The sequence below is a fragment of the Acinonyx jubatus genome, chromosome C2 (genome assembly GCF_027475565.1).
Source record: "Acinonyx jubatus isolate Ajub_Pintada_27869175 chromosome C2, VMU_Ajub_asm_v1.0, whole genome shotgun sequence".
Taxonomy (NCBI): Eukaryota; Metazoa; Chordata; class Mammalia; order Carnivora; family Felidae; genus Acinonyx; species Acinonyx jubatus.
In genome coordinates, this window is record NC_069384.1 from 114686632 (window position 1) to 114747579 (window position 60948).

The following is a 60948-nucleotide window of genomic DNA, read 5'->3' on the forward strand; positions in this document are numbered from 1 at the left end:
CTGGTTTTCCTGTTTGGCCTTCTATGCCTTCTATGCATGTTTTAATCTGAAATTAATCTCACTTCTAACCCTCTCCTATCACCACCACCACCATCCACCCCACCCTCAGGGGAAAAAAAATAAAAGGTTAAGTGGAGTAAATGGTCCAAATATCCCAAGGGAAATCTTTGCCACTTTAATCCATGTAGAGGAAAAAATGTATATCATCTGCTGGTGGCTCAGCAGCCTGTGAACTATGTGTTGGTAAGCTTAGTCCTGTTGCTAGGGGCAAAAATAATCATGCTTTGTATCTACGTAGTAATACGTTTCTTCTGTGGAACTTACAGGATATTATGTGTCTTGCATCAATAATCTTCATAATATCCCGTATTTATGGGAATCTATTGAAGTAAGGACCATATTTTAACCTGAAAGATCATGAAGTGGGCAAAATTGATAAAGAAAGATGCTAAACACAGTTGATCTTGTTACGGGTATATGGAAATGTTGCGGGGCCAGACTCTCATTCCCCGTCACACTATATGCACCATTTTCCATAAACGAATCTTTTTTTTTTTTTCCCAATCTAGACAGAGAGCCATGACTGAAAGCTGAAAAGAAGAAAGATTCAGTGACTAAGCAGCAGAGTGGAACCTCAGGGCCTCTGCATTTTCTTTTTAATTCTGTTCCTAATTTGTGATGTGACCCCAAGAAACCTTTTGCCCTCTTTAAGCCTCAATTGTTTTACTTACAAAATAGTATTGTGAAAGCATGTTGCTCCGCATCCTGGCTCTGGCTTCCAACACTCTATCTTTTGTCGTGTCCTTTAATTAATTTGTTCATCTATTCAACAAATATATATTGAGCATCTTCCATGTTTAAGGCACGGGGGCAGTTGCTTTGGGACTCTAAAGGAAATTAAGACATTATCTGGAGCTTAAAAAATAGAAGCAGGAGCTCTTACGTGTATGAAAATAACTACATAATAAACTACTGCATGTTAAGTGTCATTGAATGATACAGATAATACACTAAACAAATTCTAAAAATTTGCTTCTGCCAGGCTGAGTTAGCAGAAAAAACACTGAACAAGGAGTAAAACCTCATCTGTAGATCCAGTTCTGCCACCTAGCTCTCTGTACAATAAATAAAATAACAGCTGTCTGTATGATAAATAAAGTAACAGCTCTCTGTACGATAGCAAAACAAAATACTGTAGGAGAAATCACCTTGTAAATGTAAAGTTGGTGTTTTTGGTTTTGTTTTTATTGTAACTAAAGAGATCAGAAAATAATTCAGGTTAGTGACATTCAGAATGATCTTTGGACGATGAAGAATATCTTGACAGATGTATAATATTCTGAACAGAAAGAATGGTATAATCTAAGGCAAAGAGCAGGAAACATATTATGAGAACTAAAAAAAAAAATGGAAGGATCATAATGAGGGAAAGGACTATCTCTGGAAAGTAAAGGATGATGGAAGAAATGAAGGAGTGAAACACATAGCATCAAGGAAATGATGAGGAAGGGGCCTGTTAGTTCAAGATAGTTGTTCAAAATGCTGACATGGTCTAAAGGAGGATGGTGGTTGATCCATGGCTGAAATGAACTGAAGATTTGAACTCAACAAAATTGAAGTGACTCAGGAAATTTTAGTCCATTTTTGTATGAGTTGAGCACAAAGAGAGAGATGAGAATGCAGAATGGAAAAGAAAACTCTGAACCCTGTGTGGAACTCATCACAGTGGTGAGACCTGGGGATGAAAGTCAAAAAAAAAAAAAAAAAAAAAAGAAAAGGTAAAAATGAGACAGATGAAGAACTGAGAAAAGTTACCTTAGAATGAATTGTAAGAAATAATAGAAAAGACTGAAGATATGCAAAACTCCATAGTTTGCTTATAGTGATGTTTTGTTTAGGATTCTCTTAAATAACATTCTTCAGCAAGTAGCTCCAATCTCCTCATGAATCTACAATTGTTAAAGGTCAACATCCAAGTGATGACTATATGGCATTCTCTGTACCTCAGACTCAGAACAGTGCAGTTAGAAGCCATACCTTTATCTGTGATCAATGACTTCCCTGTTGAGACACCTTCCCAATATCCCCTGTCTCCTCTCCTCCTTCCCACAACACACTCACATATGCACTTTTCTTTTCTTTCTTCCTTTTTTTTTTTTAAAGTAATCTCTACACCCAACATGGGGCTCGAACTCATGACCTGGAGATCAAGAATCGCTGGCTCCACTAACTGAGCCAGCCAGGCACCCTGCACATATCAACTTTGAGTAAGTCAGAAATAGTTCAAACTCAGAGAAAATTTAGGATTTCTAGCCCTCAAGGTCCGAACCATGTGCAAATTACTAGATCAGTGTCTACCATGGCATTGAGTACATTAACACAGTTTTAAAGTTAGTGTCCAGTCATTTATCCATGTTTCATGAATATATAACAGTAATTGGTAAATATCATAATGTATAAATTCTGGGTAAATTTCGAGTCACAAGTTTACTTCATTTCCACTATTATGAAATATTCTTTCCATTTGACTATCAGATGTCAAAATCATAGATCACCATGAATTCTGTTCTTGGGTCTAAATTGATGAAAACTAAACAACAAATGGTATCTTACAATGAATAAAACATTTAAAACAATTTTTTTAAATACATGACTAACTAATGAGCTAGAAATGAGAAATACTTTCTTTTAGTTTATTCCCCATTTTGTTTTTCACCTTTGACCTAGTTTTTCTTTCTTCTTTTGATAACTAGTTTGCCTTTGATCAACAAGAATGAATGTTCAATGATCAGAACACAAGTCTTACTTCAAAGATCAGAACAATTTCTTGATGGCCAGCATTATGAGTAACTAAGTATCAACTAGTATGTTTAGCTAGAGCATGTGGCTATATATACTTCATGTATATATTTTTTCTTATGAAAAAAATTACTTTAAAATACTCATCTATGCAGCTATGAGTAGACCTCTTACAGACTATCAAAACGTAGGTGCAATTATGATCATTGCATTCACTATATGTCATCCAAAGTGACCAGATATCATATTTCAGGTGTTTTTATGACCTAATTTCCAAACTAAGGAAATGTCTTACTCTCAAAAGCATTCCCACGTAAAGTAATACCTTTATTAATGTGGTTTACTTTTTCTCAAATGTTCACCTTTTTGCTAAAACACCAAACTGATATGACTTTCTTATTATTTATATTAATTTCTCATGCTAAACTTTCTTATAGTTGTCTCTGAACTAATCACTAAATAAAAAGTGAAGTTCTTAACAAGCTAATATCTATTTATAAACTTACTTAGGGATAATATAACCCCTTTAAAACAACTCCAAAGAAACAGACACAATAGCCCCTCCATAATGGACATATAATTTAATCCCTGCATATCAATTCACAGTTGAAAAATTGCTTTCATATATTTTAATTTATTTGATTCTGACAGCATCCCTGTAAATTGGGTTTGCAAACATTTTTATTATCCTTATTCTCAGATAAGGAAACTGAGGCTCAGTTAAATAAGTTACTTGCCCAAGGTTATATAAACTAGTATCAGAGACTAGAATTCATGTCTTCAAAGGATACCATTTTGATCCAAGATGAACACTAAAGAGAGAACCTTAATAATTTGTCACTTCCAAAAAGTATTTACTTTCAATGCAATAAAATATAAAATAAGAAATAAGAGCTATAGAATTGAAAAGGAAGAAAAAAATCATTATTTACAGACAAAATGATTGCCTACATAGAAAATGTAAATAAATTTATAGATAAGCCGTTGAAAGAAATGAGTTTATCAAAGTGGCTGGATGAGACAGTGTTCCTATAAAAAATCAACAACTTTTAAAAATACATAAATATATATGAAAATATTATTTTTAAATCATTTTCACAACAAAAACTTAAAATGGCCAAAACTAGAGTAACCAAAATATATGAGTTGCATATGAAAATTGTAAAACTTCATTAAAGCTATAAAAAGAAGACCCATAGATAACATTTTCTATACCTCAAAAGTTGTCATTTTAATTGTAAAGCCCTGAAACAGAAGTGTTCACAACATTATCAAATATAAATAAAATGACAATGTTATGTAATGTGACCGAGGAAGACTTTATCCTTTTGACATTTTTGCCTAACATTTCCCTAGTTTGAATTCTGACACCACCAAAAAACGAAATGATTGTTTAGATGTTAATATAATTTGAAAATGGCAGGTATATCAGAATTACTCAAATTTAAAAGACTGAACTTTCCACATGTATGGGAGAATATGAAAAAACTGGAACTCTCATGTAGTACTGGGTTGTCTGGTAATTTCTTAAAATGTTAAATTTACACTGTCATGTGATCCAACCATTTCACTCCTAGATATTTGCCCAAGAGAAAAGGAAGTATATGTTCATACAGCAAATTATACACACATGTTCATTGTAGCTTTCTTTTTATAGCTAACACTAGAGCAATAGAGCAACCTATTCTAGAGAATAGATAAGCAAATTGTAGCACACACATACAATGAAACACTGCTCAGCAATAAAAAGGAATAGACTTTGGATACACACAAAACAAAGAATGAATTTTAAATAATTATGCTAAAAGAACCAAGACCAAAAAAAAAAAGAATATATACCACACAATTTCATTTATATAAAACTGTGGAAAATACAGACTCATCTAATCTATAATGACAAATACAGATCAGTGGTTGCCTAGGGGGCAGGAGAAAGAGGGGATAGGGTGAGAGGGACTATTACCTAAAAGCATGAAAACTGTGACGTGATGGACATGTGGGTGTCATGTGTATATACAAATGTCAAGTTTATCAATTGCACATTTTTTAAATGTTCAGTTTATTGTATTTCAAGTATACCTCAATCGATAAAAACTGTCTTTTAAAGTGATAAGCAGGCCAGAATAGTCTAGCAGAGTAAATTTCCAACCCACAACATCCAGAACACTACAAACTTACTTTATTAGTAATTTGTACAAAAAACAGCTTCCCGCTACACAAGATATTTGTGGCATGTTACATAAAGGAATAAATCTACAGACTTTATTATGATAGGGCACTGAGTTTGGCTAGTAAGAGACTTAATTTCACCCATTACATTCTTTTAATTGCATCTAACCTTTTGTGAAACTATTGAGATTCAGAAACCAGTTTGTCATCACCTGTTTGCATTGATCCATTGGAATTAAAGATAAAATTATTTAAATTCAGTGTTGACTAACTGTGTGAACCTGTACAAATCACTTGGACTTTCTAAGCCTCAATTGTTTATCTTGGTTGTTGCCATAAAGAGAATTTACATCTGTATGGCACTGTGTATAACAATAGGTATATAATAAATGGTTGTTATTATTATTACGTAACATTATGAGATAAAGAAATCTCATTAAAGACTGTGATATTTTTTTCTGGTCTCTTTCTAGCCAATTGAACCAATTATGGGTTTTCACAATATATAAATAAATATAAAGCATTATCTGTGTACATATATACATGTTTATTTGTTTAGCAAGTATTTAGTAAACTCCTATAGAACTACATGGCAACCATGAATTTTTGCTATATTTGTATGTTCAATTTCACAGTAATATCCAGTGCTTTTGAACTCTAACCACTGAATTCTGATCTTTACAATAATTATTATCTAAATATTCTTCTACAATTACTTTCTCTTTGAATTTCAAAACATTGTTTAAATATTGGTAAAATTACAGTTTAAATATTGGTAAAATTATAGTTTTATAATTTTACTGTAAATTATAATTAAACTGTAAAATAACAGTTTAAATACAGTTTAAATATTGGTAAAATTATAATGCATATAATAAAAATTGTGTATGTGTGTTTAAAAAGGAAATTCAGCAAAATGTTGAATATCTTTTTATTTTGATGATAGGACAATTATTTTTAGTTGTTTTTTTCTCACTTTATTATAATGCCAAATTTTTTGAAAGTATGTTTCATCTTTAAAGTGAAAAATAAAGCTGAAGTAATGAATAAAATATTTACTGCCTAAATTTGGCCGTGTCCACCAATGCTATATTTAGAAACGTCACTTGGATTCTCACTCCTGCTCATTCCCCTGTCACACTGTATGCACCAACTTTCATAAGTAAATCTGTCTTTCAATCTAAAGGAGAACCATGACTGAAGGCTGAATAGAGGAGAGATTCGGTGACTAAGCAACAGACTGGAACCTCAGTGCCTCTGAATTTCATTCTAATTCTGTCCCTAATTTGTGACGTACCCTAAGGAATTTCTAAGCCAGTTTGTGCCTCTCCTACTTGGCTTGTAAAATGGTGGCATTCACAGTTACTCTTCACTGTGACTTTGCCTGGTTTCTGAGCAAACATTGTATATATAATCAAGCCCTGTATTGGTTGTTCACAATGGTTCCTAGCAGAGATCATATTCTCCCACTCAGAGCTGGTCATGCAAACAGGTAAACATATCAAATAGCCACCCTTTCAGGCTGACAAACAAGTTGATCAGTATCACATTATCATTTGGTTTTCATTAGGAAAGATTCCAAGATTGTTTGACTCATTTTCACACCACTCTCCATATCCCACAGGGATTTGGCAGTAGTTATAAGCCCACATGCATTCCCAACAACAGTTAGAACTAGCTGACCTTACCTCCCTATCCCCTAAACATGTTAAGACTTGAGGAAAATGAAAAATAGCTCATACGCCAAGAAAATGAAGTATCTTAGCTTGGAGGTGAGGAGCTTTATTTCACATGTTCCATACCACTGACCGCATGTCTAACAAAACTTTATTTGAAGCTTAAATAAATTAATACAGCCCAAACTGAGAGATCTTAAATTGAAATTTTAGGATCAACATGCTATATCATCCCTTATGCCAGGTTGAAATTCATATATCCATTTTAGACAGTAGTAAGAAGTTTCTCCCAAACATCAAACTCTGACATTGAAGATCAAATATCCAAAATTCCAAGAAAGTCATATAGGGCAACCATAACTGCTGCTTGCCTCAAAATGAATGAGATGGCAGTGATTAGAAATCGATACCCTTCTGGTGGGTATCAGGCATGTCATATCAGTGCTGCTTGATGGCAGGGTAGACAATGACAGTGGCAGAGCCCAAGAATGGCAGAACCCTGGCAGAGAAATAGTTCTTTAATGCTAAGACTAAGCTTGATGTAACTTAGGGGGCTATATCCCTGTGCTATAGCAATAATGCCACTGTTATTAAGATGATGTTAATTAAGTTATTAATTCTTTCCATTAAGAAAGTAAGATATGTTGATCTATAATTAGCAGATACCTTTCAGCAACTTTTGGTAGAATGGTGTCATGTTAACAGTTGCCCAGTCTCTCAGTATGGTGCATGTTTATAATTTTTTCCTTCATATCTTGGCCCATGGATCTACATTTTAATTCCTGAGAGATTCCAGATTCCTCATTGATCATCACCTAGTGAAATTACCACATTGAGTTTGCAAATAAGATTTGGAGGACTCTGAATTTATAGTTCTTTCAGGTGGTACTCAGCTATCAATTTGAAAGCAGAATTCAGGAATTTCCAATTTGCAATGATATCTAGAAAGGAGTCACCAATACAGACTTTCCCTACTTCCCACTAAAATGTACAGGGAAAAAGAAAAACAAATATCATATCACAACTAAAAATTGAGACTGAATAAAAAATACTTAATATGCAAAACTAGGCTGAAAAATCCATGAACTATGAAAGGAATATAGCTGCATTGATTTTTTAATAATATAGACTTCCTCTCAATAAATATAGACTACTTCTAAAAAAGGGGGTAAAATATTAACTATTTAGTTCAAGGCACTCACAATTTATAGCATCCTAGAAGCCAAGGATTGACCTACTTATTGTAGAAGTCTAAGATGCTGCATTTTCAAATAGCCAGAAAACGATTTTAAACACACACACACACACACACACACACACACACACACACACACAAATTCCTTTCCAACCCCACTCCCCCAAATCTGCACATTGTATCCATATATAGACCATGTGGGACAATGGCAAGTTACATCCTGCCATGTCTGCAAGCTTAAACCAGGTAGTAGTGCATGTTGGGATTTGTAGTCTTTTTTTTTAACTTTCATTAGTTCAGGTTATTAAAATCAAATGGGAGAAGGATAGGTAAGCACCCTAAGGAAAAAAGAATTATATACAGAAAATTCATGCTAAAAATTTGAATAGAACACCAACTTGCTTTGTGATTTCAGATCTGAATAAAAAGTCAACTACTATTCTCACAGACAAGAGATAACCAGGGCTATCCTTGTTAAAAAATCTTAGGTGTGCAAAAGTAAACTACTGGGACCTCATCATAATAATAAGCTTCTGCACAGCAAAGCAAACAATCAACAAAACTAAAAGGCAACTGACAGAATGGGAGAAGATATTTGCAAATGACATATCAGTTAAAGGGTTAGTATCCAAAATCTATAAAGAACTTATCACACTCAATACCCAAAAAACAAATAATCCAGTGAAGAAATGGACAAAAGACATGAATAGACACTTCTCCAAAGAAGACATCCAGATGGCCAACCGACACATGAAAAAATGCTCAACATCATTCATCATCGGGGAAATACAAATCAAAACCACAATGAGATACCACCTTACCCCTGTCAGAATGGCTAACATTAACAACTCAGGCAACAACAGGTGTTGGTGAGGATGTGGAGAAAGAGGATCTCTTTCACACTGTTGGTGGGAATGCAAGCTGGTGCAGCCACTCTGGAAAACAGTAGGGAGGTTCCTCAAAAAAGTAAAAATAGAACTACCATACGACGTAGCAATTGCACTACTAGGCATTTATCCAAGGGATACAGGTGTGCTATTTCGAAGGGACACATGCACCCCCATGTTTATAGCAGCACTATCAACGGTAGCCAAAGTATGGAAAGAGCCCAAATGTCCATCGATGGAAGAATGGATAAAGAAGATGTGGTATATATATACAATGGAGTATTACTCGGCAATCAAAAAGAATGAAATCTTGGGGCACCTGGGTGGCTCAGTCTGTTGAGTGACCAACTTCGGCTCAGGTCATGATCTCACGGTTTGTGAGTTTGAGCCCTGTGTCGGGCTCTGTGCTGACAGCTCAGAGCCTGGAGCCTGCTTCTGATTCTGTGTCTCCCTCTCTTCTGTCCCTCCCCCACTCATGCTCTGTCTCTCTCTGTCTCAGAAATAAACATTAAAAATTTTTTTTTAAAAAAAGAATGAAATCTTGCCATTTGCAACTATGTGGATGGGACTGGAGGGTATTATGCTAAGTGAAATTAGTGAGTCAGAGAAAGACAAATATCATATGACTTCACTCATATGAGGACTTTAAGAGAAAAAACAGATGAACATAAGAGAAGGGAAACAAAAATAATATAAAAACAAGGAGGGGAACAAAATATGAGACTCTTAAATATGGAAAACAAACAGAGGATTACTGGAGGGGGTGTGGGAGAGGGGGTGGGCTAAATGGGTAAGGGGCATTAAGGAATCTACTCCTGAAATCATTGTTTGCACTATATGCTAACTAATTTGGATGTAAATTTTAAAAAATGAAATTAAACAAAAGACAGTAAAAAAAAAGTCTTAGGTGTGGCTGGATCTTGCCTCATTAGTAGACAAATACATGTAAAAATTCAACCTGATATCTCTGAAAAAATATAGACTAAGGGAAAGGTAGAGATAAATCTATAAACTATTTATTTACTCATTTATTCAACAAATATCTTTGAACCTATATAATTCTAATTCTATATAATTAGTACTATCAGAGGCACTAGACATAGAAGGGAAAATAAATCATATATGAACACTCTACACTAAGTTTAAAGTCAAATAGGCAAGGCAGATATCAATTAAAAAATTACACACATATTTTGATGCTGTTATAAAGAAAGGTATGGAAGGACATAGAAAGCTATATTACAGTATTCAAGACAAATTTTATAAAATTTCTTGACATTCTCATATATGACAATGTATGTAAATTTTATATTTTGTATTTATGTATTTTAATGTAATACAAATATAAGTGTGATGTAAAAAATAATGTAGCCTCTATGGAAAAGAAACAGAAGATTATAAGAGAACAATTCAGAAAAAAAAAAAAGGACAGTATGCACAATAGGACCAAATGAAAGGAAATAAAAGATATAATGTCAAAATAAAAATCCATACTGGAGAGAGAACAAAACCAAACCAACATGGAGAAAGTAATATCGGTAATATGTGGAACAAAATTAAGAAATCCCTCCTACAATAAACAGGATACAGAGAGATGAAAATGATAGAAATGAAGACTACGGTTGTGGAAAGCACAGAACAGAGATCTAATACATGAATAACTTGAATGTCTAAAAAGAGACCACAGAAAATAGAATCAAAAAAATAGTTCAAAATGGTGGGGAAGGAGGTAGAAGTGGATGGAATATTCTAAAGTGCAAAAAATCTTGTGTAGCTAACATGGTAAAAGATTAAAAGCTTTCCCTAAGATTAAGGAGAAGACAAGGATACTTGCTTTCACCATTTCTATTCAACATAATTCTGGAAATTCTAGTCAGAGCAATTAGGCAAGAGAAAGAAATAAAAGGCATCCAAATTGGAAAGGAAGACCTAAAAGTATCTCTATTCACAGATAGCATGTTCTTACATGATCTTCTTAAGGATCCTGCCAACTACTTTGCTTCTGCCAGTAACTCCTCGATCACACCCTAGGGCACACCTAGGGCATTATCTAATACAGTAGGCACCAGCCACATGTGCTCTTGAGCTCTTGAACTTTGTGCTCAGTGTGTGACTGAGTGTGACTGACATTCACACTAGTGTGACTGACAGACTGAACTTTAAATTTTATTTAATATTATTTAATTTAATTTAGAATTTTCCAATGATGTGTGATTTAGTTATTGAAAAACTTTTAAGAATGTTTGGATTGATTTCAATTTGAGTATATAAATTGACTTTTTCCAACTGTAATGTTTCTGAAATCTAAATACCTATCAAACATCTCTGATAAAAATTTAACTTCTTTTTTTTATGTTTATTTATTTTTGAGAGAGAGAGAGACAGAGAGTGAGTGGGGGAGGAGCAGAGAGAGGGGGAGACACAGAATCCGAAGCAGGCTCCAGGCTCTGAATGTCAGCACCGACATGGGGCTGGAACTCACGGAGTGAGAAATCACGACCTGAGCCAAAGTAGGACACTTAACTGATTGATCCTCCCAGGCGCCCCTAAAATTTTAACTACTTAATTGAGATGTACGATAAGTATAAAATATATCTCAGATTCCTAAGATTTAGGATGAGAAAAAGAGAACGCAATACATTTTGTTAATAGTTTTTATATTGATTTCCTGTTTAATAATATTTTATAATATTAATAATATATAATAAAATAATAAATAATAATAAAATAATATTTTTCTATGTCTGGTTAAATAAAATATATTATTAAAATTAATTTTTTCCTCTGGAGGAGGAGTCAAGATGGCAAAACAGCACGGAAAGTTTTTGTGTGTCTCACGTCCATGAAATACAGCCAGACCAACACTAAACCATCCTACACACCTAGAAAACTGATTGGAAGATTAACACAACAATCTGCACAACCTGAACCACAGAATTCAACAGGTATGCAACACGAAGAGCTGAACTTGGGGAGCAAGAAGCCCCAAAATGTAGGGAACCCTGTTTGTGGGCAGAGAGAGGACAGAGACTGGGGAGGGGGGAGCATATGGGAAAAGCACCCCTCCCCAAAAGCAGCTGGAGAGAAAGTGGAAAATTGGAAACAGCCATAGGGACTAAACTAAAAAGGGAGAAAGGAGAAAAAAGAGGGTTTAAATTCCATTAAGACTGTAAACAAGGGGAGCGCAAAGGCTGCAACTCTGCAGCTCAATACCTGGCGGTGCTCTGGTAGGTAGGGCAAATCCCCAGGAACACAATGGGGTCCGGGAGGTTCTCGGGCCACACAGGGAAAAGCGGTTCCACTGCTGGAAGGACATTTGGTAGAGACTGTTGAAGCCACCTGGTCCCAGCAGACCCTGGAAGGCAGCCACATTCGCTGGTGCTGGGGCAAGGTTGTTGAGGGTGAAGCCTGGTGCCAGATGTGGGTTGCAATTTTCCATAATCCCTGAAACGCTGAGGCTACGCTGTCTCTCAATCTTTTTTGGGGGCGGGCTGGCACGTGGCCACAGTCTCAGGGCACCGGTAACAGCAGGGTCCAGTGGGCGTTCCTGGGTGCAGCCGACATTTGGCCATTGCTCATTTGGCCATTGCTTGGTGAGACACTCCTGCAGAGGGGCAGAGCAGGTCAAAGCCGCAGTCCTTCGGAGGTAAGGGGCCAGGGAAAACAGCCGCATCTCAGACAAAACTTGGGAGAGAGGTACTGCCTAAGGCCTGGTCACGGAGAGTGAAAAAGCGGGGAGTGGACGAGAGCTGAAGACGGAGGACCGGTGCGCGATTGCTGATCCAGGAGAACAGCCTGGGTGGCTGGGTGGCGCCATTTTTCACCCCTCCCACGCATGCACACTGATGAGCACCTCAACAATCTACCCCAGTAGGCTACCAGCGCCATCTAGGGGAGAGCGGAGCTGTTACACCGAGCCCTGCCCAACTGGGCCAGCTTTGCTCTTCAAGAACACAAACCTCACCGTGGGCTTAATTTATGGACTATAAAGAGCTACATGGACTGACCTCCAGGGGAAAATGAAGCAATTTCAGTCCTACTTCAATCTGTTAGCAGGTTCACCTATTCAATTTTTTTTTCTCCCTTTTTCCTTTTTCTCTTTTACAATTCTTTTCTTTTTCTTGAATACAGAAGGAGAAAAAACTCATTTTTATTTTCAATTTTTATTAAAAACATGTCTTTAATTTTTATTACTATATTTTTTACTTTTGTGTAAATTTTTTGAAATTCTACTTCCATCATTTTATTTTAGTCTACTTCAGTGTACTCACCTTGTCAAATTTTCAAACAATTTCCTTTTTTTCTTTCTTTCTCTTTTTTTCTCTTCTTCATTTCTTTTCTTTTTCTTGAATGCAGAAAGGGAAAAACTTAATTTTTACTTTCAATTTCTTTTAAAAATATTTTATTTAATTTTTATTACTGTATTTTTTGCTTTTATGTAACTTTTTTCAAATTCTATCTTACTCCCATCATTTTATTCCAGTCTACTACAGTGCATTCACTTTTTTAAATTTTCAAATGATTTTTTTGTCTTTTCTTTTTTCTTTTCTTTATCTTTTTTCTCTTTTTCATTTCTTTTCTTTTTTCTTAAATACAGAAAACAAAACAATCCATATTTCTTTTTAATTTTTATTAAAAATATTTTTCTATAATTTTTTCCTACTATATTCTCTAATTTTGTGTATTTTAGTCTACTGTAGTGTATTCATTTTTTCAAATTCTCAACCTATTTCCTTTTTTTTCTCTTCTCTCCACCCCCTTTTTTTGTTGGTTTGTTTGTTTCTCTAATCTGTCAAACCACTTTCTACTCCCAGACCAAAACACACCTAGGATCTACATCATCTATTTGATTTTTCTGTGTGTGTGTTTTTAACTTTTAATTCTAATATTTTTTTAATTTTAATTTCAATTTTTCTACCTCATTAATTCCTCTTCTCCCTTCAAAATGACAAAACAAAGGACCTCACCCCAAAAGAAAGACCACGAAGAAACAACAGCCAGGGATTTAACCAACACAGACACAAGCAAGATGTCTGAACCAGAATTTACAATCATGATAATAAGAATACTAGCTAGAGTCAAAAATAGATTAGAATCCCTTTCTGCAGAGATAAAAGAAGTAAAAAATAGCCAGAATGAAATTAAAAATGCTATAACTGAGCTGCAATCATGGATGGATGCAACAGCGGCAAGGATGGACAAGGCAGAACAGAAAATCAGCGATACAGAGGACAAACTTACAGAGAATAGTGAAGCAGAAAAAAGGAGGGAGATTAAGGCAAAAGAGCATGATTTAAGAATTAGAAAAATCAGTGACTCATTAAAAAGGAACAACATCAGAATCTCAGGGGTCCCAGAGGAGGAAGAGAGAGAAATAGGGGTAGAAGGGTTATTTGAGAAAATCATAGTGGAAAACTTTCCAACCTGGGAAAACACACAGACATCAAAATCCAGGAAGCACAGACGACTCCCCTTAGATTCAACAAAAACTGACCATGAACAAGGCATATCATAGTCAAATTCACAAAATGCTCAGGCAAGGAGAGAATCACGAAAGCATCAAGGGAAACAGAGTCCCTAACCTGCAGGAGAAGACAGATCAGGTTTGCCGCAGACCCATCCACAGAAACTTGGCCGGCCAGAAAGGAGTGGCGGGATATTTTCAGTGTGCTGAATCAGAAAAATATGCAGCCAAGAATTCTCTATCCAGCAAGGCTGTCATTCAAAATAGAAGGAGAGATCGGAGCGCCTGGGTGGCTTGGTCGGTTAAGCGTCCGACTTCGGCTCAGGTCACGATCTCACCATCCGTGAGTTCGAGCCCCGCATCGGGCTCTTTGCTGACCGCTCAGAGCCTGCAGCCTGTTTCAGACTCTGTGTCTCCCTCTCTCTCTGCCCCTCCCCTGTTCATGCTCTGGCTCTCTCTGTCTCAAAAATAAATAAACGTTAAAAAAAAAATAGAAGGAGAGATTAAAAAGTTTCCCAGACACACAAAAATTAAAGGAGTTTGTGACCACTAAACCAGCCCTGCAAGAAATTTTAAGGGGGACTCTCTGAGGGGAGAAAAGATGAAAAAATACATATGTAAATAAATAAATACCAAAAGCAACAAAAGATTAGAAAGGGCCAGCGAATACCACAAAAAACTCCAACTCTACAAGCATCATAATGGCAATAAATTCATATCTTTCAGTACTCACTCTAAACGTCAATGGACTCAATGCTCCAATCAAAAGACATAGGGTAACAGAATGGATAAGGAAACAAGATCCATCTGTATGCTGTTTACAAGAGACCCACTTTAGACCTAAAGACACCTACAGATTGAAAATAAGGGGATGGAGAACCATCTATCATGCTAATGGTCAACAAAAGAAAGCCGGAGTAGCCATACTTATATCAGACAATCTAGACTTGAAAATAAAGACTGTATCAAAGAGATGCAGCAGGGCATTATATCATAATCAAGGGGTCTATAGACCAAGAAGACCTAACAATTGTAAACATTTATGTGCCAAATGTGGAAATACCCAAATATATACATCAATTAATCACAATCAAGAAACTCATCGATAGTAATACTGTAATAGTAGGAGACTTCAACACCCCACTCACAGCAATGGACAGATCATCTAATCAAAAAATCAACAAGGAAACAATGGCTTTGAATGACACATTGGACCAGATGGACTTAACAGATATATTCAGAACATTTCATCCTAAAGCAGCAGAATATGCATTCTTTTCCAGTGCACATGGAACGTTCTCCAGAATAGACCATATACTGGGACGCAAATCAGCACTAAGTAAGTACAAAAAGACCGAGATCATACTGTGCATATTTTCAGACCACAATGCTATGACACTCGAAATCACCCACAAGAAAAAATTTGGAAAGGTAACAAATACTTGGAGACTGAAGAACATCCTACTAAAGAATGAATGGGCTAACCAACCAGTTAAAGAAGAAATTAAAAAGTATATGGAAGTGAATGAAAATGATAGCACCACAACCAAAACCACTGGGATGCAGCAAAGGCGGTCATAAGAGGAAAGTATATAGCAATCCAGGCCTTCCTAAAGAAGGAAGAAAGATCTCAGATACACAATCTAACCTTACACCTTAAGGAGCTGGAAAAAGAACAGCAAATAAAACCCCAAAATGGCAAAAGACAGGAAATAATAAAGATTAGAGCAGAAATTAATGCTATCAAAACCAAAAAAAAAAAAAAAAACAAAAAAAAAAACAGTAGAACAGATCAATGAAACCAGAAGCTGGTTCTTTGAAAGAATTAACAAAATTGATAAACCACTAGCTAGTTTGATCAAGAACAAAAAGGAAAGGACCCAAATAAGTAAAATCAAGAATGAAAGAGGAGAGATCCCAACCAACACAACAGAAATAAAAACAATAATAAGAGACTATTATGAGCAATTATACGGAATAAAATGGGCAATCTGGAAGAAATGGACAAATTCCTAGAAATATATACACTACCAAAACTGAAACAGGAAGAAATAGAAAATTTGAACAGACCCATAACTAGTAAGGAAATCGAATTAATAATTAAAAATCTGCCAAAAAACAAGAGTCCAGGGCCAGATGGCTTTCCAAGGGAATTCTACCAAACATTTAAGGAAGAGTTGACACCTATTCTCTTGAAACTGTTCCAAAAAATAAAAATGGAAGGAAAACTTCCAAACTCTTTCTATGAAGCCAGCATTACCCTGATTCCAAAACCAGACAGAGACCCCACTAAAAAAGGAGAACTATAGACCAATTTCCCTGATGAACATGGATGCAAAAATCCTCAGCAAGATATTAGCCAACTGGATCCAACAATACATTAAAAAAAATTATTCACCATGAACAAGTGGGATTTATACCTGGGATGTAGGGCTGGTTCAATATCTGCAAAACAATTAACATGATTCATCACATCGATAAAAGAACAGACAAGAACCATATGATCCTCTCAATAGATGCAGAGAAAGCATTTGACAAAATACAGCATCCTGTCTTGATAAAAACCCTCAAGAAAGTAGGGATAGAAGGATCATGCCTCAAGATGATAAAAGCCATATACGAGGGGCGCCTGGGTGGCTCAGTTGGTTGAGCGTCCAACTTCACCTCAGGTCATGATCTCGCAGTGTGTGAGTTCAAGCTCCGCGTTGGGCTCTGTGCTGACAGCTCAGAGCCTGGAGCCTGCCTGGCATTCTGTGTCTCCCTCTCTCTCTCTCTGCCCCTCCCCCACTCATGCTCACTCTCTCTCTCTCTCTCTCTCTCAAAAATAAATAAACATTAAAAATAAATAAATAAGTGAATAAATAAATAAATAATAAAATAAAAGCCATATACGAGAGACCCAATGCTAGTATCATCCTCAATGGGGAAAAACTGAGAGCTTTCCCCCTAAGGTCAGGAACAAGACAGGGATGTCCACTCTTACCACTGTTATTCAACATAGTATTGGAAATCTTAGCCTCTGCAATCAGACAACACAAAGAAATAAAAGGCATCCAAATTGGCCAGGAGGAGGTCAAACTTTCACTCTTCGCAGATGACATGATACTCTATATGGAATTCCACCAAAGATTCCACCAAAAAACTGCTAGAACTGGTTCATGAATTCAGGAAAGTTGCAGGATATAAAATCAATGCACAGAAATTGGTTGCATTCCATTACACCAACAATGAAGTGACAGAAAGAGAAATCAAGGAATCAATCCCATTTACAGTTGCACCAAAAACCATAAAATACTAGGAATAAATCTAACCAAAGAGGTGAAAAATCTATACACTGAAAACTATAGAACACTTATGAAAGAAACTGAAGAAGACACAAAGAAATGGAAAAAGATTCCATGTTCCTGGATAGGAAAAACAAATATTGTTAAAATGTCAATACTACCCAAAGCAATCTACATATTCAACGTGATCCCTATCAAAGTGACACCAGCATTCTTCACAGAGCTAGAACAAATAATCCTAAAATTTGTATGGAACCAGAAAAGACCCTGAATAGCCAAAGCAATCTTGAAAAAGAAAACCAAAGCAGGAGGCGTCACAATCCCAGACTTCAAGCTATACTACAAACCTGCAATCATCAAGACAGTATGGTACTGGCACAAGAACAGACACTCAGATCAATGGAATAGAATAGAGAACCCAGAAATGGACCCACAAATGTATGGGCAACTAATCTTTAACAAAGCAGGAAAGAATATCCAATGGAATAAAGAGAGTCTCTTCAGCAAGTGGTGCTGAGAAAACTGGACAGCGACATGCAGAAGAATGAACCTGGACCACTTTCTTACACCATACACAAAAATAAACTCAAAGTAGATGAAAGACTTCAATGTAAAACAAGAAGCCATCAAAATCCTCGAGGAGAAAGCAGGCAAAAACCTTTGATCTTGCCTGCCGCAATTTCTTACTCAACACGTCTCCGGAGGCAAGGGAAACAAAAGCAAAAATGAACTACTGGGACCTCATCAAAATAAAAAGCTTCTGCACAGCGAAGCAAACAATCAGCAAAACTAAAAGGCAACTGACAGAATGGGAGAAGATATTTGCAAATGACATATCAGATAAAGGGTTAGTATCCAAAATCTGTAAAGAACTTATCAAACTCAACACCCAAAAAACAAATAATCCAGTGAAGAAATGGGCAAAAGACATGAATAGACACTTCTCCAAAGAAGACATCCAGATGGCCTGCTGACACATGAAAAAATGCTCCACATCACTCATCATCAGGGAAAGACAAATCAAAACCACAATGAGATACCACCTCACACCTGTCAGAATGGCTAACATTAACAACTCAGGCAACAACAGATGTCGGCGAAGATGTGGAGAAAGAGGATCTCTTTTGCATTGTGGGTGGGAATGCAAGCTGGTGCAGCCACTCTGGGAAACAGTAGGGAGGTTCCTCAAAAAAGTAAAAATAGAACTACCATACGACGCAGCAATTGCACTACTAGGCATTTATCCAAGGGATACAGGTGTGCTATTTCGAAGGGACACATGCAACCCCATGTTTATAGCAGTACTATCAACAATAGCTAAAGTATGGAAAGAGCCCAAATGTCCATTGATGGATGAATGGATAAAGAAGAGGTGGTATATATATATATATATATGTATATATATATATATATGTATATATATATATATATATATACATATATATGTATGTGTATGTGTGTATATATATATATATATACACACACACACAACAGAGTATTTCTCGGCAATCAAAAAGAATGCAACTACGTGGATGGAACTGGAAGGTATTATGCTAAGTGAAATTAGTCAGTCTGAGAAAGACAAAAATCATATGACTTCACTGATATGAGGACTTTAAGAGAGAAAACAGATGAACATAAGGGAAGGAAAACAAAAATAATATAAAAACAAGGAGGGGAACAAAACAGAAGAGACTCATAAATATGGAGAAGAAACTGAGGGTTGCTGGAGGGGTTGTGGGAGGGGGGATGGGCTAAATGGGTAAGGGGCATTAAGGAATCTACTGAAATCATTGCTTCACTATATACTAACTAATTTGGATATAAATTTAAAAAAATAAAAAATAAAGTTAAAAAAAATAAATTAAATTAAATTAATTTTATGTTGGGGCACCTGAGTGACTCAGCCAATTGAGCATCCAGCTTTAGCTCAGGTAATGATTTCATGGTTTGTGAGTTTGAGCCCCACATGGGGCGCACTGCTGTCAGAGCAGAGCCTGCTTTGGAACCTCTCTCCCCCCTTCTCTGTCTGTCCCTCCCCCGATCATGCTTTCTCTCTCAAAAATGAATAACATTAAAACAAAAAACAACACTAATTTTGTCTATTTACTTTTTTTAAACTTTATGTATTTCGAGAGAGACAGAAAACGTGAGTCAGGGAGGGGCAGAGAGAGAATCCCAAGCAGGTTCCACGCTGCCAGCGCAGAGCCAGATGCAGGGCTTGAATCAACGAACTGTGAGACCATGACCTGAGCTGCAGTCAGATGCTTAACTGCCTGAGCCACCCACGCGCCCCTGTTTACCTTTTATGTAGCTTCTAGAACACTTAAAATTACATTTGTGGTTTGCATTATATTTCTGTTGGGCAGTATTACCCTAGACCTTGCCATTACCATTGATAGCACTGAAATATCAATTCCAAAGGTCCCACTCCTTGATCGTAAACTATCTTTCCACCGAATACCCCAACTCCAATCATTACTGAAACCACCAAGACATTCCATCCATTGATGCTACCATCTTACACCACCCCTCCTCCAGGCCATCAGTTCCCTTTTACTCAACTCAAACTCCATGTTCCATTGTTACAGATAAATTAATGAAGAAGGTAACAAAAAACAAGTCGCAAGCAGCAGAGGGGGGAGGAGGGGGGAAGGCATGTAGCAATAAAACATGTACAGCTAATTTTTATTGTGTGCTCTCTGTTTTACATTATTTTTTTGATCTCTCGACAATATAATGAGGTCGTTACTCATTTTATGTTCATTTTCTCCATGAAGAAATAGAGATTTTGAGAGTTTAACTTACCCCAAATCCTAGTGCTAGTAGTGGTAAAGCTAAGACGTTAACCAGGGTTAGAGATGTTCTTATTCACTACCTCCTAGTTTCTGTCACATACTATGACACCATGATAGAAAAAGGAAATAAATGATAAGCTTGCTTCATAAAGCAATTGCTGCCTCAGGGGCCTCTAGGTCTTTTGTCTTCTGCCTGAATTTGGCCCACTCTTTTGATCCCCATCTCCTGTCTCTGATTCTGACAGCTGCTTTTACAGATGATTCAAAGCTATGCTTAGATAGCTTCACAACCCGTTCTCCATAATCTGTTTCTTCTAACATTTCCAGGAGTAATTCATTTATTTATCAATTCAACAAATTTGTTGAGGACTTTCTGTATACCAGGCACTGCTGTAGATACTGGTAAGACAGCTAGGAACTAAACCAGAGCTCAGGAAACTGTAAAAGGTCAGATAGTAAATATTTTAGGCTTTGTGGGCCAAGGGGCAAAATCAATAATGTAGTACTTAGAAAACAAAAGAGAAAACAAATATCCTCAATTTTTATTAATGAAATTAAAAATATATTAATAAAAAATGAGTTCAAGTTTTTTGTAATACAGGTCTCCCAATGAGAAGAATAAAATCCTTTCTCTAGAAAGGATAACATTTTGCTTAATTTAGATTAAAAGTTAGTATTCCTATAATCAAATCCATTGCAAATGTTCATCTGTACATCCTAAGCTCAGGCAATACCAGAATGATAGGCCAGAAATGGCTGTAGTATGTCAATCACTGAACCAAACATAAAAAATCCTTATATTCTCATGAAGGGATAAGTTATATAGGCCATAAACAAATATAATACATCACATGGTGATAAATGCTATAAAGACAAATAAAGCAGGGAGGGAGGAATCAAAGGTGGCTAATGAAAGATGGCAAAAACAATGATTTTATGTAGGATTGTCAGATGACCCCTCCTTGGCTGAAACAGAGACCTGAAGAAACCAAGAGAGTAGGCTATTGGAAGAAACTGAGTGTTCCAAGCTGAGGGATCTTGGTGAATTCTCCTGAGTAGATGTATGTGTCTGATCAGTGGACAGACATAAACAAGGGGATGGTGGCAGGAAATAAATAGGTGGCTTTGATTATAGACGTCCTTGACAGTCCAGAGTGAAATGTGAAATCATTGCAGGGTAGCAGGAAAAGAAGATAACTGGATGAAAATGGAAGAGTTGAAAACATAAATGAGACCAGACACAGCTTAATCACTTAATCTCCACTCTTCAATAAATCGGGTCATACATAGAAGCAATTTTGAATAACTCCTTCTCCCCCTACTTACTTACTTATTTTTTTATTTTTTATTTTTTACTGAATGAACCAGTGACTATTTTGTGAGCATAGGTTCTGAAAAAGATGAGGATAATATCTTATCATTTAAATAAATTCAACATATGCATATAGACGGCTATAAAATGTCTAGAAACTTTCTAGCTATTGTGGAAGAAATGAAAGGAACACAAGGCAAGGCCTTCTAATCACAGTAGAGAGTTAGAAGATGCATACACAATGGATGAAATCCCCTTCTGGGGAATCTCCTGCTATGTGTACATCAGTGGAATTCAAATTTCCCTGGAACATAGGGAGAACATAGGAAGGACTACTCCTCCACTTTGATATTTGCTGTTGTGTAAGCTGCCTAACCCTTGTTTTTCTTTCATTTTCCAGCCTGCTTTTCAGCTTTCTATGGTTCTATGAATACCTGGATTTTCATCTAGATGGCCAGAGTCCATTTCTATTGCTACTGACCAAAAAGTCTATAATGTCAATGATAGAAGGCAGGGCAATTTGGGGCATCCAGAGGACTGACATTATTACAAGTACAATAAGAAAATATCATTGGGGCCTTCTGGGTGGCTCAGTAGGTTAAGCCTCGGACTCTTGATCTCAGCTCAGGTCTTGACCTCAAGATTGTGAGTTCAAGCCCCGCATTGGGCTCCATGCTGGGCAAGAAACCTACTTAACAAAATAAAAATAAAAGTAAAGTAAATAAAGAAGAAAATGTCATTGCTATACAACAATATGAACGTTTACAAAACACTGAACTATACACTTAAAAGAGGTTATGATAGTAAGTTTTGTTATATATATTTTATCACAATTGAAAAAAAAAACAGGAAAAAAGGGCAGGGGGAAACTCTTGGCTTTAATGGTGTAAGCAGGTAAACATCAAAATGTACATTTAAATATGTGCAATTTAGGAGTGTCTGAGGGGCTCAGTCAGTTGAGCGTCCGCCTCTTGATTTAGGCTCAGGTCATGATCACAGGGTTGTTGGATCAAGCCCTTCGTTGGGCTCCGTGCTGAGCATGGAGCCTGCTTGAGATTCGTCTTTCTCTCTCTCTCTCTCTCTCTCTCTCTCTCTCTCTCTCTCTCTGCCTCCCTCTGCCTTTTCCCTGCTCTTGCATGCATGAGCCAACATATGCGCATGCTCTCTCCCTCTCAAAAAATTAAAAAATAAATAAATATGTGCAGTTTACTTTAAGTCAATTATGCTTACAAAATCTGTTTACAAAACAAATATTAAAAATGTGTCACTTTCCTTTCATTTTATGCTTATAAGAAAAGAAAATACCGTGAAATGGATGTTTGGCAACGTCTTCATTGAAGAAATAAAATTTGTGTTTACCCTTGAAAGCTGAATAGAAAGTAAATGAGTTCAGAAGAGGAAAGAAAAAAAAAAAAGAATTCCAAACAAATAAAACATTACCAGGTAAGTAGGGAGATATGGCTGTACATATCAGGTTTGGGGGAGTGAAATAAAGTAGTGTTAAGGAGTCATAAGGGCAAAGATATTGAATGGTCATGGAAATGTTAGCTTTTGGAAACTTTGAATGTCAAAAAGAGGACTGAGTACCTGAATTTCTATGCAATGACAAAGAAGATGGTGAGTAAAAATCAATACCTTGGAAATAAAATCACGAAACCGGTGAGTTACACATGCCATTTTTGAGGCTTCGATAGTTATTTAATTTGTGTATTCTTACGAATGATTATTCTTTCTATCGCATATCCTGTAAATTGCTTTGTTAAATATCTTTTCCAATCTTCTAATGTGCTTTTAGGTGCAATAAAGGCTAGGGAGTTAAAAACTAAACTTCTCAGACTCCCTTGAAGTTAGCTTTCCAGATATCATGTTCTGCCATCAAGTGCATTTATGCAAGACTAGAATTTGGATCTGAAGTAAATGGGAGAGAAATGACAAGAGACATCCATTTTGTTAGTGGAAATTGGGGCAGAGACAGCATGGAGCCAGGAGCTTTCGTGGCAGCGTCCCAGGTAAACACAGTCATGGCAACACCAGCAGCTCTCTCTGGCAGCCCATTTCAGGAGTGTGGCTCTTAAGAGGTGTCCCTGGAAACTCAACCTAGAATCTGGTTCTTGAGCCCTCCCAAAGATTCAGCAAGCCATTTAACGCTCTGTAATAAATCTTGTTCTGCTGACACTAGCTCACTGGGTTCTGTTCTCGGAAACTAACCCTGACAAATATTTGTTCTAACTATACCAGTTTGGAAAAAATTATCATGCTGTACTTTGTTAATGAAGAGCATGTGTAGGTACACAAACACAGTAACATATATCTTTCCTTTCAAAATCTTGAAATATTAAAATTCATCACATTATTATCACACGCTATGTCCTTCTGTACTCTAAACAAAAGAGGGATCCTATTTATTTAAATCTTATTTGGCAGAGAATATCAGTGTTAAGAGAATAAGTATAATGTATGTATCCATTTTGGTGTTTCCAAAATATGTTTCTTGATTAATTAGAAAAATATGCAGTAGTTAGGGGCGCCTGGGTGGCTCAGTCGATTGAGCCTCCGACTTCGCTCAGGTCATGATCTCACAGTCTGTGAGTTCGAGCCCCGCCTCGGGCTCTGTGCTGACAGCTCAGAGCCTGGAGCGTGCTTCCGGTTTTGTGTCTCCCTCTCTCTCTGATCCTCCCCCGTTCACGCTCTGTCTCTGTCTCAAAGATAAATAAACATTAAAAAAAATTTAAAAAAAGGAAAAATATACAGTAGTTAATTCTGATAAGGAAATATTTATTTGGCAGGACTGAGTCTCAATTTAGTCAAGATGCTCTTTAATATACTGAAATTAACTGTTGTAATGACATGAAAATTCTATGATGCTATTAATATAAGGATGTGGTTTTTTTGTCATGTAGCGTATTTCCAGAGTTCATTCAGTGGCTTAAGCTCCTTTTTCCCACGGGAAAAGCAAAGCAGATCCCTAGATAGCTCATAGTAGCAAATTTATCACTTATTTTATCAAAAAGTAATTTGTTTTTAATAAAAACATTCCACTGGTTGACAAATGAAATAATAAAGCTACTTGGCTGTTGTCACTGTTTTTAAAAGAAGTGTGTGTGTGTGTGTGTGTGTGTGTGTGTGTGTGTGTGTATGTGTGTCTGGTATCTGAACACTGTCTTATCCTCTAACATACTGTAAGTATTGGGAATGTGAGTATGCTGCTATGCATCCCATGATTAGGAAAGCATAGAAAACTGATTTTAGTATGCTTTTGCTCTTAGCAGCAGGATATAATCATTTATAACAGAAATTATAAAATTGCGCATCAGCATACTATGTACATTTCAGATTATCAGACTACATTGTATATCATGTGTATGTATCAGAAAATCTTTACTTCCACATGTTCCTATTTTTTGCTTATTTAAATCAATAGCTACACAAATTATACTAAGGTCATACCAATGTTTCCCTATCCAGTCATGTCAACATTTAAGTATTGAACACATTTTTCTATTGATTTAAATGTTAAGTATCTTATTTGTCTTGAAATATTATGCTTTTTATAACTGATTTTTAAAAATACGCCAATGGATGTTGAAGAGATAAAACCTTAGAAACAAAAAAAATGTAAACAGAAATAAGTGAAGCAAAAGCCAATTTGATAAAGTATTTACAAGGTACCTACGATGTACATGGCATTGACTTAGATTCTAGGACTATAGAAAGGTTTACCTAATAAGCCCAACAAAGAATGACAGAGGGAAAGGAAAACATATTGCTTCTAAATCTGAGACACACTCCAAGCCAGTTTGATCATAGCTTAGTTTTTCATACAATGAGCTATGCATCTGTGCTTCGGGGCCACTTCCAAATGCCCTGAGGAAAGAGGGAAAAAAATGCAGTCATTCAGACCCTAAACATCTAACTGCATGACCCTATTATAAAATCCTTTTTTATTTTGAAGGTGAGGCTGCTTCCTGGAATTTATGCTCAAATGCAATTTGGAGTTCTTAAAAACATTATCTCCTTAACTTAAACATTTTGCATTTGCATGAGACACCAGGGAATATGAAATGATGCACTAATTGAAACATGACTTAATAAGCAGTCCATGAAACCAGGAGAGCCCCTGAACTGTAATCCCAGCTTGGATACCACTTGCTGTGTTTCTTTGGTTTAATTGAATAATACACCAGAATTTTTAGTTCCCCCATTTGTTGAAAGAAATAAACAGTGAAGCTACCAGTCACTGAAAAATTGAATAAATTAAATGGTTAATTTTGTGCCTTTTTGTAAGGATGAATTATATATGTAAAGTCATGTTTGCTGGAAATAGAGCTTGCTGCCTAAAAAGCTTCTTCTACAGGGGAAAATTCTACCAAAATCTATAGATTACGTCTTGATTTCTGATTATTGATTTATCAAGCTCAATTTTGGTATCTTTATTTGAGTACTATGCTAATTGGTAATTCAACGAATTGAAGTGGCATAAGTCATTAAGAAAACTGAGGCAAATCTGTATGTACTGACAGGAAAAATAGACAAATCTATCGCTAAATTAAAAATAGCAAGGTACAATGCCAAGTGTAGAGTATTCTATGAGTTGTGTTTTTTTAAAATTGAGAAAAAGAGGGATGGGGTGGTAGGGAGGAGAGGGTGGGGGGATAGTGAGAGGAAGAATGATTCTAATCCAGCCACAAGGTGATGAGTTTTTCTGAGCGCTTAAGAACACGTTTGCTTTATCCCCATAAATACAGCATCTGTTTCAATGCCTGGTTCAAATGACATGGTAAGGGCATATGTATGCTGTGACTATCATCTCTAAGATGTCATTTAGGCATTCCACATATAAAGCAAAAAGACTTATAACCAAAATTAATAAAGATTTATAAACTCTTTTTTAAGGATTTCTGAGATTGTAAACCAGCAAAACATTGAAACCGGTAAGGAAAGGATTAAGTAAACTGAATTATAACCACTTTGCTGAAATATTGTGTAGCTATTAAAAATTAGTTTGGAAAACTATGTAGTAATAAATAAAAATATTTAACGGCAGGAAGTTAAATGAGAAATGAAGTATCCGCTGAAGCTGAACACACGTATCCCCTCTCGTGCAACAATTCCACTCCAGGGAAATTCCAACCAAAAATGTGGACATATGTACTCACTAAAAGACGAGGACAAGAATTTTCAGAGCAACACCATTTGGGATTACCAAAAATCATTTATGTATTCACTCCACTCTGGATGGACAAGAGAAAAGTCCTCCAGCACCATCGCATTTATTTTCTTCCCAGGGTTATTTTCATAGGAAGTGTTTTATTGCTAACCTTCAAAGCACCGAATAAGGAACTAGAGGTCATTCCAATTGGGACTCACATAGAATAATTATAGATAACTGTTTGGAAAGTCTTACAAGTATCACGATGCTTAAAAGATGGCTATACAGCGGGACACCGCGGTTCACCGACCGCCCACTTCACCAGCTGTAATGGGCCGCATCTCTATGGTCTGCAAGTAGAGGCAGAAGCGTGACAACGCACAAGGCGGTTTGTCTCTTCCCAGTGTTTCCTGCACGCCCTGGGAAACAGCACTTCAATGAGAGAGCAGCCTTTAGCTTCAGACATTCGTTGAGCCACCAGGAGCCAAGAGCTATCAGCAATAGCAGGGGAGAGCGAGGTGCAAAGCCCTGGCTAGAGAAGGCACTGGCAGGAGAGGGAGAGAGATGACCGCAGCGACAGCAGGAGCCAGTGGTGGCAGCAGAAGCCACAGGAAGAGATGCCATCAGATGCTCACTTGGTATAATGACTGTCCCAAGGTGAATGCATAAAAGTAACAAATCATGACATCTCATTACATGCTGGCTCTGGTGTCAGCCCTCGGTCAGCATGACTGACTGACACAAGCTAAAAATAAAACCAATAATAAGAATCCCAATTCCCTTGGTCTCTGACACCTCAGAGTGGTACCTGCTTATGGGTGGGACAGCTACGGTCTTTGCCAGCCTCAATTACTTCAAGTAATAAAGTGTCACTTAACAACCAATGTAAATAGTTTGAAGATTCTGACAGGAACTGCCTCCATATAAAAACCCTGCCTTGTGCGTGTGGGTTTTTTTCTCTTATCTCAATACCACAACTAGTAAAAGAGCAGCTTAGCTAAAAGGCTAACCCCACAAACACCATCAGAAAACATTTGGAAGCTCCCAAACATTCAGGCAGATACCCAAGCAATTTCTCTCTCCCATCAGAAGGCAGGGGCTTCTGCCTGGAAGACAATTTGTGGAAAGGAACTAATATGCCTGTTGTTTACAAAACATCATCTGTTCTTCCTTTAGGAATATTATAATTATGCAATTTTTTCACAGAAAGCTCTCCATGACCTCTCCGTACACAAACAATAAAGCCCAGCACAGGAACCTGGATCAGTCCTATGATAAAGGTTGCTGCACTTCATATTCAGAGAATGAAATAAGAGGAAATTGCATATTTAAATTTGACTGATGCTAAAGGATTTGCTTGTCCAAGCATTAAACATATTATGAGATTCAAATCACCATTTCCCACAAAATAATCTCTTTGGAAATTAACCCAAGGCTGCAAATTTATGTTGAAATTATTTAACAAGAAAGAATTGTATAAAATACTGTATTCTTTCAAGGACAGGTTTGCAGAATTATATACTGATAGCCTGAAACTTAAGTGTATTTTTCAGTGCCTTTTTATTCTTTCATTCATCAAATACAGCTTGGGACCTTTCCTTACGAGAAAATGTGATAGTACTAAAAAGGATAAAAAGATAAACTGAAAGCAAAGTCTCCATGAGTTTACATATAATAGGGAAATTGATACATATGATAATGACATTTAAAGAGAATACAGGATTTTATTATTGAATGACTTCTAAGGGCCTGACACATCGTACCAAGTGCAAAGTATATACCAATATTCTGGATTCTGGGAGTTCACCGTATATTGGAAAAGGCAGATAGACAAGCAAACAGGTTACAAAACAACATGATAAAGGCTAAAGCAGGGGTATATAAAATGTTCTATTCTATGAATGCATAGAGGAGAAAATGGCTAATTGAGCCAGCCAGAGAAACCAGAGGGGATTGATTACGTCCGGCACCTGGTAGTTATGTTGGGTTTTGTGAGATGGGTAGGATTTCACTAGGGAGAGAATGAAACTGATGGCAGGACGTTCCAAGAAAAGTGAACTGTAGACACAAGTAAGACACAAATGTGAGAAATCAAGGGGATGATAGACACTACGATCCAGTTTTTATCTATTGTCCTGACATAATTTAGTAGCACCCACTTATACTCTCAAAAGTGGTATTTTTGCACATTACAGCACGTGGTCAACCTCATGGACGAGCAGGTCTCAGTTCAGAATTACTGCAACCTTAGGCATATTAAGAACAATGAATAAGAATTAAGGAACATATTAAGGGATCAAGATTTTTTTCATCTTGTAGGCAATGAAGAGACATCAGAAATATTTAACTGGGCATGTATCAGAATATGTACTTTTTAAAGGTACCAGTGGTTGGGGTTTTAGAAACTAGACTGGGATACAGAGCATGGATAGAGTATCTGACTGAAAAGATATTAATGGAGAAGTAAATCCAGGTTCTGGTAAAATCAGTAGGACCTTAAAGACTGATCAACAAAGAAAGACACCAGGATAGCCTCTTTTCTCAATCCCCACTGAATCTGTAAATCTTTACCATGTCCTTTAAGCCCCCAACCATGTGTCCTACACTCCCAGTGATAATCTAGGGACATGTCCACTAAGCCTCCTGGCCCTGTCTTCCATCTGTCTCTTGTATCTTCATTCTCCCTCCCTACCTCTGCCAATATTTACCATAGAGCACCTGGGTGGTGGCTCAGTCGGTTAAACGTGTCTGCTCTTAAGCAAATAAAAACAACAACCACAATAGCAGCTAACACGGATTGAAGTCTTACAGGTTCTAGGCACGAGGCTTTGCATGCTCTGTCTTATCAATCTTGTCACCAAAAACTCATAGTGTAGGTACTACTACTGTTCCACTTTTATTGATTGAAAAGCAGACTTAGTGAACATGAGTAATTGAACTTCAGAAAATGAGACTCACAGAGGGAATCAAAAAGAGCCACTCTCTGAAGAATGTCAGCCAAAGAGGCCTCAGCCATCACCTGTGTACTGATGATTTCGAATATAACTAATTCCAGAACTGTCTCTCCTCTCCTGAGTTGCAAACATATCCTTTGAACCCCCTACACGACATTTCCACTTGAATAATCTGCTGAAAACCCAAATTCTATATGCACAAAACTGAACCTATAATCACTCCCCTCAATAGCTCCTTGCAAAAAAAACCCTTCTGGTAATCTCTGCTAGGTACTTGAGAGTAAATCTTGTTTCTTCCTTATCCACCTTCCTTCCTTCCTCAACTACTACTATCAACTGTTTGCCATGTGTCATGAAATGTATCTCCAAAATCTCTTACCTACTCATACCTCTCCGTGCCTTCCTTTCCCTACGCTGCCCAAGTCCGGCACCGTGTCACCTCGTAACTATAGCTTTATGACAGTCACATGCTTCAATCTCTCAACGGTTCTATTTCTCCTCAACACATCAACCACAGCCATCTTGCTGACACAGATGGCCGACTCTTTAGATATCCTACACAGCTCTGATCATGCCCATGCTTAAAATCTTTATGGTCTCAAAGCTTAGCTCAACTGTCAGCTCCTTTTCCGAACTGTGCTCCCTGCACAAGGGAGAGTTAGTCATCACCACCTTCAGAGTTTTCCATTGCAGTTTATGCTAGAACAACATTTATCCCATTGAGAGTGGATAGCCATGTATGTTGTGTTTCTCCCTACACAGCCACGATTATGTGTGCCTTGATGGCAAGGATCTGGACTTACTAACCTTCGCATATCCAGCATCTATCCTAGTGCTTAGCATCCGTGTTAAATAAATAAATAAATTCATCGATTTAGAAATGGCTGGATCATAATCATACAGTGTCAGATCCACGTGCTGAAACAAGCTTTAATCATCTTTCTTTCCAAACATAAGGATATTCATGAAGCATTTTACTACAAAACTCTCTCTAGAAGGAAAACGGTGGTGGAAAACGGTACCTAGTATTTCTAACCTGGGGCAGAAGGTGCCAAATTTCACAGAAACTTTGTTCCAAAGCAAATTTTCAGAGGGGCTTGTATTCTGCAAAGGTGTAGAGGTCAGATAACTAGCCGATTAACTTCGCTATGCACTTCCATTTGGAAGACTTATCTGAACGTTTCTAAGGTTTTTTCTTCCCATCTCCCTTTGCTTTATCCTTCACACCCTCATCATTGAGAATGCTAATAGCCTTTAAAGAAATCAATATCCTGCCATCGGGCTCTCACAAGGAGTGCAGTGCTGGCCTGGCAGGTGAGTCATTATAGCACTGGTTATGGAAACAGCTGCAAACCTTTCCCAGGGACATCAGCTGGGATGCAAAAGGGCAGAATGTGGCCTTAAGATGAAACTGAATGCAAAGTCAAAATTAATTTAACTTATATTTTATTTATGCTTCAATGAATTAATAATCAAGGATATTTGCATGGGCAAGGTTTTTAAGCAGTAGAGTATCCTTTGATTGAATTAGTATTTCCCTTCAAAAGATATTTTAAATATTAGCACAATAGAGCATATTGGAGTGAAATCCAAAAATCCATTTGTGAAAATTCTTTATACCTTATGCAGGTGAGTAGGTAGCAAGTGATGACACCCTTACACAAATTTGCTTTCATGGAATTTTCTTGTAGTAAAATTATATAAGAAACATGAGACTTATTGGTTTAATAGTTACTGACCTCCATCAATATCCTTCAGCATTATTTTTCTAAATTACATCCAAAAAGCCTATTGAGGTAAGAATTTACTTAGGTTCAAGAGTGATAAAGAAGGTAGGAACAAATCCTATTTATGTATCAAGAAACTGAGACATATCTAACTGGTTCTTTATTTCCCCAAAGATGTAACTATTACTGCTAATGAATTTGACGTCTCCTTGACCTCACAGATCTTTAATTCCTGTTTTATGTATACACATCCAGATATTTCCTCTGCAATTATTTTCATAGATATTCATATGGAGAGATAAATGATGGCATTTGAGGCCTTTATATTTATATCATGCTGATAACATTATTCCGAAAGGTGTTTTTACTTAATCTTGTTTGTGGTTAAGAACAGCATAGAGTAAAATCCCAACTCTGCCCCTTTATCACTTGTGTGACTTCAGACAAGTTATTTAACCTCCTCCCTGCCTCAGTTTTCCCATCTGGCAGATGGAGATAATAATATTACCTCCCTCATAGGGTTTTGTGAGGTTTAAATGCAAATTCTTTAGAACAGTGCTTGATACATGGCATAAACTCTATGTGTGTTGGCTTACTATTATCAGTGCTATTGTTTTCCTTATTTTTCTTAATATTTTTGTTAATATTTTTCTTAATTTTTCTGAATATTATTGCAAATTCTGAAATGTGTAGGGATCTCCTCCATCTCATGACTTTAAATACCATTCACATGCAGCTCTCAAATTTCTGTCTCTGAGCTGTACCTCACCACCAAATTTTGACTCGCATATAGAACTGTGTACTCTCCATCCCTAGCTGGATGTCTAGGAGATACCTCAGAGCTAGCATGTCAAAACCTATACTCTTGGCCTTCCCCCAGCACAGCCACTCATCCTACTCTCCTTCTAGCTGATAAGGCTAAAGCCCTTCGAATCCTCTTGGACTCCTTTCTCCCATCCAAGTACTAACCAGGCCCGACCCTGCTTAGCTTCCAAGATCACACGAGATAGGGCGCATTCAGGGTGGTATGGCCATAGAGTCTGACTCCTTTCTGTATCTCTCACCCCATATCCTATCGATAAGGAAATTCTGGTGACCCTATCTTCCCTACATACACATCCAAACAATTCTCACTACATCAACAACTCCAACTCTGGTCACAGATACAATCATTCTCATTTAGATGATTGTAATAGCCTCCAAACTGATTTCCCTGCTTCCACCCTTGCCTCCCTTAGTCTGTTCTCCACACAGCATTAGCAAGATCCTTATAAAATAGAAAGCAGACCTTCTCACTCTTCTATTTGAAACCCTGCAATGGCACAATGACTCCTCTCATTCAGAGTCAAAGGCAGAGTCCTCACTACAGCCACCAGACCTACCTACAAAATCACCCCTACTTCTGACCTCACTTCATACTCGTCTATCCTCAATCATTCTCTTCCATGAGAGTTACATGGCCTCCTTGCTATTCCATGAACCATCAGGCATGCTTTCACTGAAGGATTGTTGCACTTATTAGAACGCTAACTACATGCTCCAAACATCCACATGTTTCCCTCCCTCATATACTTTCAGGTACCGGTTCAAATATGACCTTTTCATTGAAGGCTCTCTGATCACAGTATTTAAAATTACAAACCATCCTTCCCATGTCCCAACTCTGGCCCCGCACTTTCTATCTCATGACCTGCTTTCTTTTCTCCATAAGTATTGCAACTTCCCAATACTTTAGTTTTTAAATTTGTGTTGTTTGCCTATCTCTGTCTACTATAACACAAGCTCCCTGAAGGTATATATTTTTGTCTCTTTGTTCAATGCTTTTATCTCCAGTGCCTAGGATTGTGCCCAGCACAGGGTAACTATTCATAAATGTCAATAATACTGAGTGTCAGAAAATATTTGGCAAATAAATAAGTCAAGGCACTATGACTTGACTTATTTCTCTAATGAGTGACATTTAAATTGTCTTCTGTAATGTGAATATCTGTGCATGTCTTCCTAGAGTAGATATTAAACAGGGGAAATGCAGGGTCAAATATTTGTACAAATTCATCTTAAAATTCACTGACCACCTGACCTCCAAAACATCTATAATAACTTATATATCCAAGAACAGTATGTAAAAGTACTCCTTCAAAATCCACCTCAAACACTTGTGTCTTTTAATCTATAGCTCTTTTTGTTTAGAGTACCCTGTCTTTAACTCCCATTCTCTCCCTAGTGAAACTCTACTCATCCTTTAAAACCCAACTCAACTGTCATGACTGAGAGGCAAGCAATCCCCTCTGATTTACCTGGTTGGGGCAGTTAGCCACTTCCTCCTCGATGCTTTTACAGCACACTTTTATATACCTCTGTTTTAATCTTTATCATGTTGTTTTGTAATTTGTGTTTCTGGATTTTGCACTACACAATGAGCTCCCAGCAGCTAGAATATTAGTCTACCTTTAGATCTGGTGGAATGTAGGCAGAGAGAAGTCAATCAATCTATACAATAATATATTCCCTTGAATGATGTTGATTCTTTGTCGTCTCCTTCCAGAGATTCTGATTCAATAGCTCCTAAGGAAGACCCAGGTATCTAAATATTTATTCATCACCTCCAGTGATTCTAACTTAATCCTTCCACCAAGCATGCCTTGAGGGATACAATTACTAAGAAATACTAAGGACAGTGTACTAGGATCAAGCATTGTAGAATTATATCCTGATGTACCACTCACCATTCTTACAGGCGTGTTTGTTAAAAAATCATTTTTTAGCCTCTTTATTAGGCTATGATTGACAACAAAAAACTGCACACATTTAATGTATACAACTTGATAAGTTTTGAGATAAGTATACACCCGTCAAACTGTCACCACAATCAATGCCATAAACATCCATTACCTCCAAATGTTTCCTCCAGCCCTATTTTGTTGTTTAAAACCTCGGTATTATTAGGTGTCTTCCCCAAAGCTCATGAATATCAGCCAACTGATATCTTCCCAAAAGCTCATGAATATCAGTCAATTGATTCAGTGAACTGCACATGAGAATAAAGAATTTACTGGCTACAGTTCAGTCCAATTAAACTAAATCAAAGAATGCAAAATATATCTTGTTGTTTTAGTGCTATGCTTCAATTTACTGAAATATGAGTCAGCAGAGTTATTGTAGCTTTCAAATGGAAGGAAACAGGAGTATTTGGGAGGAGAGGATGCTGTTCTGCACATACCAGACAAACAGAATAACTAGAACAGATATTCTTATCAATCTTTTATAGAGATGAAAACCAAGGTTTAGAGCGGTCGAGTGATTCACTCAAGTACACACTTCCTAGTAACTGATAGAATTTAGATTTTAAACCAGGTCTTTCTGGCTCCAAAATTGATGCTTTTTTTCCATTATACCACATTTCTCCCATATACTCCAAAGAATATATTGTTGAGTGTGTAACAAAATGATTTGTGCTTTTTGTGATGAGTTACCGAACACTATCATTTAACAGCTGTGTAATCTTCTACTGGTCCTTTCATCTCTTTGGGTAATGGATGAAAAAAACAATAGTGCTGACCAAAGGAAGTCTATAGGAGCAAGACCAGCACAGAGGAGCTGTCGGGAGATTCCAAACATGGTGACTCCATGTCCACTCTACAGTGCCCATAGCTGAAGACTATCATGGACATTGCATCCCTAGAATGAGTGAACAGAGCAGTGCTTAGGATGACAGCCATGTTATGTTTTGGTCCTAACAAGTGGAGACAAAGTGCCTAAGACCCATATTGAAGTACCTACTTCCAAATCCCAGCCCCACCACTTCACTGGCTATTTGAAATCTGACAAAATATTTAATCTCTCTCAGCTTCAATAGCCCATCCACCAAATGGGGATCGCAGTATCTTTTTCAAAACAGGAGTGAATGAGCAAGAGAAGCTGCCACAAACCAAATCTCAGTTGTCACTATTTTTATTATATGACAGTGTAATCAAGTAGTCAATGTAGGCATCTAAACTTTCCATTCTCTTACAACCAGAAAGAAAATCCAATATGTTTAGGTACCAGGGGTTAGCAGAGAGTGTGTGCTCCATGTTGATGCCTTTAAGAGCTTAGAAGTTTGACTTAAGGTTTCAGTTTGTGTTGATTCAGCGTTGCCTAAATATCACCTAAATAAAATTCTCAGGGAACTGGCTATTTTGCATTTTATGTGCTAATAGAGATTGTGACCTTCTTATCCAGGTCTGGAAACCTTATCACATTATCTACACTGAGCAACAATGCATGCAATATTCTATTTATCTACTTAACAAGATCACTTATTTAATATTTTAATTATTTTCTTTATTTTTTTATTCTCCATGTGATAAAAGCTAAAAGAATATTTTTTACATTAGTGCATTAAGATAATGTAAGCCAGGTGCCTGGCTGGCTCAGTCGGTGGAGGATGACACTCTTGATCTTAGGGTTGTGAGTTCAAGCCCCAAGTTGGGTGTAGAGATTACTTAAAAATAAAATCTTTGCAAAAAATAAATTAAAAATTAAAAAAAATTTAAAGACATATAAGCAATCATGGCTTATAATAAATTGGTATTTGTTTTCATCTGAAAAGTCCTTATGAAATGTTCATGGTAGAAACAAAGCTTATGCTATTTAAAGAAACACAAAGATATTTGTGTACCTTAATATAACTTTTTAGGTTTTTTTTTAATGTTTATTTTTTGAGAGAGAGACAGCACGAGTGGGGGAGGGGCAGTGAACGAGGGAGGAAGGGAATCTTTTTTTTTTTTAATCAAAACATTTGTTACCATTTTGTTTGTGACAAAACAATTGGGTGACCTAAGGAGACTCAGAATCTGAAGCAGGCTCCAGGCTCTGAGCTGTCAGCACATAGCCCAACACAGAGTTCAAACTCACTCATGGTGGGATTATGACCTGAGCTGAAGTGCAGTACAAGAAAAGTTTATAACGCCATATTTTAAACAAGTGTAAGCAATTTTGTAATATTTGATATTATATTCTACATTTTACACAGGAATTGTTGAATGCCATTATTATACATTATGTTTGTGAAGTATGTGTGCAATCCTCATACAAAACTAATGTTTAGTTTGTATTTTATTTAGTTATTTATTTATCTTTAAAGGTTTATTTATTTTTGATGAGAGAGTGAGCCAGGGGAGGAGGAGCAGAGAGAAAGGAAGACAGAGGACCCAAAGCAGGCTCTGAACTGACAGCAAAGAACCCGTTACAGGGCTCCAGCTCACAAACTGTGAGCTCATGACCTGAGATGAAGTTCAATGCTTAACCAACTGAGCTATCCAGGTGCCCCTAGTTTATATTTTAACATTGAAATTAATTATGGAAAAATGTTCTTTCTGGTAAAATCAGAAAGAAGGCATGACTTACACATCAGAAGGCATGACTATGTAACTGAATTAAAACATCGTTTGATCCGGTTAATTTTAATCTATATGTGCTGTATATACAATACTTTGTAGAGCAAAGGAAATTGTTATTTAACCAAGGTTTGAGAAAGCATGTAGGCATATTCATTCCCACACAAAAAGTTGAAGGGAAGAGAGGTTATATTTACATTTTATTAAGAAGTAATGACTATAGTGTCCTGTGAATTTTTTGGAAAGTGGATGTATATTGAGACTCATTTTTCCAAAAAATAACACATGATTTTTCCCCTTTTTTTTTTCCTTTTTCTTTTTTTTTTTCTTAGAGAGAAATAGCAGGCACAAGAGCCCGCAAGCAGGTGGGAGAAGTGTGGGGGGGGAGGGGAGAGGGGCAGAGGGAGAGAGAGAGAATCCTAAGCAGGCTCCATGCTTACCATGGAGCTGGATGTAGGTCTCCATCCCACAACCTTGGGATTATGACCCCAAGTCAAAATCAATAGTCAGTTGCTCAACCAACTGAGCCATCCAGGCACCCCCCCCCTTCTTTTTTTAAGTAAGCTCTATGCTCGAACTTACTACCCTGAGATCAAGGTTGCATGGTCTACTGACTAAGCCCGACAGGTGCCCCCAAATGATTTTTAATTAAGTCAAGAAAATAATATTAAATGTTATGAAGTAACCAATCTTGTTGGAATATCAGTTATGTAAATCAATTGCCTGAATCTATAAACCATATAAGGCCCCAAAAGTGTCTTAGCAACAACTTCAGAAGCAAATTTGTTTACTCAATGTGTAAGAGTGATAAAATAATTCATCTTTTAAATTTCCAATTATTTTAATTTCTAAGCTGTCTTATGAGAAATAATTGAAAAATGGTAAACTTTTTATATGATTAGCTACTACTAATTACAGATTACTTCCATCCGGCATCTTAAAATAGTTTGGAAAATAGATGAAAGCTACTCAAGACTTAGTTCATTTATTTTATCTAACTTTATTTCTCATGCTATCAATGTTATTTCACCTAACTTTCTACTCGTAACGTGTTATAATAAAGTAAGTTCATATTAGAACAATAGATTGCTTTGTAAATCTCAGATGTCTCAGTTGTCATGTTAGAGGACAAATGTGGTATTAAATTAAATTTTTTATATTTATTTTCTCATAAGACCCAAACTTACATTTCAGGGACTTTTATTCAAACTCACTACTGCTGAATTGCAAAATGTTGTCTTTGTCCTTAAGACCATGACAGAGAACTTTATCTGCATTCAAATTGCCTACTGGTTTGTGGTATTTCAATAATAAAACAGCAGGATTGAAGGCTCATGATGAGAAATCTGACTAATTACCTGTTAGATGATAGATGGTTGTAACTAGGCAGTGCCAGTCACTGAAAACAAAACACTTTGAGATATCAATCAGCTTCCTGACAAATCCAATTTCCCTCACATTCAGCGGACAATAAATGGGAATTTTACCTCTATGTCTACAGAGTGCAGAGTTATAGCTTTAAAATATGCATAATGATATTTTAATAAAGTAGTTTTTTTAATAAGTTAGTATTTAAATACCTGACATATTCATATTTCAATCTCAGGGCTTTTAAATAGATAGATGGTGGAAATAATTAACATTGTAAATCTGTATTGTATTCTATTGAGGAGGGTAAGGTGTACTTAATAGTAGTTTTCCTATTTTCTTTCTGCATTTACATTTAACTCAAATTATTCACAACAACTCTAATGGCTGTATTCGCTCTCTTCATTTTTTTTTTAATTTTGTGGTAAATTAGTTGGATGTACATTCTACGTGAGATTCAAAAAGCAGAATGCCCAATTAACACTGCCACATATCAGCATGTGGGCAGAGTTAAAGCAAAGAGGGATTGAAGCATGGAAATTGAATGTCGAGCCCAGAGAAACACCTCTTTCTCCCTTATAAGGAGTGATTACATAATCAACATTTGAAATTTATGATTAACCCTAATAAGTTATGACCTTCAATATCCAATTTTGTGATAAAAACAAGAAAATTAAAGGCGGCAGAGAAATGGAGAAAGAAAGAGGGTTTGTTTGCTTCCTTTTTATTGAAGAAAATTGAATTTGTAGGCAAAGATCTAAAAGTTTAATAGTATATAGCCTGATAGAGAACAAACTGAGGGTTGATGGAGGGAGGGAGGTGGGAGATGAGCTAGATGGGTGATGGGGATTAAGGAGGGCATTTGTTGTGATGAGCACTGGGGGTTGTATGTAAGTGATGAATCACTAAATTCTACTCCTGAAACCAATATTGCACTGTATTAACTAAAATTTAAATTTAATAAAAAATAAAATTTTTGTTAACTAACTAAAATTTAAATAAAAAAAAATAGGTGGGGCACCTAGGTGGCTCAGTTGGTTAAGCATCAGACTCTTGGTTTTGGCTCAGGTCACGATCTCATGATTTTGTGAGATTGAGCCCCATTGGGGGCTCCACACTTACAGATGAATCCTGCTTGGAATTCTCTCTCCCTCTCTCTCTCTCTCTGCCCCTCCCCCACTTGCACACGCACTCTCTCTCAAAATACGTAAATGAACTTAAAAAATTATAAAAAATTAAAATTAAAAACTTAAAGTATATAGTCTGAAACTAGGACCTTTCAAATGTTAATGGAAGGTAAGTTGATACAACTTCATTGAAGAACTATTTGACAATAACTATCAAAATTTAAATGCTTAAATACAGCAATCCACTTTAAGAACGTTTCCAATAATTATACTCCAATATCTCTTTGAATGTTCACCGTATACCGTCTTTAATTTTTTTAAATTATTTTTGAACTGGAAATAAGTTCCCTCCATATAGGCGAGTTCAAGAAAACATTTACACACATACAATAGAACACTATGTAACCAAATATAGACCTGAAAAAGGATGAGGTAGATCTGTATATGCTATTTTGGAATAACATTCAAGACACATTTTAAGTGAAAATAAGCCAGGAACATTTGAGCTTTTTAAAAGAATTTAAATTAAGGGGTATAAATATAAATAGATGTTTGATTAGTAATAGAAAATTTATGGAGGGATACCTAAAATGCTAGCTTTGGCTGCCTTTGGGAAAGGAGTCTAATGTTGGCTTGGGCAGCTCATATACTAAAATTGGGAGAGGAGTCTAGAGACCTGAAAGGGAGGGACTACTTACTGTCCATTGCATACTCTCTTAAATTTTTTGAAGTTTTATCATGCTGTTTTATATTCATTCCTATAATAAATAAACAAATGAAAAAAGAGAAAAAAAATGAAAGAAGGAAGGGAGGGAGGGAGGAAGGTAAGAAGGAAGGGAGAAAGGGAATATATGCACACAGATGAGTCTGTTTGACTCCAAAATCCAGTCCTCTCTAGGTGTTCTGCAGTCAAAACTTGAGAGGACATGATTAAATTTTTTAAAGCAGCCTAAATTCGGCATGTTCTTGACATAACCGTGAGAACAGAAACAGAAGACACGGCCTGAGTTGATACTAATGAGCTGAACTTGAACATGGCCATCCCCCGAGGCTGACTGCTTGGCTGTGACCTAGTCTCTGACTAAGAACTGTGAGTGAGTGTTTGAGGACTGCAGTATCTAATCCCAGCCACCTGGGAGAATGAAAGGTCACTCTGGCAATGAAGCACTTCAAGCTTACACTTTGTCTACCCAGCCAGGCAAGGAAGGGAATATACAAGGACGGCAGAACTTAGAAAAGTTCGAAAAGTTGAAAACTCTTCCCCAACTCATCCTATATCAGAACACTATGAAGATATTGGAGAGAGATACCCGTTGTTTCAGGACAAGAAGACACATGTTGGTACACCCATACCCACAGACACATATACATACACACGCATACCAACATCATGCTTTGTCCTCTCATGCATTCTTTGCAGAATTAGATACCTGCAAAAGTAAACCTAGAAATAACAAAATATATTATCAGAGCTAACTCTATCAGTAGAAGGGATAAGCCTTCAAACAAGGCATGATTAAGGAGCATTTATATATTCGACTGGAAATTTCGGTCACTGAAGGCACACCACATTAAATACAAAATCAGGAATCTAAGGTCTAAAAAACTCTTGTCTCAACATGATGAAAAACTGAGGTAGAGGTATGACTTATATAATGACAAGACACCTTTGAATGATGAGGCACAGGAAGAAGAGATGAACTTCAAGAGGAGAGAGGAGATTTTAAGCAAAATCTTCATTTGTTTCTAAATTTAACCCAAGCACAGTTCTAACCAGAAAATTTGTGGGGACAGTGAGACTACTTGTGTAAATAACTAGAAAAAGAATAATTCCTTTACCTTCTAACATCTTCTTTTTCATTCATATATGTATATATATATATACACACACACACACACACACACACACACACACACACATATATATGTATATAACTATGAAGATCACAAAGAATTTCAAAATTATATTAAATAAGAAAATAAGATAATTATGTGCCATATGAGAACATAGAGCAATTGGTACCATCCACATGAAAATTGAATATTGGGGAAAAATGCAGATCAGGATTACCAACACACAAAAAAAGAGGAAAAAAAACGTAAAACTCAATTAAAGAGAAAATTTTAATATGTTACTTAAAAATTTGGCTTTTGGCTTTTGGCTCAGAGGAGACAAAGGTGCAACTGTCTTTGGTCATCCCAAATCTGGGTTCATCCATCACCAGCAGCCTCCACCAGGCCGCCTAAGTGACTTCAACGAGATCAGTCGTATACCTGAGGTATACCAGTGAGGAAGCAGGTGCCTATCTGTCCTGGCCCCTAAGATCAAAGACTGGCCCCCTGAGTCTGTCTCCAAAACAGGTTAGTGATGACATTGCCAAGGCAACTGGTGACTGGATAGGTCTGAGGATTACAGTGAAATTGATCCTTCAGAACACATAGGCCCAGATTGAAGCAGTACCTTCTGCCTCTGCCCTGATTATCAAAGCCCTAAAGGAACTGCCAAGAGACAGAAAGAAGCAGAAATATCACTTTTATTTTTAAAGGGAAGGGAAAGAATTGACTTTTTTTTTAATTTTTTGATGTTTATTTATTTTTGAGAGAGAGAAACAGAGCATGAGTGGGGAAGGGGCAGAGAGAGAGGGAGACGCAGCATCTGAAGCAGGCTCCAAGCTGTCAAGCACAGAGCCAGATGTGGGGCTCAAACCCAGAAACTGTGAGATCATCATCTGAGTGAAATCTGACGCTTAACCAACCGAACCACCCAGAGGCACCAGAAATAGCCCTTTTGATGAGATTGTCAACATTGCCTGACAGATGCCACACAGATCTTTAGCCATAGAACTCTCTGGAGCCATTAAAGAGATCCTGGGGAGTGCCCAATCTGTGAGCTGCAATGCTGATGGCCACCACCCTCATGACATTACAGATGACAGCAATAGAGGTACAGTGGAATGCCCAGCTAGTTAAGAGCTATAACAGAAAATAACTCAATAAAGGATCATTTGACAACCAAGTAAGTAAATAAATAAATAATCATAGAAAAGAAAAATATAAATACAACACAGAAGGAAATGAAAAGAGAGTAAAAATATAATACATCTTTATTCAAGGTTTCTAAATAGGTGAAATGGAAGTTAACAGAAGTAGTTTATCTGAGGAGTCAATCATTTTTATTATCAAATTATATGTGTGTATTACATAACGTGCCTTCATAAATACTAATCCAAAAAATTTGAACTATGAAAAAAATTCTGATGTAAGAAAAGTATTTTGAGTCTTTAATGAAGTTCTCAAAGAAGGAAGGGAGGGAGAAAGGAAGGAAGGGAGGGAGGAAATACATGCACACAGATGAGTTTGTTTGACTCCAAAGTCCATTCCTCTCTAACAATCATGTCTGCTGTCTCTCTTACTATTTGCAACTCATAAAATTTTTCAAAGGACATAGTTACCAGAATTCGCATTTTCCACCAAAAAGTGTCAAACAAACCTTGAAATTAAGGCCCAGGATTAGCCTACAATAGATAAGAGATCATAGAACTGGAATCTGGCAAGCATCTTTCCACTTTATAACAAGGCAATGAGATAATTTCACCAAGAATCAGTCAAGGGTGGGCAAATCAGTAGTTGAAAAGATGGATGAAGTTGAAGGACTAGAAAAAATAAATTTCAAAATTATCTTTTATTTCTAATAATACATATAAGAATAATTTATTTTTAGACACAAATAAAGCAGCAACAAATACTCAATGACTCTTGAAAAGTTATTGAGAAATGCTAATGAAGTATCTCAGTACTAGTACTCAGGAACAAAAGGACTGACTCATGGTGCACAGTGGAGAAAGAAAAGCTATAAAGAAGTCAAGGAAAAAAGTAAGGACAACTTAAAACAAAATGAGTTATAATCCAAATGTTTAGTGTCAGACTGGTACTTAGACAATACTGACTTAAGATGCATAAGAAATTATGGATGAAGTGATATGAAATCGGGACTTCTCTTCAAAATAATACAGGATGAGGGAGTGCGTGAGGGTACGGAAGAAACATGTGGCCATTAGTTGATAGGTACTGAAACTGAATGATGGCTACATGGAGGTTTAGGATATTTGTCTAGTTTTTTTTTATATTTAAAATGCATCATGATAGCTTTTATAAAAAGAAATGAATTAAAAAATAAGTGAAGGGCACCTGGCTGGCTCAGTCAGACGAGTAGGAGACTCTTGATCTCAGGGTCATGAGTTCAAGCCCCAGGATGGGTGTAGAGCTTACTTAAAGAAGGAGGAGGAGAAGGAGGAGGGGAAGAAATAAGTGAAAAATGGGAAGCGGGGACAAAAGAGACACTTAAAGTGTCCATATAATGTTGGAAATGAAAAGGGGTAGCATTAATCATTTTAACTGCTACAGGCCTAAGCCAGTGCTGTCCTGGGAAGTCCATAATATATGATCACTCTACTTTCCACCAGCAGGTTTCAAACATCAGGCTAATGTGATTTAAAATTTGCTACCAAAACAAAAAGAGAGAGAACGACTTGTAACGATGAACATTTAGATAATTAGCAACCACTTGTTTTTTAAGTCTTTGTGAAGAACTGGTCCCAAAGCACCGCCTAACCACCGATCCTTCTGGACCAGAAGTTGCAAACTGGTGGCCTGGGGTTGGATCCAGCCTGCAGATGTGTTTGCTTTGGCCTGAAATGTATTTGGTTACAGATTGCTTTTCTTAAGACTTTGAGCTCATTGCCAATATTTCCAAGCTGAAGGATGTCATGTTAAAATCCAGATTTCTATCTTCTTTTGAAAAACTTGAGGAGTTTTAAGACAAGGCAGACATTCTCATGTGTCAACAAATCCACCCCAGTCCTCACTTCTCTCCAGTGAGTTCTAATTCTGGGCTGCTTTGCTTAGTTCTTTCTTTGCCTCCTACAGATACTTGACTTCTCAACTTTTGGACTAGATCAAGCACTCTTCATTAGAACAATGAAAATGAGGTTGCCTGCAGAAGCTGCCATTTAATAAAGCAATTGAAAATAGAAATCAATAAACCCAGACAATTAATCTGGAAATTCCTGAAGATCTGTAGACCTTTAAACAAGTCCAACGGAAAGAAGCTAATTCTATTTAGAAAACTCCTCTTTGACTTTTCTACTTTTTTCCACATTTCAGATCATTTCCTGTTTACCAAAGTAATTTAGCATGAACTATGTGAGTAGAGCTCCCAGAAATTCTCTTACCAAAAAAGACAATAGCCAATCTACAGCCCATTGGCAAAAGGCACAGTTACAGGCCCCAGCCCAATGACTGTTGCCCACCCTATTTCTTTCAACAAGCCCGGAACATCACTGGGTGTGTGATTATTAGCAACTCTTCATTAATTACAAGCCTCATAAACAGCTGTGCAATGTGGGAGGTTGGGGAGAAACAGCTCCTGTCTTCATAAGAGAGACTTGGAACTAAAAGGGGTTTCTAGCTACAAAGCATTCCAAAATAGGTTGAGTTGTTTTGAGAGTAGACAGAATAACATAAGAAAGCAAGAATGTTCATCCTGAAGATTGGTACCGAAACAACAACTAAAAAACCTTCCACTCGATCACAAAGGATAATGGAGAACTGTAGTTGGTTTCATAACCAACTTACACAAACTTAAATGTTTTGAAAAAAATACAACTGGTAAAATTATCTATGACCTACGCTTGTGTCTCTTGTGAGACAGAGAACTGCGTTTGCCTGCTTAGTGTTGGCACTAAACCAAGGAAGAGTTATCGGGGAAAAGTTTGGGGGAGTTTATTTCCAACCGGTTTCCACTATGAAATCCCCACTATAGCCAGGCTTATCTCAACTCTTGTCTGCACATGGTTTGGCCTCTCCTATTATCTATGGGTTCCCTCTGAACATTTCATCTATATTTTTGTTTCAGGGGAGGGATGATTGATATTCTTGGTACTAAAACAAAAGAGTTAAGGTCTATTTAGAGAACTGTCTTAAACACTTTGTGGTCATCCATATAATTAAAAATCACATGATCATTAGGAGAAATGAGCTAGAGCTATAAAGAATAGTATAAATCCCTAGCACATATTGCTTCATAAAAGAGTTCCCAAAAAATAATATTACCATTTTATTTATCCTATATACTCATTACCTCCAATTCCTCTCCCCCTTTTGTCTCCTTCAAACCTACTCCAAAGAGATCATTATCTCTACCATTACAACCCCCTGATTGTTCATGTCAAATCACTGGTACCCTCTGTTACTGAATTAAATGATCACTTCTCTCTCCTACTCTGACTTGGCCTGCCATCACATTTGACACAGCTGATCACTCCTGCCTTCTTGAAACACTTTCTTCACGTAGCTGTCATGACACCACCTCTCCTAGATTTCTTCCTCTCTCACTCACTGCTTCTCTCCTTTTCTAGTTCTTCCATATCTCTATGACTTCTAAATTTTGGAGAGGCCAAGACCTGAACCTTATACCTCTTCTTTCTTTATATTTGTTTTTTGGTGGTCTCATTCAATCTCAAAGCTTTAAATACTATCACTACGCTGATGACTCCAATCCAACTGCCTGATCAACTATTCCACACAAATGTCTGAAGGCATATCTAACCTACCATTTCCAAAACTGAGTTCCTGATTTCCACTCCCTAACACACATGCCCTAAAAACTTCCCCTTCCACAATCTTCTTTATCTCAGTTAATGAAAACTGCATCTTTCCAATTATTCAAGGCCATCCTTGTTGTCAACACTGATTTCTCTTTTTTTCTCACATCTGCATCTAATCCAGAAGAAACTTTGTTTGCTCTACCATCAGAATCAATCCAGAATCTTGACTACTCATCACTTTCTCTGCTACTCTCTTGTCCAGATCACTATGATCTGTTGCCTGAATCATAGCAATAGCCTAACATCTGACTGCTGCCAGCCTCTTTCCGTCTAGTCTCAACTCAGAAATCATGATGATCCACTCAAAATAAGTCAGATCAAGTTACTTTGCTCAAAATATTACAGCGTCTTCTACCTCACAGAGAATTAAAGTAAAGGCCTTAAACTTGTTAACAAGAACCTCAGTGAGTAGTCCCAACTCCTCCCCAGCTCCCAGAATCCCAGTTACTCTGACCTCTCCTACTCTTCTCCCCCTTGTTCATTCTGCTTCAGACTGACAGAACTTCTTCCTGTTCTTTGAACATGCAGTCACCTGCTGTTCCATATGCTTATAATGTCTTTTCTCTAGATGGCCTCTTACAAGTCTTGGCTCAAATGTCACCTTCAAATTGGTCTGTTCTCTGGCCACTTCTTTCCTATTATCTTCAAAATTTATTTTTCTGCATAGCACTCATGATCTTCCCAAGTACCATGTAACATATTTATTTAGCGAGTTTTATGTCTGTCTGTCTCCTCTGGCAGGTAAACTCCATGAGGGCAACAATTATTGTTCATTTTATGCAATGCTAAATTTCCAGTGCATTCAATTACTATTTGCTAAATAGAGAAATAAATTTATGTGATATTATACTATTTTCTATAGAATGTGTGTATGTGTGTATATCTCTAAAGCACATTTAGCTCTAGGGAGAATACTGAGTAGGGAGAGGGTAAATGGTATCAGGATTGGTGTGGGTGGAAGAGGATATCAAAATGGTACTTTATCCTTATTAAGTATTATTTCAAGTTTTTAAATGTGAGATAGTCCTTATTTTTATATTATGGGAGATCGATTGTTTGTTAATAACATAACACATCGCAAGAACATACTGTATAGCTCCTATCTCCTGCTCCCCTCCTCCAGCTACAGCTGATTGGACCAATGTATACACCTAATTTAAACTGGGAAAATCAAAGTATCTCTCCCAGGAATTTGAAACTGGTCATTGTAAGACTAAGGCAGTCAGAGAGCTGTGAAAATTGGAACTAGAGGCCACATGGAATTTGAGACCAATGTCAAACAATACCACATGTAAAGTGAATTTCTGGAGAAACAAAGAAACATACATAAGACAAGAAAGATTATGGGGGTACCTGGCTGGCTCAGTTGGTGGAGCTCACACCTCTTGATCTCAGGGTGGTGAGTTTGAGCCCCACGTTGTGTGTAGAGATTACTTAAAAATAAAATCTTTAGGGGCACCTGCGTGGCTCAGTCGGTTGAGCATCCGACTTCGGCTCAGGTCATGATCTCACGGTCTGTGAGTTTGAGCCCCACGTCGGGCTCTGTGCTGACAGCTCAGAGCCTGGAGCCTGCTTCGGATTCTGTGTCTCCCTCTCTCTCTCTCCGCCCCTCCCCCACTCATGCTCTGTCTCTCTCTCTCTCTCTCTCTGTCAAAAATAAATAAACATTTTTAAAAATTTTTAAGAAATAACAAAAATAATAAATAAATAACAAATAATAAAAATAAAATCTTTAAAAAAAAGTGTATGCAAAAAGAGAAACTGGAAACTAGTGGAGCAGGTATGTAGATAAAGAGATGTTTTCAGTGTCATCGACATGCAGACATTACACTTTGTTTCCTGTCCATGTTCTTTCCTATCAATAAACACCCTTCAACATGAACTACTTTAAATAGAGTTCTATTCCCTGTGATGTTGAATCTTGACTTAAATACCAATATCTTGTTGATAGTAAAAACTAAGACAATATCCCAACATGGGAAAAATTGTAAAATATAAGAAAATGTGCTCAATGGTGAATTTGCTGCTTTTAATTAAAAAGTATAACAAGGCTAAGACCAAGGCTGATTCTTGCCTTTGCGGGATTGCTCAAATCTATATTAATTTGCATACTCTCATTATTTAGTTTTAAGTTTCATCATTGTTAAAGCTTTTCTTTAATATTTATTCAGCAAAAAATTCCTTAATTCTGCCATACGTTCCCAATAATTAAAACAGCTGTTTTAAGCCTGAATATCCCAAACCCCCAGTGGGGAAAGTTTCATGTAATTTGCTACTAATAAAGTACATAAATTTATGAATTTTTTTCCTGTTTTATAAACTTGAAAATTTACAGTTCCTTGCATTCCCATATGCATTCATTAGGGGAAGAGAAAATGGTGGGGTTACAGGTAGACCAACAAGAGCCACACATTATCATCAGCCTGTTTTACTATATCCCAAAACATAATTCGAAATATCCAAAGGTAGGATGTGACACAAATGTGAGCTTCCTATCATACCAGTCACTTACTCAAAAAGGCCTTTTCTAGTCCCTCAAGCTAGGATATCCACCAAAAAAGTATCTATCGCACTGTTCCATCCCACTTAGTATGATCTCATTTATTATTTTCTGATATTTTTTCTGTTTGCTTTGTTTGTCTTTCTGTTTCACTAGAATATGGTTCCATGGGAGCTGGTATTCAAGATATCTATCTTGTTCGTCACCATTTCCCCAGCACCTTAGAATACATTGCATCTGATACAAAACAGGCACTTAGCAAATATTTGTGGAGAAGAATAAAGGAATGGATTAATTAACATGCCAAACTAATTACCACTCCAGAACCTTTAGATTTTGTCTTTCCTTAGCCAGAACCCCCTTCTCTTTGTTCCTTCACATCACTTAGGTCTTAGGTCAAATGTCAGCTCTGCAGAAAGGCCACTGATTACGCTAGCCTCTCCACCCTGCAAGGACCTCCGGGTCCCACTACACTGGATGAGTTTAAGCACAACACTGACGACTATGTGAAGTTCCCTTTTATATGCATTCCTTTCATGTTAATTGTTGTCACTGCTCTCCCCACCGGAATGTAAACCCCATGAGGAAATTTGACTTACCACCGCATCTCCAGAATGGGCCTGGGATTTAGGAGGCCTTCGATAAATATTTGTTAAATGAGTGAATGAAAGGTTGGAAATTGCAATTTTAAAATATACACCCACACATGGTATCACTGCTCTTCAGTATTTAGAAACAGGTAACAAACTAAATTGCTATATGTGCAAATAATCTTTGGACAATTAAAATTTCACACGGCATATAGATGAAAAGATTGTGAAATTATGTTTCCAGCTCTATTTAGAATCCTGGTTGGCTGCTACTTGCTTATAATCAGTAGCCTGTTCAATTTCGACTATCCTCACTCATTAGTTTCCAAGAGAAAATGTTCTATCTTTCCTCAGATAGACTAGAAAATGAAGTTGCAAAGGAGAAGACTTCACTACAATTAAACTACAACTATTGACATTTGGCAAATATATGTCACTGCCCAATGTATCTGTGTATACAAACAGACACAATTCCTAAAGGAAGGAAATGCCACGTTCCAAAAACAAACAAACAAGCAAACACAAAACCTCACATGTTTATCTCCACAAACAGAATTCAGTTACACCTCATAACACAGATCTAAAAGGGGGTGGGGGCGACTGGGTGGCTCAGTCAGTTGAACCTCTGACTCTTGGTTTCCACTCAGGTCGTGATCTCATGGTTGCTGAGTTCAAGCTCCACCATCTGAGGGAATTCTGTCTGTCCCTCTCTCGTTGCCCCTCCCCCGCTCACGCTCTCTGTCTCTCAAAATAAATAAACTTCCAAAAAAAAAAATGTAAAACTAACTAACTAACTAAAATAAATAAATAAATAAAAGGGAGGTAGGAAGTTCCTCCTCTGAGCCAGAAAATCACAATTACAATCACCCCAAGTCATTGATTACTGAAATGATCCATAGTGGGCAGACTGGAATTGTCAAATATGGAGATTTTCACCACTAAGCCAATTCTGTCTTATGTCCTATGGCCCTTTCTCTACACAACCATTGTCAACCAATAGGCAGGCACTGTGAGATATCCTTTACACTCATCGCTCTTCGGAAATCTTTTCTAACTAATTTCATTCAGTCAACCACTAGGACAGTCAGTCAGACAACAAACACTTATTGAATGTCTATCATGTAGCTGGCACCGTTTGTGCAGTGAAAATATATCAGTAAACAAAACATAAAAATGCTTACCCTCATGGAGCTTATATTCTAAAAGCATCACATTTACTTTAAAGATATTTAAAAGTAGAGATGATGAAAGCAGATGTTTGATAGAGATGAATACACAGAGTCATAGATACATCAACAGATACAATGGTTGGTACATAAGCACATAGTTATCCTATATTTCCCAGGGCACTCAGAATTATATCACTAAAGAGTATGTTTGGGATATAAATCAAGTATGCTGCTTTCCAATTGTTTTCCTATAACATTATGTGTGCATGTTATCCTCATTATGGGCTTCCCCTGAGCAGAAAACATTTTCTTCATTTTCTTCATACTCTGTTCAGGGGGCAAGTTGTACAGTGTCCCCAAACAGACTATGAGTTCATTAACTGAGTGTTTGTTGAATAATACATTGCATTTATCAGGTGCTTTTTAACTTTTTAAAAGGCACTTTGATGCACGTTATCATTATTAATATCACACACATATTCTTCCTCTAACGCTAGATCAAGAAGAAGACAGCGATTATAGTAAGGGTAATGGTGGTAACACAAATAGTATGTTTGAGACCACCAGCTTTGTTTGCTAAGAACCTGTCCAACATCATTACTGTTGTTGGCTTTTTGTTTTATGAATCTCGATGGAAGTTCAGACTCTAGAAAGTGCAGGCACCAGGAAGTTTAAAATCACAACAATAGAAGCAAGGCCCAGAGAAAAAGTCACATCCAAGGGCACAGTCTAGGACTTCAATCAAATGAGTTTTAAACTTCACCTTGTTAAAATGAAGATTCCCAATAACAGCCTAACCCAGACATTCTCATTCACTTAGAACTGAAGGCCAGGAATATGAATTTGTATAAACAGCTGATGGAAGCCCCCTGAGAAATACTGGTCCAGAGAGAGCTTACCTGACTTCAAAGGCTGGGCTGGGGATGGTTAGTTAGTTCAATGAATGGCTTCCACAGCTTGGCATGGTCAGATATGGCTTGATATGAGAGACATACATACATACATTACAGCAGACATAACAAAGTGATAAGAAGAGCCATCATTTCTGAATGCTGTTACAAGAACCACTACTGCTAAAGATGTAGGACCAGGATCTAGTCCCATGGAGGAAAGAACTAGAATGCTTTGAATGCTCTAGTCTCATGGTACTGTCTAGGCTGGTTTGCATCCTTGGGGAGATTTGGGTTGCAGACAGGAAAATCCAGCATAGTGAGAACATGGAAGAAAACTGAGAGGGAATGCCAATCTGGGCAGGATAGGTTGAGAGGAAGATAACTTGGCACTTTGAAGGATTTACTTATTCTTATCCCTAATATTCTAGAACTGGTTAGGAAATGGGGAAGGGCAACACAAGTCAAAACTGGAGGCCCACTATAAAAACTCAAACCTGAAAATCATAATTCAATTCCAAGTTCCATATTGAATTACATTATGAGGATGCTGTGTTTTCTACTTCCATAAGGAATGGCCCAGAAATGAAGTCTGAAGGGCAGATGTGTTATGGAAGGAGAAACAAGAGGCAGGAGTTAACCCTGAACTTCAAGAGTCTCTATTTCCCATAAGAAAAGTAGAAAAAGAAAAGCATTATGCTATAGCAAGAATCTCATTTTAAAATCTATAACTGTCATTATTTTCTCCACATACTGAGAAATGTTCTACCATAATCAATGCACAAAACGACCACAAGTAGAAAGTGACAACTAGACCTTTCCATAGATCTTGAAACATTTAGATGACAAACATTCAAGTAACTACAAGTTTAAATTATCAAGCAACATTTTTGCTGGCAAGGTGTTATGAATTCATATCTAATACATAGGGGTATATGGAAAAAATATTAGCATTTATTTAAACCAGAGGGAGTATTTTCATGTATGTAAAAACTGAAGTTGAAAGAGATTCACTGGCTTCTCCAAGGATGACGTAGCTTCTCCTGGGTAGTCCAGGACGATGCAAGTAAACTTTTATCTTTTTAATTTTTAATATAATTTCATTCCTTCTTTTGACTTCTCTACTGATAGATAGAAAAACACTTTAGTGGAGTTCTTCTTGACATTTTATCTTTTTCATTTTTGCTAGTTTATTAAGAAAAAATAAATATATACAGAAGTAGAGAATATTACCATAATCCCAGGTACCCATCTCCCTGCAATAAAAGTCTTGGTTCTCACACTCACTCATTCCCACCCCTCGCCCAAGATTATCTGAAGCAAATTCCAGACATCACATAATTTCATACATAAATAGTTTGGCATAGAGCTCTAAAATATCAGTACTCTCTTTTGAAAAATCAACAACATATGGCTTCATGTGACTTAATGAGATAAGGAAACAATACATTTAAATCACAGTGCATAAATTCATATTTATTATTATATCAATAATTGGGGGATTACCTTGGGTGAAATAAAGCTGAAACCCAATGAATGCATTTAAGTGATAGTTTTTCAAGTACAATGATTTTTCCATACCAGTACAAGTTCATAGGATTTTTTTTTTCATTAAAAGATTCCTAGTCATCACTTTTCCCCAAATCAGATACTTTTGAGTGAATTATTCTCACTCCATTATGACTACTAGACTCTGGAGATTATGAGATTTCCCACTTGAAGCTTCCATCTTCATTGATTATGATGATAATCAAGTGAATTATTCTTTTGCTCTTGATAACTACAGAGCTCCTTGATTCCAGTGGCTAATAAAGGCTCTGGTATTGGAAGTAAAACTGTTAAAAGGATCGAGAACAGCAGCTCAAAGCTCAGGCCAGGCAGTGTTTCAGAAAAACATACTAGTTGACTTGAAAAAGCCACTCTGCTTTGTAGCAAACATTAAGAACTTATTAAGTAATAAATATTTACATATTAAATAATAGGATGTCTACGGTGTGCTTCAAAATAATTCTGGGGAGAACGGTGGATGGAAATATTATAAACTGGGCTATTTGTTGATAGATGCTGAAGTTGGGTGATAAAGATGTATTACATTATTCTCTCTACTTTTGTATGTATTTGAAATTGCTCAATATTAAAACTTGTTACAAAAAGGATTAGAATCACATGACAATGACACAACAAAGTCCTCAAACACACTTTGTGACCCTTCCTGCTTGAATCAACTCATCCAAACAGCTAGAAAATACAAATCAAACTGATCTGAGTTGCGCCACTTTCCAAATGACCCAAAAACAGCACAAAGGGAAAAAAAAGGAATGTGAATAATATGTAATTGGACCAGTTACCTCTAATTCTTTGATTGGTTACAGGTTAGTCCTACTTTGAGCTTCTAAAGAACCTGATTGGAACCCTTTTCAGAAAACATGAATTATTTCTTAGTTTCATAGGGTGACTATCAAATGTTATAAAATGGACATAAAATTTCCTTGGAAAATACTGCTGAAGAATCACATCAGCCTTAGGGGAAGGGAAAACATGGCTTAATATTTCAGAACAAAAAATAGTCTTGAAAAATTAGTCCTATGCTGACACTTTTATAGTGAATATTTTAAAAACTGAATTAAAATGAACAAAAGAACCATAATGAAAACAAACAAAAGATTTATTTGTTAGTGACAAGGGAATCTGTATTTAGATCAAACAAATAATAGAAAAGAGAGAAACCCTGCTCAATTCTATAAAGTGTAAATGTCCTGGTGACCAATCAGTGTTCTCTTTTCAGATATTTACCTAGAGTTGTCAGAACTTGGTCTCTGCTTGGTCTGACCCACTTCGACCATTAAAATGGACACCCTGGTTGCTGAAAAGCTCTGACCAGCCCCAGATCCCAGCATTCCCAGAGTTTAAGCCCATCCATGGGAGCCCAGGCTAGCTGACTACAGATGGGCACTTGGACAAAACTTCCCCCAAAAGACAAAGGCCTGGCAAGGATTCAGGCAGTGAGCTCACAACACCACTGCCACCATCCTGAGAAAGGTCTTCTGAAAATTTCATTTTACCTTAGGTTCTAGAACAAGGAAGAGAAGAAGAGAAGAAGGAGGAGCTAAAGAGAAGGAAAAGGAGAAAAAGAGGGCATGAAGGAAAGAGAAAGAAAAATCCGTGATATGACATTTTGTTCTGATTTTCTAAAGCAGCAAGTGACATCCAATATCTTCTAAAGAGAATCAAAAAGTAAAACATTCCCCAATTTTGTGTATGCCTCTCTTATGACAAGTACCATATTTTACCTTATATTTTGAATAACTGTGTATATTTCTCCTGTTATATGCCTGGAAGGAGGAAAGCATTTGAAATTTAATTTTGAAATGACATAGTCTCTATTAACAATAACTATACTTATCTCTAATGTTTGTCGGGCTAATTAATTAATCAATTAATTGGTCTAGTCAAGTGCAGTTAGCTGACAGGTAAGTAACAAGCAACAGCTGCAGAACCTGTGGATTGAATAATATACTCAATATATTTAGCTCTTCACACTGATCTAGCGAGGAGAGTGTGCAGGAGCATTGTGTTTTCCTCTTATTCTTGTTACTTACATGGTGGGATTTGTATCGCCTTCAAATATACATCTATTTGTATATGACCAGAACTTAGTTTACACTTCCTAAATTCATGCTCTTAAACATTTGAATTTAATAGTGTTTCCATCTCTTAAGCATCCTCTGCCCCTGTTTATGAAAATACTCCTTGTAATTCACATAAACAAAACACTGGAAATGTATTTTATTTCCTTTTCAAACTAAGAAGGAGAAAAAGAGGTTTCCTGTAGCCTTCCTTGTTTAGTAGAACACATTTCTGAAACAAGACTCTCAGGGAAAAAAAAAAAAGAAAACTTAACAATGAGGTTTTACAATAGGAATTGCTAGTTGATTTCATTTATATCCCAAATCAGTTAAGATTTCCCTGATTTATTTTTTTTCACAAATAAAAAGTTAAAAGGTTTGTTGTTGCTTTTTTTAATCCATAAGCAAGACTAAGTGAAATCACTACTTTGAGGACTACATAAAAATTTAGTGAGCATCTTGTCTAGGACACTGATTTCACAAGTGCAAATCTAAGTAAGAGCCAAGAATATCAACTGACTTCACGAGGTCAGCAAGTGAAATCATGTTTGAAGCAGCAGAAAAATCACATAACCTCCATAGGATATTGTCTAAATTGTACAAATCACTTATTTGAAGATGTACACACACACACATAATGACTTTCAAATGTGGCCCTTCAATTCAATTATTGCCTTAAATCTGTAAATATTTATTGATTCAGGAACTGTAATAATATTAGCTGACTTAAAAAAAAAATCTAATGAATATCCTAGGGTTTTTCTCAGCCAGGGTGTTATAAACATAGTCTGGAATATATCTTAGGCCTATAAATTTCAGCCTGCTGTACCAAAAATAGCAGCACTCTCTGGAAAGATTTGTAGTATATAAAAGTAGTAGTACGTAAAATAGAAGACAGCACGGAAGTTGTTGAATGCCAATTAACTGTTGTCCGCAACTCCAAATATTTTTTATTCCAGCTAACACACATTTTTGGAATTTTAAAGAAAAGTCTAGGTATAACAAGCCATAGAAATACATAATAATCATAGCAGAAAAAGTAAATGATGGACCGTGGACCTTTGTTTGTTTTTATTTCCCTAAATGAGGTTTCTTTTCATTTTTCTTTTTGTGTGCAGTTACCTCTTTTCTAATACATTTAATACACAATTCTTGGAAATTTTTATTGATGAATGCTTGTGGAATTTTGTACATTTACTAATGTGACTGTTGACACTTTTTAAAATTCTCCTTCACAAAGCTCTCAATACTGCAAATATATGTATCTGATGTGTAAGAGTGAGCTCCATTTTGACTCATATTTTACAAAATAATTATTGCACACTTCTGAGAGATTGTATATATTTGTTAAATATTTACCACATAACTATTGGTTAAAAATAAATTATAAACTTGAGAATAAAATGGTCACCATCACAGTTCTGAGTCAAAAGCTGCCTGCAGGGCTCTAAAACTTCCAGAAGAAAAATTAAAGTTCGGTCAGTTGTTTTTCTGTCTGTGAAACACTAAACAAATTACCTGCCTTTCAGAATACTTTTCAGGATATTTCTACCTCCTATAGATATAACTAGAGAGGCTTTTCATTGTGGCCCTGTGGATCCTGACAAATACATTTTATATTCATATGTATGAAGATAATTTTATATTTTTGAGAGCTGCTACTTCTTGGTCTTATGCAGTGATACATGTGAACTTTATTTTTATATACAGGATCTTTCAAACAGCTAATATAACAAGAGAATTGCAGAGAAATTATTTACGACAAGTAAGATAATATGCAAGATGCTTAAATTTGTGGATTATTGTTTCCACTCCTATAAAAATTGTCTTGATTCAAATGGGTTAGTTTAATTCTTACATAATTTCATTCTTTTTCCAGAAAATCACCTCACCATCACCTGTGGAATTCCATCATATATGGCATGATTTCTTTCTTCCTTTTGTAGAGAAGAGCCCAAGAGAGAATTCGTGCCACAGTGACCCTGCTGTGCCCTATGTTTATTCGGCAGTAATCCTCGGGGAAAGGATTTTGAAAATGTATTAGAGCTAGCACCGAGAACGAGTGTTATTTTGAAGAAGTTACTGCTCCTTAACATTCTATTTTAAGTAGATATTATAGGTGTGATTCCTTTTAAAACAAAAGAAAAAAGGAGAGCTGTGTTTGATTTTACAAATTGAAGGTTTTGTTCCTGATACCGAATGGCATTATTCATTTACCTTGGCCCTGTCGGTGTTTGATAGGGTTTTTTCCCCTCCTTTTCACTCAACAACAACAATAATAGTATCAGATCTCGGACTAAGAATCTGACGAAACAGAAAAGGGGATGTGAGCATCCTAGATCCAGCTTTATGAAGCAATGCCCACACACATCTCACCCCCTTGGTTGATAGAGATGATTAAGCTCCTCAAGCTTGAATCTACAGGGAAGTTGTAACCATGCAGTTCCCACATGAACAAATATTGGCGCTTCCACCAAGAATCCCCAAAACCAGTTACAAAGTGAAGAGCTCAGACCTACAAAAGTGTGGACCCAGAGGGCAGACAGGACCACAAGAAGGTGCGAAGTTGGTAACTATGCTTTGAGAAACCGGGATATATATCTATATATAGATATAGATATAGATATAGATATAGATATAGATATAGATCTCCCGCCTGAATTATAGCTTGAGCTTTCTTTGCAATATTTACCATTTAATAATTAATGACGCCCACGCCGGGCGCCTTGTTGCCAGGACTGGGGTTCGGGCCACCGGGAGCCCCTGACGTCAACGGCAGCGCGGCCTGCGTCAGGTCCCCCGAGCAGCCCCGAAGGTGGCCCCGACCGACCTACCGAGGCATTGGGGGCTTCGGGGAGGGAGCCCAGGGCAGGGCTGGATGATATCCCAGAAGGGGCGAAAGAGGCTTTCCTCAAGCCAGCCAGTAAGTCACGTCGCATTTAGAACTTCAGGGTTCACGTCTCCGGGATACTCGCGGGTACCCCAGAGTTGCGACCGGGTCCGGAGGACCAAACCCAGGTGTAGGCTCCCGGGGCTAGACGAGGGTGGAGGCTGTAGAGAAGGGGGCCAAAGAAACTCGGAGCAAGTCTGTAAGCGGCAAGGGCTTCCTTCCTTCCACTCTTACAAGCATCAGCATTGTAGTAATCCCACCGACTCCCAAAAGTGGACCTTAAAATGAAATAGATCCACCGTTTCCACCTCAACTTGACACAACTCAGAAGTTGGTGGTCCGGGGCAGTGTCTCACCCTTGCACGCAGACTGGGTAGGAGGGTGCTGGGACCCGCCACTGGGGGAAAATGAACTCGATCTCTCAGTTAACTGGCCACAATCTTTCCTTTCTCCATCCTCTACCAACCTTTCCCTTCTTTCTCCATTCTCTTCTTAACTCTTAGACCATTTTTGCAACCTTCTCAAGCCTGCGGGGTTCTCAAGAGTCTGGAAAGGTGTGATTTTTCCAAAGGGGGCCAGGACGTCTATCGTCTCGAAAAGTGTTCAACCGGCTCAGTTGCCCTTGTCCTAAGGGTCGGGAACCAGAATTTGGCGAGCCGTCGGCCTGTGCGTGGGGACGCTATCTACAAAACCCATTGTGGAGCAAGTCCTGTAGCTCTCATAGGCCCTGTCTGTATTTCTTCAACGTAGGCTCTTGGAGAATGACCTCTCTCCCCTAGATTCCTTATTTTTAACCTATCTTTTTTTCCCATGCTAGTAAGTGCCTTTCTCGTTTAATTTTCCGTCTTTTCATCTACACTCAGAGGACACCGAGGAATGGAGACAGAGCCTCTCTAAGCAAAGATAGGAGGCCAAAAACTGTTTCGCGTACGTTTTCCCCGGGATTAAATCCGCATCCCAGGAACCGCCCCTGCGTAGACCCAGCAAAACCCAGCGGCAGAACCCAGCACTCAGGTGCAGAAAACGTCTGCGTCTGCCTCTGCGATACTCTCGCCAGGACAGCAACGTGAAGAAGCCAGCGGGTAGAGGGTTGCCAGGTACAGAGCAAGAACACCGTTTCGCTTCGCCCTCCCCCTTCCACTCTTAGAGTGGCTGGAAACTTCGACAGGAGAGAATTTCTCCCCCCTTTCCAACTGACAACAGCGGGCTCTGCTATTGGGGGAAAGAAAAGAAAAGCATTTTCTGGCGGTACTCTTTTTTTTGTTTTTTTTAAGTTCGAGCTTTAATGTGAGCTTAGATATAATGACACCTTCCCGAATCAGTCAATAAATACCGCGGGAGCCGCCGCACCCTGCAAGTGGCCGCAGCAAAGTCCCCAACCTCTGCCCCATCCGTGCGGCCGCTGCGCTCCAGGCCAGGGTGCTGGTGGCCAGCCTGCCTTCCCTTTCTGGGCTCCAACGTCTGGAGACAAATCGAACCAAATCAAATTGAGGGACGCGTCAACTTTGAAACGGCTTTAAAATCTGTGACTCCCTCCTCTGTGTGTGCCCCACTGCCTGGCGGATATAAATTGTCATACTCCAGTATCTCCACCGAGTAAAACAGCATCTCAAAATATACGGATCTCAGAAAAGGATTATTGCCCTAACTGTGCCGCTGCCTTCACAGTCTTGCTTAGTATTAGGATTTAACACAACAGAATTTATTAGAACGAACGATTAGCTTTATTTATAAGCATTTCGTCCAAGTGGTGACTTGGGAGATTTCAGGAATTATTCAGAGAAGGCTTTTTGGTTTTGTTTTGTGTATTTTTTAAGGAGCTAGGAATGTGTCTTTTACCCGGTGTCCTCCACTGCCCTTTTCAGGCAGCGATTGGCCCTCCTGACATTTGGTTAAGCCTCGGGACTTAAAAAGATCATTTCCTCGTACACTAATTTGAGCAAAATCTGGATTCAGAGTGTGGGTTTACACGCCCAGCTCGAATGTCTAATGTATCAAATCCTCGTTAACGAACGGCCCGCTCCGTGGCCGTGTCAGCCAAAGGTCAGTCCCGTGCAACAGGGCAGCACGGTTCAAAAGCACTCTTCCAGAGCCCTGCCTACCCCTCCCCCCCAAAATCCATCTTTCACGTTTCAATAATAGAGCACACGGAGTTCCAGCGAGAAACACCAAGGCTGCTTTTCTTTCTTTCCTTCTTTCTTCACATTAGTGACATGTAAACGATGGGTCCTAGGGCAACTACTGAAAAATTACGTTTATTTTTTTTTCCAGGGGAAGGGAGTGGAGTTAGCGGACAAGGTAATTGTCGAAATGTCCTCAAGAGGCACGTATATTTGAGAAGCGTGACTTAGAAATCTTCACTTAAAATCGTAACAACAACAACGACAAGGACTTCACAGCATTCGAATGAAACCTCTGAGTAAACTTTGTTGGAGACCTTAGGGATTAGACACTGCTTTAGGGAAGGGACAGTTTCCCTCCCCCATACTCCCCCAACACTCTCTCTCTCTCTCTCTCTCTCCTCTCGCTCTCTCCTCTCGCTCTCGCTCTCTCTCTTTAGAGACCAGCAGAAAGCTTATTCTTAAAAGGTAGCTTTTGGTGTCCAGAGGGACAAAGAGGATCCAGGGGAGCGAGGCTGGACCCTTTTCGCTCCCGCCTCACTGGGGAGCCCCGCGACATTTCTCACTACCTTGAGGTCCTAGGCGTTCATACACACCAGCCGCAGAGGCCGGATTCGCGCGGCTGCTCCAAACCAGCCCAACTTCTCAGCGCGCGCTTCGGGCCACGCGCGTGCACGAAGTCGCGGGCCCAGTCCGCTAGGAAGGTGGCAGGGCGGGGTGGGGGAAGAACGCGACTTACCAAGTCTGGGGTCTAGGTTTCGGGCAAGGTTGGCAGCAGACAGAAGCCGGGCAGATAGTCCTACCGGAGACGGGCAATATGGGCAGGGACTAAGGCGCGAGTGGGGGGGGGGGGGGGAGGAAAGCGCCTGTCTGGTTTGGGGTCCATCTTGGCCCCGGCCAGCTCCCCCGCCGTCGCCTCCGCAGACTAAACTCGGACTGACCCGGGGAGGCCACAGAGCCTGCCTCGCCTCCATCAGGCCAGAGCCTCTGGGCCTCTGGCGCCGACCCCGAGGCGCCGTGGGGGGGGCGGAGGGGGGGGGGAGAAGCGTCCCCACTCTCTGGCCGGAGAGGAAGCAACCAAGTCGCAGGCACTGATGCTGGCGGCCAAGCTGAGCAGCCGGGCAAGTCCGTCGCGTCCGGCCGCTGGCTTGCAGACCCCGGCCCGCTCCCGCCTACGCCCCTCCCTTTCGTCAAGCCCCTCGCCAAATGAA

General features: G+C 37.7%; 1 long non-coding RNA gene across 1 annotated transcript; it reads left to right on the forward strand.

The window, feature by feature from the left end:
- Positions 1-36177: 36177 nt before the first annotated feature.
- On the forward strand, positions 36178-57312 carry LOC113599935 (uncharacterized). Its single transcript, XR_003420905.2, has 3 exons — positions 36178-36381; positions 54169-54335; positions 56607-57312. It is a non-coding gene; the product is annotated as an uncharacterized LOC113599935 (long non-coding RNA).
- Positions 57313-60948: the final 3636 nt, after the last annotated feature.